The sequence below is a fragment of the Phyllobates terribilis genome, unplaced genomic scaffold, assembly GCF_046119375.1.
Source record: "Phyllobates terribilis strain yellow unplaced genomic scaffold, ASM4611937v1 Scaffold_5__5_contigs__length_657084704, whole genome shotgun sequence".
NCBI classification, from domain to species: Eukaryota; Metazoa; Chordata; class Amphibia; order Anura; family Dendrobatidae; genus Phyllobates; species Phyllobates terribilis.
Window position 1 is genome coordinate 200,960,383 of NW_027362765.1, and position 69,580 is coordinate 201,029,962.

Consider the following 69,580-nt stretch of genomic DNA (forward strand, 5'->3'; position numbering starts at 1 on the left):
TTATAAGCTGACATCAACCCCAGCCCTATTACCCCACTGCCACCGCTACAGGGCAGTGGGAAGAGCGAGGCTAAGTGCCAGAATTGGCGCATCCTATGGATGCGCCATTTCTGGGGCGGCTGACGGCTGGTGTTTCTAGCCTGGGAGGGGGCCAATATTCATGGCTCCCTTCCTGGGCTATTAATATCAGCCCCCAGCTGTCTGCCTAGCCTTTGCTAGGTATTAAAATAGGGGGGACCCCACGTCATTTTTTGGGGGGGGTCCCCCATTTTAATAGCTAGTAAGGGCTAGGTATTCAGCTGGGGGCTGATATTAGTAGCCTGGGAAGCTCCGTGGGTATTACCCCCTTCCCAGGCTTCAAACATCTGCCCCAGCTGTCTGCTTAACCTCCGCTAGAGACTAAAATTACGGGGAACCCCACGCCAATTTTTTTTTAAATAAATCCTTTATTTTAACACTAAATGACAAGTACAGTAATCAACACTGTCACTGTACTTCTTATATATGTGACTGACATGTTTCTATCTATCTAATCTATGTGTGATCCTCTATTCTTTCTATTCTAAATTGTCGGGTACCACTGCTGAATTGCCGGCCGGCTTTCTTAAAGAGACGGTGCATGAAAACACTATTATTTTTTTAAATAAATCCTTTACACTAAATGACAAGTACAGTAAGCAACACTGTCACTGTACTTCATATATATGTGACTGACATGTTTCTATCTATCTAATCTATGTGTGAAGCTCTATTCTGTCTGTTATAAATTGTCGGGTACAGATGCTGAATTGCCGGCCGGCTTTTTTAAAGAGACGGTGCATGAAAACACTATTATTTTTTTAAATAAATCCTTTACACTAAATGACAAGTACAGTAAGCAACACTGTCACTGTACTTCATATATATGTGACTGACATGTTTCTATCTATCTAATCTATGTGTGAAGCTCTATTCTTTCTGTTGTAAATTGTCGGGTACCGGTGTATGCGCTGATGAATTGCCGGCTTTTCGCATAATACATTCTACATTATTCTTAGTTGTTTTACTTCATGTAGAATTAACCTACAAGGAAAGAAAGGGTTTATTTTCATTCCGATATTAGTGTCCCATTGACTTGCATTGGTTTCCGGTATCGGAATCGGCGATATCCGATACTTTTTGAGTATCGGTCCGATCCAATCCCATACGATATTTCCTGATATCGGAAGGTATCACTCAACACTATGCACTGCGCATGATCAAAGTAATTTCCTGATGCCTGGTGACCCGGATGTCGTCATGACGACATCGGGTCACCATGGCAACGACCGGGACCCAGCAGACACAGTTCCGGACCCTGGAAACAAGGAAAGAGGCGTGCGCTTACCTCCTCTTGCTCCCGCAATGCTGCGATTGACTTCGATCGCAGCATTTCGGGGGTTAATGTGCCGGGAGCAGTGTGGGACTGCTCCTGGCACATAGTAACGGGTGTCAGCTATGAGAATCAGCTGTCACCCGGCAGCGATCGCCCCGTACAGCTTCTGTGCGGGCGCGATCACATTGTGCGTAATAGTACGTACCTGGTCCAATGGGCCCAGGGCACAGGGACGTACTATCACTGACAATGTCAGTAAGGGTTTAAAAAAAAGTTTCTCCTTACCTTGCGGCACTCCAGTGGCGCCCGGCTCTCTCACCACCGGAAGCACGATCGTGGGCACATGACAGTGACATCATACGCTAGCGACATACGTGCTGATGCCATTTGCAGGCCTGTGATTGGCCAGCGGCTCTTAACTATTTCTGTGCGGGAAGCTTCCCGCACAGCAAAAGATTCAAAGTGAACGTGCGTCCGAGGACGCAGGTTCACAGTAAATGAACAGTCAGAATCCTGCCACTGGGGCTCGGTGAGCAGAAGAATGGGGGCCCCCTCTGGTCACCGGGCCCCATATGCCAGTAAAGGCAGTAATGCCCTAATGGCGGCCCTGTGCAGTGATAGTGGATAGACTATAGCGGTACATGGCTGCTGTTGTTTTCAGCCGCAGCATGAACGCTGTGTATGAACACAGCCAAAGAGCCACTGGCTTATCTATTTTGTATTCCAGATGAGGAATTGTGGCCCATTATATAAGTACTTTTCTTTCAGAAACACTTTTCATGGCACACAAAACTATAGCTTTGAAATGAATGGCTAGACTACTTGGAAAAAGAGGATTTTTTGGTACTGTAGAATCCCTTTCATGTAATCTTCATTGGGGACGCTGAACACCATTGGGTGTATGCTGCTGCCACCAGGAGACTGACACTAAGAATTACACTTAATGAAAAAGTCGCCTCCTCCCCTGCAGACACCGGACTAAACTAGTTAGTGAGAAAGGAGTAGGCAAAGCTATACAACATCTAAGAACAGTACAGTGGAACAGAGCGAGAAGTCATAGGCCACAATGGAAATAAAACATCCCAAAAAGCCATAAGGGTGGGTGCTGTGTCCCCCAATGAAGGCTACAAGAAAGGTATTTTACGATAAGTATCAAAAATCCTCTTTTCTCAGTCGCTTCTTTGGGGGACATGGAACGATGGGATGTCCCAAGGGTGGGAAACAGAAAAAAATGCCTGAACAACAAGGTAATGGGTTAGTACGGTAGCTAACTCAGACCATAACCCGTGTGACTGCCTCTTGCAGCAGCTTTCAACCCGGACTCAAGTCAGCCGACACCAAAGTAAAAACTCTGTTAAAGTTGAAAATGTGGATGGAAAGCCATATAACGACTAAGAATGGTACAGTAGAACAGAGCAAGACGCTCTATCCCAGGTGACTACAGCTTGCATTGTCCTTCAACCCAGACTGCCGTCAGCCAATATGAGTATTAATTCTGTAAAGTTTTAAGAACATGTGTATACAGGATTGAGTCGCAGCCTTACAGAGCTGCAGGACAGAAGCCTAATGGAGAATTGTGCAGGATGCCCCCACGCCCAGGCGGAGTAAGCTTAACCCAGCAGGAGGTTCTCTTTTCGTAACTGGATACACTTCCAGAATGACAGAACGTATAAAGTGAGAGATGGAGCCTTGGAGATGCAGAGACCTCAGCGAGAGGGTTCTGGAAGGACAAACAGTCTGAACATCTGAATGAGGCCGTCACCGACAGGTTGTGATACACCACTCTGGCAACATCCAACTTCAATAAAGATTAAACAAACGGATGAGAGAGGGACGGAAAGAAGGAAAAAGTGGAACACTCTCATTAAGGTTGAAGATTACCTTAGGGAGAAGGACGGTACTGGACAAAGAGCACCTTATCCTTGAAGATATGAGGAACGGAGAGCGACAGGAGAGAGCCCTTAGCTGGACACTGGTAAATGCTACTGAGAAAGTAACCTACCAGGAGATGTCCTCAATTGGATCAAAGGAGAGCCCTGTTAAGGCTTCAAGAACAGGATGAGATCCCATGGATCTGAGGGGGACCAGTTAAAAGTAACCAAGTGAGCGACACCCTGAAGGAAGGACCTGATTAAGGGCCTGGAAGCCAGATGCTTCTGAAATGGAGTGGACATGGTAGAATCCTGTCCCTAGAGGGAAGAAAGATCCCGACCGGACTTAAGACGGCCTGGAATGAGAAGGCATAAAGGCAAAAAGGTTGGATACACGCCAACTAAAAAAATGCCTTCCAAGTACAATCGTACCAAGTACAATCTTCACAATGTGCATCTTGTTGATGAATGGCATATATATTATTTGAATCCTGGGTGATGTAACCTCCACAGATCTATCTAGCCATTACCCTCCATATATGTTGACAGAACATTGGAAAAGGATGTAATCACTGGAGGGTAATCATCTAATCGTATTCTAACTAGGTTACTGTCCATTATTAAATTAAAGTCACCCAAAAATAAAACCTGGGCATCAGGGTAATTTAGTGCAAAACGTACAGCATGTTGAATAATTGTTAAATTACCAAGAGGTGGATTGTATACACCGTATTTTTCTGACTATAAGACAACACCGGACCATAAGACGCACCTAGGTTTTAGAGGAGGAAAATAGAAAAAAAATGTAAACAAAACATGTGGTCTTGATGCACTGTTAAGGGGGAGGGGGTCTGCTGCTGACACTGTTATAGGGGTAATGTCCCCCAATTCTGTTAATATCCCCCATCCTGGTATATATGCCCCCCCTCTTCCTTATTATACATGGCCCCCATCCCCATCCTAGTATGCATGGCATCCCAATCCCCCATCCTGGTATGCATGGCACCCCTCATCCCTATCCTGGTATGCATGGCACTCCTCATCCCTATCCTGGTATGCATGGCACCCCTGATCCCCATCCTGATGTGCATGGCACCCCTGATCTCCATCCTGGTATGCAAGGCACCCCTCATTCTGGTATGCATTTCACCCCTGATCTCCATCCTGGTATGCATGGCACCCCTCATCCCTATCCTGGTATGCAAGGCACCCCTCATCCCTATCCTGGTATGCATGGCCCCCTCATTCGTATCCTGGTATGCAAGGCACCAGTAAAAACATCAGTAAAAACAAAGCGCCCGCAACTGACGCAGATTGTGATATTTTAGTAAAAAAAATACTATAGTATAAGCGATTTACTACAGTATATTTTTACTGTGGATTTTTTTTTTTTTTTTTTTTTACACTTTACTATTTGACACTGCTCCTGACTAAATTCAGTAAAAAAAAAATACTGTAGTAGACAGATTTCTACAGTATATTTTTACTGTGCCTAATCTAGCCCTATCAACTAATCTAAATTATTATTTATTCGATTCTTTTTTCACACAAACAATAACTAGATGTCAATCAGTGATGTTAGTCACTGATCACTGCTCAACGACTTTAGGACACAGGCACGGATGTGTTACTGATCAGCAGCTGCAGGATGCACAAATGGAAGAAAAAATGAACAGGGCAAAAGGAAAAAAAAAAAAGTCCTGGAAAAAAGCAAGCAAGGGTGCCGATCAGTGATATGCGTCACTGATCAGCGCTCAGCGGCTGTAGAGAGTACACACAAGAAAAGAAAAAAACAGACAAAAATCAAGTGATCAACTACTGATCAGCACTTGGCAGCAGAAAGGGGGTGGGGAACGGGGTATTGGGGTGGAGTGAAAAAAAAACAGGGGACAGGAACAGGTCAGTAAAGGATCAGGAACTACTTCTTTCTGGAACAGCAGCAGCAGTGATGGCACAAGCAAAAATAGTTTGTGGTACCAGAAGTCCCAGAAGATCTAGCAGCAGAACAGCACAGTGACTGCCCTGCAAAGTCTCCAAGCTGGAATGAGGAAGTGCAGGGCAGTCATTGTGAGGTCAGACTGCATCTCAGCTCACTGATTGGTGCAATCGGACGATGAATGATCGCACCAATCAGTGCTGGCGCTACTGTCTCCTAGCACTTACAGTACCGATTATAGGCTGGACCTCATTGTTTCAGGCAATTTTATTGCCTGAAACACTGAAATTGCTGCGATTGGCTGTTCAGAATTGAACAGCCAATCACAGCAATTGTAGTTGTGGGGTGGGGCATCACCATCCCCCATGGCGAAGAGTCCCGGTGTCCTGCTCTCAGAAACAGCAGGCACCTTCATGCGATCATCGTGCATTTAGTTACGGTAGTCGCATGAACAACATGACGTACACTACCGTTCAAAAGTTTGGGGTCATTTAGAAATGGAATTATTTTTGAAAGAAAAGCACTTTGTTTTTTTTCAATGAAGCTAACATTAAATGAATCAGAAATACACTCTATATATTGTTAATGTGATAAATGACTATTCTAGCTGCAAAAGTCGTATTTTTATTCCAATATCTACATAGGTGTATTGAGGCCCATTTCCAACAACCACCACTCCAGTGTTTTAATGGTACATTGTGTTTGCTAACTGTGTAAGAAGGCTAATGGATCTTTAGAAAACCCTAGAAAACCCTTGCACAAGTATGTTAGCCCAGCTGAAAACGGTTTGGCTGATTTGAGAAGCTATAAAATTGACCTTCCTTTGAGCTAGTTGAGAATCTGGAGCATTACATTTGTTTGTTCTATGAAACTCTCAAAATGGCCAGAAAAGAGATTAGTTACTTACCGGTAACGGGATTTCTCGGAGACCATGACAGCACCACAAGAGAGGGAATCCGCCCACCAAGGACAGGAAACCTACAGGCTTAAAAGGGGGCGGCCCTCCCTCTCGCCTCAGTTTGGATTACAGAGCATTGAGAGGACCACCCGGTTAGTAGACATAGCAACATAATCATGAAACAAACAGTATATACATTTTCTTACAACACCAATGTGTGAGAATAAAGAATGAAAACAGATAAGAAGTGCTCCCAAAAAGGGGTGAAGGGAGGGAATATAAGGGTGCTGTCATGGTCTCCGAGAAATCCCGTTACCGGTAAGTAACTAATCTCTTTATCGGTCGACCATGACAGCACCACGAGAGAATTGCAGAGATGAAGATTCTAGGGAGGGACCACCGCTTGTAGCACCCTTCTCCCAAATGTGAGGTCAGACGAAGCACCCAGATCTAGTCTATAGTGCTTATAGAAGGTAGATGGAGAAGACCAGGTAGCTGCCTTACATATGTCCTCCATCGAGACGCCAGACCTCTCTGCCCATGAGGTTGCCACCGCCCGGGTAGAGTGAGCTTTCAGGCCACACGGTGCTTCCTCTCCGCTGGATACATAGGCTAGCGTAATGGCCTCCCTAATCCATCTAGCTATGGTGGATCTAGAGACCTTAAGCCCCTTCCTAACCCCCTGATAGGAGATAAACAAGGAACTATCTCTCCTAAAGGGCTGAGTGACAGCAAGGTACCTAACCACACACCTTCTCACATCTAAAGCATGGAAATCTGCTTCTCTCTGATTACTAGGGTTCGGGCAAAAAGAGGGTAACATTACTTCCTGAAGTCTATGAAACCGGGAAGCTACCTTAGGCAAGTATGCTGGATCTGCTCTAAGAATTATTCTGTCGTCCAGGACCTGGGTGAAGGGAGGGCCAGAGGACAGAGCCTGAATATCACCAATCCTCCTAGCAGATGTTAGGGCTACAAGAAGCGCTGTTTTGAGGGTAATAGATCTCAGGGATACAGAATCTATCGGCTCAAAGGGTGACCCAGCTAACGCTTTCAGAACCAGGTTTAGGTCCCATGGAACGACATTAGTTTTGGTAACCGGCCTGGATCTACCTACTGCTTTTATAATGCGGGAAATCCAATAGTTTTCTGTGAGGACACAGTTATAGAGAGCACCTAGTGCCAACACTTGGACCTTCAAGGTGCTCGTTGCTAACCCCAGCTCGAAACCCCTTTGTAGGAACTCTAAAATCTTCCCAATTGGCGCTCCCTTATCCACTGAAGATTTAGAAAAGGATAAAAACTTGTTCCAAATTTTTGCATAAATTTTGGTAGTGACAGGCTTTCTACTACGTAATAAAGTAGATACTAGACTCTGGGAAAACCCTTTTAGTTCTAGCAGGGACCTCTCAAATTCCACGCCGTCAAGTGGAGGCCCGGAGCTCGCGGATGGAGCACTGGACCCTGGCTGAGGAGATCCAGAACTTCGGGCAGGACCCAAGGGTCCGAGATGGACAAGTTCCTCAGGCATGAGAACCAGGGTCTTTTGGGCCATAAGGGGGCGATCAAGAGGACCCTTGCCTTGTCCTCTCTGATCTTTCTTAGCACCATAGGCAGAAGGTTTAACGGTGGGAAGGCATAGGCCAGACTGAAGTTCCAAGGGATTTGGAGAGCGTCTACTGTCAGGGGCCTTTCTCTCGGATCTAGGGAGCAAAAAACCTTTGTCTTCCGGTTTTGCTTTGTGGCGAATAGATCCACCACCGGAAGACCCCATTTCCGGACTAATAGGGAAAAAATGTCCTGTTTTAGTTCCCATTCGCCTTGCCTTAAAAAATGACGGCTTAAGAAGTCTGCCTTTGAATTTTCTTTCCCTTTGATGTGGAGGGCTGTCAAAGAGAGGAGATGGCGTTCCGAGATCTGAAAGAGATGATCCGCCACTCTCATTAGCGATCCAGCACGAGTACCCCCCTGATGGTTAATATAAGCTACTGCTATATTATTATCGGACAGGATCCTAATGTTCTTATTGTGAAGGAATGGTAAGAAATGATTAACAGCCCTATCAACTGCCAGTAGTTCCCTAGTATTAGAGGAAAGAGCTCTCTCAGCGTCCGACCAGAACCCCTTGGCAATCATATCCCCCAAGTGAGCTCCCCATCCATGTAGACTTGCGTCAGTTGTAATTATTTCAGATATTCTGACCACCCAGGGAACTCCTTGAGATAAGTTTTCTAAATTCACCCACCACTGTAGAGAGTCAATAGACCGAGGAGATAAGAACATCCGTCTCTCCAAGCGCCCACGTAACGAGACCTCATTCTGTAGGACGTCCCACTGTAAAACTCTGGAGTGGTATTGTGCCCACATTACCCCCGGCAGACAAGATATTAGGGTACCAAGTAAGGACACTGCAGCCCTAAGGGACATGACCGGGTTCGCAAGAGCTCCTTCCACCAGCCTTTTGACCTTCTGTTTTTTGGCTTCTGGAAGGAAACACATCTGGAGGTCTGAGTCTAGCATGATACCTAGGAACTGCTGTACTCTCGAAGGGACTACCCTGGATTTCTCCAGATTTAGAATCCAGCCCAGGCCTTCCAGAATAGAGGAGACCAATTTAAGATGGGAGACACATTGAGAGGCTGAGTCCCCAATGATCAAAAAATCATCTAAGTAAGGGATAATTAAAACATTATGTTCCCGTACATGAGCCATCACCTCTGCTATCACCTTCGTAAATACTCTAGGGGCTATAGCGAGACCGAATGGCAAGGCCGCAAATTGGAAATGTTTGATTTCATCCCCTATGACCAAGGCCACGCTAAGGTATTTTTGGAAGCTGTGTATAGGTATATGGTAATATGCGTCCTTTAGATCCAAAACTACCATGTGACAGCCTGAAAACAATAGTTTTATAGTAGACTTAATGGACTCCATTTTAAAGGTGGGAATTACCAAAAATTTATTCAGGGCCTTAAGGTTAATAATACACCTAAAGGATCCGTCAGGTTTAGTGACCAAAAATAACGGTGAGTAGAACCCCAGTCCCTTTTCTGCTATCGGGACCTCCACTAAGACGGCCTTATGGACCAGATTCAGGACCTCCACTTGTAGGGCCATCTGCTCCCGTGTTGAGGACCGGTTTGGGGTCAGGACGAACCTCCCACGAGGGACTCGCTGAAAGTCGAGTCTCAGGCCGGAACCTACCAGACCAAGGATCCAATTATTAGAAGAAATATTTGTCCAGGTAGATAAGAAGCCCAATAACCTCCCCCCCTTCCTGGGCTGCGAGTCATTGGCTCGGTTTTCAGGGGCCTTGGCTAGCAGAAGAGGATCCGAACAGGAGCCCTTTACCTTTCGGTCTACGGTCTTCCCATTTATCCTGACCCTTCTGGCGCTTATTACGTAGAAACCTTCTTTTCTGAAAAGGACGTTTGTACGTGGGGGCAGATAGGTTAGGAAAGCCTCTTTTTGTGTCACTTGCTCTATCCAGTAGCTCATCCAGAACCAACCCAAAAAGATGTCCCCCTTCACAAGGGATAGCGCAGAGTCTTGTCCTCGCATGAATGTCCCCCGGCCAACATTTTAGCCACAAGGCTCTCAGGGCCGAGTTAGACATGGCGGCCGACCTTGCTGCTAATCTGACAATCTGCCGATGCGTCCGCTAGAAAGGCTGCCGCCCCCTGAAGAAGAGACATGTCCGCCAAGATTTCCTTCCTGGGGGTATTGTTTTTAAGATGGGCTTCAAGCTGGTCCAGCCAGATCATTAGGGACCTGGTGGTACAGGTAGCTGCCACCGCGGGTTTTAGGGCTCCCGCCGAAGTCTCTCAGGTCCCTCTAAGGAAAGAATCAGCCTTTCTATCCAGGGGGTCTTTAAGAGCTCCCATATCATCAAACGGAAGGGAGGAACTCTTAGAGGCTTTGGAAATGGCCACATCTATCTTGGGGGCTTTTTCCCAGGAGGAAGAGGCCGATTCCTCAAAGGGGTACTTCCTTTTGAAGAATGGAGGTAGAGCGCCCTTCCTTTCCGCTTTTTTCCATTCACTAAGGATTAAGCCCTGAATCTTTTCGTTCAACGGAAAACTCCTTCTCTTCCTTTGACCCAGCCCCCCGAACATAACGTCCTGGACTGACTTCTCCTGCCTGGCCTCTGTGATGCCCATAGTAGACCGAACCATTTTAATCAATCCGTCCACTTCACCAAGGGGGAAGCAATTTTGTCCCACACCACTATCAGAGGAGGAAGCTGAGGAAAAGGCTGCACTATCTGAATCCGACTCATAGGGAGAGGATAGGGGGTCATCCAAGACTAAGGGGATCTCACAGTCCGAGTTCACTTTCTCTTTAACTCTCTTGGAGAGGATCTTGTGAATGTGTTTTAACTAAGGTTTTTAAACCAGAAGTTAGAGCAGGACCCTCTTCTGCCAGTGTCTGGTTTATGCATAACTGACATAGCTTTTTAGGGTATCCATCAGGAAGAAGAGGCTTGCATAGCGCACACTGTATATGCCTTGCCTTGGCGGTACATTTCGTCCCCTGTTAAAATTTAGAAGGGGAGAAGGGATACCATATTACTAAGTGAACTTACTCGAAGATCACTTACCCAGGCGGCTCAGGAAGAAAAAACAGCTGGTACCGGATTGGAGGAAGGACCCTTCTCAGCCGGGGGACCTTCCCTAGAGGCTGCAGATTCGTCCGTTCTACCGGAGGTATGGTGACCAGACCTACACCCCGAGCTCAGTTTTCCTGAAGACCGGCTACCAGAACCACATGCGCGATGCGTTTTTTGGGGCTCCCCAGACAGCCGCTGAGATGGTGAAGATGGTGGCTGCTCCACCTGCTGCTGCTGCAACTGGACACCTTCAGACTCCATAATGAAAGAATGAAGCTTTGGGAAGCACTGAGCCATGTTACCTGATAGTTTAAATAGGTATTGACTCCTCCCCTCTAGCAGCACATCAGCACACTTTTTCCATATTTATTTTTTATTTTTTTGAATTTCGCGCTCTTTTGACACTGGCACATGATCGCCGAGTCGCGGTGACGTCATCGGGCCGCAACTTACCGAAACCCGGAAGTACGCGCCGCACAAGCTTCGCGCGAGGACGCATGCTGTCAGCGCTCCCTCAGGTAAGCCGCGCTTTAGCGATACACCGCGCTGCATTCACCCAGGGCAGGGCGAGGGGACACAATCACCTTGGTCCTCGCCCCCCCTCCCCATACTTACGGAGGGTGATGGTGGGCTGTCACCCCCACTCGGGATGCAGATCCCACCGCACTTTTGGGGCTCAGCCAGGGCCTACACTCCCACGGAAGGCGCACCTGACTTGAGGCAGAAAAGGGGATGCCACCCCAGACAGGGGCGCAGCCCCACTGCAAAAGGAACCCCCAGTGCTCAGGATGCTGTGCCTCTCCCATATAGGGGCGCACGAGCATAGGCCAACGCTGGAGCTGCCGTCCCCAGACAGGGGCGCAGGATCGACAGCTGTTCTTTCGCCTGCGACCGGCTTCCTCCATCAAGGACAGGAAACCAAACTGAGGCGAGAGGGAGGGCCGTCCCCTTTTAAGCCTGTAGGTTTCCTGTCCTTGGTGGGCAGATTCCCTCTCTCGTGGTGCTGTCATGGTCGACCGATAAAAGAACTTTCATGTGAAACTCGACAGTCTATTCTTGTTCTTAGAAATGAAGGCTATTCCATGCGAGACATTGCCAAGAAACTGAAGATTTCCTACAACGGTGTGTTTACTCCCTTCAGAGGAGAGCACAAACAGGCTATAACCAGAGTAGAAAGAGAAGTGGGAGGATCCCTGCACATCTGAGCAACAAGACAAGTACATTAGAGTCTCTAGTTTGAGAAATCGACGCCTCACTGCTCCTCAACTGGCAGCTTCACTAAATAGTACACGCAAAACGCCAGTGTCAATGTCTACAGTGAAGAGGCGACTCCGGGATGCTGGCCTTAAGGGCAAAGTCGCAAAGAAAAAGCCATATGTGAAACTGGCTAATAAAAGGCAAAGATTAATATGGGCAAAAGAACACAGACATTGGAAGATTGGAAAAAAGTTTTATGGACAGACGAATCAAAGTTTGAGGTGTTTGGATCACACAGAAGAACATTTGTGAGACACAGAACAACTGAAAAGATGCTGGAAGAGTGCCTGACATCATCTGTCAAGCATGGTGGAGGTAATGTGATGGTCTGGGGTTGCTTTGGTGCTGGTAAGTGGGAGATTTGTACAAGGTAAACAGGATTTTGAATAAGGAAGGCTATCACTCAATTTTGCAACGCCATGCCATACCCTGTGGACAGCGCTTGATTGGAGCCAATTTCATCCTACAACAGGACAATGACCCAAAGCGCACCTCCAAATTATGCATGAACTATTTAGGGAAGAAGCAGGCAGCTGGTATTCTATCTGTAATGGAGGGGCCAGCGCAGTCACCAGATCTCAACCCCATTGAGCTGTTGTGGGAGCAGCTTGACCATATGGTACGCAAAAAGTGCCCATCAAGCCAATCTAACTTGTGGGAGGGGCTTCAGGAAGCATGGGGGGAAATTTCTCAAGATTACCTCAACAAATTAACAGCTAGAATGCCATGCCAAAGGTCTGCAATGCTGTAATTGCTGCAAAGGAAGCATTCTATGACGAAAGCAAAGTTTGAAGGAGAAAATTATTCTAATAAAAATCATTATTTCTAACCTTGTCAATGTCTGGACTATATTTTCTGTTCATTTTGCAACTCATTTGATAAATAAAAGTATGAGTTTTCATGGAAAACACAAAATTGTCTGGGTGACCCCAAACTTTTGAACGGTAGTGTATATATACTTCATTGGTCGGGAACTCCTTTCCTTCCATGAAGTATGGATACGTCTAATGTTGTGAAGGGGTTGATACACTTGTCTTTTTAATTGTATGTAATTATTTCAATAAAATGTCTACTTATACAGTATTTTTTTTCTGTATCATTCTTTGTAGGTTTTTCTGGCTTCTCAGGTGTTTTCAGCTTATCTTACGCTTCCGTGTGGTGCCTTCACTATTATTGACTTTTCAACTTTTTATTTTCAATTTACATGGGCACACCAACCACTTGATTGCTGCCCCTCTTGTTGACTAAAGGGGCCTAATTGCTCAGTGCCCTTAAAATAAGGCTATAGTAGCCACTGGTGAACAAAAATGTAGCATATGTCAGTTGAATATTATGGGCAGCATGCTGACTCAGTGGTTTGCACTGTAGTGCTGGATTCAAATCCCACTGAGAACATCTGCAAGGAGTTTGTATGTTCTCCCTGGGTTTGTGTGGGTTTTCTCCAGATATTCCGGTTTCCTCCCATACTCCACAGATATACTGATAGAGAATCTAGATTGTGAGCCCCAATAGGGACAGTGCTAATCATTTCTAAAGCGCTGTGAAATTAATGGCGATATATACAGTAAATGAGTAAACTAAATAATAGCTGACTACTGCATTATTCCCAATCATAGCAATTTAACCCTCTAGATGCTGCTCTCAATAGGCTCCCTCTTTAATCCCATTGGTACCCCACAATTGCAAGGTCCCTAAGGATGCCATGGCAACTTGAAGCCAAAGTCTGAAAGCTACATTGCCATGTTAGACCCTGCTTGTGGCAGTGCCCAACAGGCCAAAGGTCTGATACACTGCAATACATCTGTACTAGAGTGCATCAGTATAGTGATCAAAGAAACATATTCAAATCTCTTACTGGGACAAAGTAAAAAAAAAAAAAAAAAAAGTAACAAAAACAGTTCAGTAAAGTCTGTATTAAAAAAAATAAATAGAAATTGCACTAAAAGTCTAAAAATTAAATTTTTATGTAAACATGAACAAAAAAACCCCACCAATAATGTAGCCTTTTCATGATACTGACAAACAATTGGAATAAAAGGCAATCAAAAAGTCATGTTAAAAAAGTAACTAGTTATATCACCGAAAGCATCGGCTATTTGTGAAAAAATACAAAAAAACAACAAAAAAAGCCCTCAAAAGGCTCTGCCAATCACAGAACTCAATCTGGTGATTCAAGAGAAATATTTTGGCAAAATTTGCAAAAAAGACAGAGCACTGATAAAACGGAGACCAAACTGAGTCCAAAGTGACTCAGTCTGCCTAAGGCTAAGGTCACTCCGGCATATATTCTCTCATCCAACAGAATAGGGCCAATTATGCTAATCTGTGATCATATTGTGACCATGTTCTCTTGGATGAGGAGAAGATGGGAAAAAAAATTCTCCATCTTCTCCATTTTGTCAGTCCGTGGAATAATCAGACTGCACTCAGATGTCATTCTAGTGCAGTCCGATGTTTTCCACAGACTTGCATGGCCGAGTGCGATTCGAATATCAGATCAAACTCTGGCATGCTGCAATCTTTCCTCGTACAGACTCGGTCTGAGGAAAAAGACTGGACATTGTAGTCACAGAGTGACTGCAGACTTGTAGCCCAAGGCCGGACAACCCCTTCAAAGTTACTTCAAGCCCTAATAGGTCCATAAAAAATAAAATAAATAGGATTTGTAACTTTCCTTGAAAAAAAGATAATGCTGATGTAAAGTAGACATATAGTAAATGTAGACATATGGTAAATGTTATTTATTAACTTTTTCAGTGGCATGATCATCTGGTTTAAGAGTAGAAGCATTGAAAGTTTGAAAAGAGCCCAAATTTTGCAGATTTTCTCATAAAAAAAAAACCCCACACGTCTAAATTTACCACAAATGTAAAAGGTGTCACAAAAAAAAGTGTCAGAATCACTGGGCTATGTAGAATGATTCCAGAGGTATCAGTACAAAGTATCATGTCTGAATTGAAAAAAATGGGGCTTAATCACAAAAGGCTGAAATTGGCTCGGTCATTATTAAGGGAATAATTAATAAAGACTCATGTGTAAACTGAAGTGCAGATATTTATTGACTGGTGGCAGATTAACATCGAATTCCCATTCCAATTGCCATAAATGTTCCAAATGTGCCACCGCTTTGCATCATGGTCTTTCCAATGCCGCCCACAAGTTCACGTCCTCTCATCCCGAATCTGCAAAAGACAAGAGCTTAATTACATCTTACACCATGATTTTGTGTGACCACCTTGGCCACAGTATTTTTTACAGAGAAGTTCCTTTAGGACTCCTCAGTACATTTTTGAGGGTTGTATCTTTTGGTCCATATTTAATGTACAGAGAAAAGAACAGTAATATCACTTTTATTCAATGTTGCAGTAAAAAGTAACAAAACAGGAGCCTTTGGTCACGTCAATATATTTTGGTAAATAAAGGGAATCTGTCACCAGGTTTTTGCTACCTAATCTAAGTGCAATGCAGAAAAAAATACTCCAATTGCAGAGTACCAGCTTGATTGCTGGAGTTTTCATAAATTCACTGGTTTTATCAGCAGGAGATTATCACTAGAGGATTAGGAAACCTGCTGCCATGTAGTCCTCTATATTCATGAGCTCTATATAACCCCGCTCCAAGAATGGATTGTGCAGCTTTCTGCCTATGCACAGTGTACACAGAAAGCTGCCAGTCAGTGGTGGGGCTATATAGAGCTCAGCATTCAGAGAACTGCTAGATCTGCAGTATATAGAACTGTGATGTTAATAATAAAAAAAAAAAAAAAAAAAAAAAAAACACACAACACAACACAACACAACACAACACAACACAACACAACACAACACAACACACACACACAGCCCAGTAAGTGATACATCGCTGGAATAACGCAAAATCGTGGTGACTAGTGTTGAGCGAGTATGTTCTGTCCGAGTATGCTCGGGCCGAGCTCCGAGTATTTACAGCTGCTCGGTGATATAGTTGAATCGCTCCCGTGTGCATGATTTGCGACTGTTTGACAGTTTTATTACATGAGAGGAATGTGTAAGAAATAGACATTCCTCACATGTAATAAAACGGTCAAACAGTTGCAAATCATGCACACGGGAGCGATTCAAACGCATCACCGAGCAGCTGTAAATACTCCAAGCTCGGCCCGAGTATACTCGCTCAACACTAGTGGTGACCGATACCCTATAAACCTTAGGCATGGCTGAATGCAACCTTCCAGACTTGCCTATACCCTTTTATAATGAACACATAATTTGCACTGCAGATGGGAAACAGTTAAAAATATATGTAAAAGACAAGTATAGATATCAAACAATGAGGCAATGGATATAATGCAAATGATATAAAAGAAAAAAAAGAAAAGAAAAATATTATATGCTACATTACCAATGTTAATACTAAATCAAAGAAACATACATTCATGGTCACATATTATATTTTAGCAGAAAAAGAAACGGATATTACTCTGCCGTTAGTGGAATATTCTCTGGGTAACAGAGTGAGGATATGACACAATAAACTAGGATTTGTTTCCACTTAATGGCACATCGCTACTACTCTGCACATGGTGTGTACTGATACTAAAAATACACATTGGCAATTTTATTAAAGGGAACCTGTCACTAGGTTTTTGCCATTTAATCTGAGAGCAGCATGATGTAACAGCAGAGACCCTGATTCCAAAGATGTGTCACTTATTGGTTTGTGTGTCGTTATCAGCAGGAGGACTAGTTGTCTCAGGCCATGTAGTCCTGCTTCGCGCAATCCCAGCCCCAACAGTGATTAGCAGCTTTCTGCCTATGCACAGTGTATACAGTAAACTGCTAATCAGTGGTGTGGATGGGGTTATACAGAGAACTGGTTGATCGGCATCAGAGAAAACCGATTTTATCAAAATGACAGCAAGCAGCTCAGTAAATGATACATCGTTTGAATCGCTGCACCTACATCATGCTGCTCTCAGATTACATGGCGAAATCCTGGTGACAGATTCTCCATGTTTCCCAAACCCACCCCCCAGATCTTAATTCCACTCTCAATTCAGTTTCATACAAGACCCTTTTGGCGATTTCTTGCTTTATGAATAACCCTAAAATTATTTTTAGAATTTGACCAGTGATATGCTAATCTGTGCATTATTAGCCTTGGGGGCATTGTTTTTTCCCAGATTAGTAATCCCACTAATAATGTTATCATGTGCCTGTGGGCACAAGTACCGAGATGTGCAAGAGGAGCTTCCCCTCGGCTCTCTGCACATCTCTGCCTCCCTGGCAATGCGCATACCTAGGGAGGCGGCTGTGATGTACCACAGCCAGACTTGTAATTTGTTCATTGAAATCCCTGCGTCTAGAAGTTAAGCGGATGGTCCTACTCAGGGATCATCAATCATTCAGTAGGCCTTCCCTTTATGAGTGGTAGCTAACGGTATCAAAGAACGTTATTAATACTACTGAGGTTTGATGTTTGTTTTGCTGCTGTCCTGACATGGCTATTTTCCGCTTACGTTTTTTTTCCTCTCCTTCTTCCAAGAGCCATAACCTTTTTTTTTTTTCCCACCGCTACAGCTGGATGAGGGCTTTTTTTTCGTGGGACGAGTTATACTTTTGAATTACACCATTCCTTTTATCATGTGATGTAATGGAAAGCAAGAAAAAAAAATCCATGTGATTTCCCATCAATAGGATTCTCCAGGTCAGTTCGATTATGGTGATACCATATCTTCAGGTTAATAGCGTTATTTCTGGTGACAGGTTCCCTTTAGAGTAATAAACACACCAGGTACTCACCCTCCCTGCCATTGCTCCAGTCCTTGTGTTTTGGCTGCAGCGGTGAAGTCAAGTCAACAGCACTAGACACCGCACTAGCCAGTCACTGAACGGAGTGCTCGTGTACTGAGTTGCTCAATGAGGTATGCAGTCATCCTCAGCACAGCCGCTGAGTGCAGTGACTGGCTACAGCAGGGACTTGTGATTTTGATGTCACCGCTGCAGCCAAAACACTGGGACTGGAGCAGCAGCGGGGAACCTTCCCATAAAACCAACGTGTGCAATTACGCCACCTGCGTAGTATAGACAGGTCATGGAGGGAAGAGTGACCCGTTAATCAAACACTGGAGGTCGGCGATAAAGTACAGCAGAGCTGGAGAGTGAAGAGCCCACTCTGATGCACTTAAGAATAAAACTTCAAAAATATATTTCTCACCAATGCCCCAAAAACATTCTACTAGAAAGGTATGAATGTAATAAACATTTATGGGGCTTTCCACTTATAACTTTAGTTAGGGGGTCAAATATCCTGCTGACAGGTTCCCTTTAACCAACTTAAGAAAAAAAAAGCAGTACCATTACTATTCAGAGATTTCTACAGTTTATACCCCAATGACTGCAGGTTATATTTATTTTAACTTGCACTTTGATCATGAGGACAGATAAATGGTATTTGTTTGCTTACCTTAAACATGAGAAAGTGCCAAACAACGCCCCTGCTGCCATGCCTACAGAAAAGCCCATCATGAACCCCATCTTCACCTTGTCAAAACAAGAGGGCTGTGATTGCCCATAGGGCCCTCCAACTGCAACTGGCATCTGTAGGAGAAATGTACAATTATAGTTCTGTTATATCTGTGCCGTCTACCAACCACCTCTGCCAACTATAGACAAAAGGCAAAATGGAGGCTGGCTGCGTTTTTCCAACAATTACTTAGAACAAGGGTGATCAATCTACCACATAATGGACATCAGATGGGGCACCTCACGCCATCCCAGAATTCACATTACATTCTCCCTAAAAAATGCAGTCGCTTTGCATTATAGTGTATGAAATATTAGAAGCGGAGAAAACGTGCTTCCATATAAAGTTAGGTCCAGAAATATTCGGACAGTGACAAGTTTTGACATTTTAGCTGTTCACCAAAACATATTCAAGATACAATCAAATAATCAATATGGGCTTAAAGTGCAGACTCCGCTTTAATTTGAGGGTATTTGCATCCTAATTGGAGTAAGGCTGTGTGCACATGTTGCAGATTTGGTTCGTTTTTGTCACGTTTTTTCCTGCGCAGATTTGGGACAAAACCTGAAACAAAACCTGATGCCAAAGTGAATGAGAAACCTGAAGTCTCATGCACATGTTGAGTATTTCTGACTTGCAGATTTTGTGCAGAAAATAATCTGCAGCTTGTCAGTTCTCTGTGCATTTTTCACCATTGACTTCACTCAAATCAGCCAAAAATGTGCATATTTTCCGTTGCGTTTTTGCTGCCAATAAATTCCTAGAGATGCAGAAACGTTGCAGAAATTTCTGCAATCAAATACTCAACCTGTGCACGTACCCTTAGGGCAGAGACAGGCTGCCGTATTTCTTGTGCGAGGATCGTATCATAAACCTTGTACTGGACGGCATGTCTCATGACCTTGACAAATGCACAGAAACACATCACGCTGTCATGCTCAGTTCAGCGAGGTGCCGACCAGTTGGTTCAGTGTGATGCGATCATTGCGTGAGTTATATGGCAGTCTGTCTCTGCACTTAGGCTTTAGGAATTATAGTTCTCTAATATGTAACTGCCTTTGTAAAGTAACCAAAATTAATTAGATAAGCATCTCAAAATGGGCTGCATGGGCTATTCCCTCATTAATCCATCATCAATGAAGCATGAAAAAGGTCTGGAGCTGATTCCAGGTGTAGCATTTGCATTTGGAAACTGTTGCTGTGAACCTACAACACGCTGTCAAAGGAGTGTTGAATGGAAGAGAAACAGATCATTATTAGGCTGAAAAAAGAAGAAATCCATCATAGAGATAGCAGAAATGTTAGGAGTGGCCAAATCAACTGTTTGATACATATATAAAAAGCACACTGGTGAGTCTGGGAGCTCAAAATGTTCTGGTGGCTGTTCTGCACAGCGAGCTGTGAATGAATGGTCATGCCAGGGCAGAGCTCACAGAAGCTGCTGCTCAGTGTGTACTGACCGGTGACAGACCACTCCGGCTGTGCCTCTATGGCTGAAAGTCGGGGGCTTCTGGGTGGAATAAAGTTAATTTTCTCCCTGTAGCCGCACAGTCAGTAAGGTGGCCAGACAGCATTGTAGTGCTATTAACCCCGTATCTGCAGGTTATTAGCATCTGGGGACATGACGTGTTCACTTTTACCTGCTGATGTACAAAAACGGATGCCATACAAATGACAAATCATTTTTTTTTTTTTAAATGAAAAATCAAACAACATTATGTGCTTGTGTGAACTTAGCCGAACAATAGGGAGTGCGCCGCCATTCCTTACTCAGCGTTACGCTCCACACAACGACCATATGACAAAGACCAGGGACAGGTCAGAACGTCCTTTTTGGATTAGTCGCTCTATGGCCTGATAAGATCATCAAAACCTATTTCACAATAAAAACCTGCAATTGCACTGACCTGAGCGTGCGGTGAATACTTAGTCTATTCAAAAGGAAGAGTGGGCACCATGGGGTCACACAATGCCACATCAGAAGTATATGCGCTATGAGGGGCATTGTCCCACATAGCGGGCACCAGGGAGAACAAAGCTGTACACACATAGTAATGACGGGTGCAGGCCCGGTATCTGGCCACGTCCTCCTGCCCCTGTGACCCCGGGCTCCGCCGCCAACCCGGACAGCACTCACCTCTGCACCGTCCCCCGTGCTCCAGACCGCACTCACTGATGACGTCGGAGTCTCCGCCCTCCCCGGAAGCCGCCGGTGGCCGCTCTCCTCCTCTAGTACCCGGTGACGCCGCCCCCGGAGCCCGTTACACAACAACAAGCCAGGCTGCTGGCCCTTGAAGCATGCTGTGCAGAGCGGCACTGCGGAGTCTGCTGGCGGCGCGGACCTGCAGGAAAGTGTCCGTGCTCCGGGCCAGCCATGTGGAGCGAGCAGGTACGGCCACAAGGCCCGGGCGGCGGGCATGGCAGGACACTGTGGAGATGACATGCGACATTACATGGCAGAGACTCAACTGCCATCATACCAAGGGGTGGCACAAGATATGGCGCACACTGTACTGGCATAACTACTGTTGGTACCGGGCATGGCACAGCCACAGGTGGCATAACGCACTCTAAACGGGCAGACTGGGCAGGAATGTACAGCGCCAGGCGTTTACTGATCTGGCATAAAAAGGGTGGCACAAGGCCTGGTATATGGTGATCTGGCATAAGGGTGGCACAAGGCCCGGTATATGGTGATCTGGCATAAGGATGGCACAAGGCCCGGTATATGGTGATCTGGCATAAGGATGGCACAAGGCCCGGTATATGGTGATCTGGCATAATAAGGGTGGCGCAAGGCCTAGTATATGGTGATCTGGTTAATAAGGGTGGCGCAAGGCCCAGTATATGGTGATCTGGTTAATAAAGGATGGCACAAGGCCCGGTATATGGTGATCTGGTTAATAAAGGATGGCACAAGGCCCGGTATATGGTGATCTGGTTAATAAAGGATGGCACAAGGCCCGGTATATGGTGATCTGGTTAATAAAGGATGGCACAAGGCCCGGTGTATGTGGCTTAATCTGGGCTCGCATTAGTGTGGCATGTTCTAAACTGGCATAAGTGAAGGATCAAGGCCTGGTATTATTATTATTTATTTATATAGCGCCATTGATTCCATGCTGCTGTACATAAGAAGGGGTTACATACAAAATACAGATATCACTTACAGTAAATGAACTAACACTGATAGACTGGTACAGAGGGAAGAGGACCCTGCCCTTGCGGGCTTACATTCTACAGGATGGTGGGGAAGCAGAGCTCTGGTGGTGATGAGGCGCAGGTCTGGTGTTGGTTTGGTAAGGCAGCAGCTCCAGTGGTATAGATTAGACTAGCGTAATAAGGGGTGGTACAAAACCTGGTATATACTAAACGGCATAATGTAGGATGGCATACATTAAACTAGCAAATGAGTGATGGTACAAGGCATGTTATAAAATGATCTAGCATAGCAATACAGGATGGTACTGTGCATGCATGGCATATAGTAAACTGGCATAATAATGAGGGATAACACAAAGCATGGTATTGACAGAACTGGCATAAGGTGTTGGAAGGCTTGGTATATACTATACTGCCATAATGTGGGATGTCATCAGGATTGGCATAAACTAAGCTGGAATAATGTGGGATGGCATCAGGCTTGGCATATACAAAGTTGATAAAATAATGGACGACTTCAGGCTTGGCATATAGTAAGCAGGAATAATGGTTGGCACCAGGCATATAATATAATAAAGTAGGATGGCACGTACTAAAATGGGAGGGGGGCGGAAGTAGTGGTGCAAGACATGGTGTAAACTTTTTTTACATGTTGATTACTGTTCTGGAGTAAAACCTGATATTGATATTGATGTGTGGATATCAATGATGTTACATTTTTTTTATTCTTCAGATTTGTTTTTTACTTGATAAATGGGAAAAGGGCTGTTTTTAACATGTGTAAAATGCATGTTTTTTAAAGAAGCAATCAACCTTTTCCTCTTCTTAATATATTGAAGTCATCATATTACAGTATATATCACTATGTACTTACAATTGCTCATTTTGCCCTTCTACCCAGATAATTCTTCTGTTTTCCTTTAGGTCTTTGACATGACGTGATTAATAACTTACTAGCTGACTCCTTCTAAGCTCTATGTAGAAACAGGAGGTCAATTTTCTCTGCATGACTCATAAGTCACTGCAAAAGTCCCTAGCAGAGCAGAGGAGGGAGCTGTTGGGTCAGGAGTTGAAGAGGGGAATGATAAATGAAGGGACAACAGACTTCCTGTTTCTACATAGAGCAGAAAAGAGAAGAATTAGCTAGGTAGAAGGGCAAAATGAGCAATTGTAAGTACACGGTGCCTTATAATATGATGACTGCAATATATTAAGAGGATAAAAATTTTGATGGGAGGAATGCTTCTTTAATGTATTTTTTTTATAATGTTTAGTGGCTGAAACGTGCAATCACTTGTTTGCTGGTACACGACATTCAGTACTCCTAAGGACTTCCGTTCTGTCTAAGGCTGTGTGCCCACGATGCGTTTTTTAAGCGTTTCCGCAGCGGCAAAAACGCTTAAAAAACGCTTGGTAGAAGGTCTGCCATGTTCCCCAATGATAATCCGCATGTGCTGTGCACATGCTGTGGAAATTTCCGCTGTGGGTTATCATTGCGGGAAAATACGCAGCACTACCAATTATTTTGCGGAAGCGTGGCGTTTTCACCGCCATTGACTTGCATTGGAGCGCATGGAATCCGCATCACTGGATCTGTAGATGCGGATTCCAAGCGTTTCAATGTGCGGATGGTACCCGGGTGTGGAGGACAGGAGACTCTCCTCCGGACCCAGGTACCATGGAACCTGTAAAAAAAAAAAGAATAAAATAAAAAATAAATGTTATATTTACCTTCTGATGGCCCCCGGTCTCCTGGTCTTCGCTTGCTGGCAACTCACGGTAGTCATGTGACGGCAGGTCCTTCAGAGTAGTGCACCGCGAGCTGCCGGCAAGGGAGAATGGAGCAAAGCAAGACTGCGGGGGCCACCAGAAGGTAAGTATAGATTTATTTTTTTATTTTTTACCATTCTTTCGGTCACACTATATAAATCCATGCCAGTTCCATGGATTTATATAGTGTGACCAAGTTGTCAAGCACTTTCCAAGTGATGCTAAAATCGCTTGGAAAGCGCTTGTCAACCCGCATGCAGAAATGCATGTGAAGAACACTTCACATCCGCATGTCCCTGGCAGGAAAAACGCATGTACAATCTACACGCGTTTTTTCTGCCCGGGAGATGCAGAAACGCTCAGGAAAAAATCCTGAGCATTTCTGCATCGTGGGCACATAGCCTTACTACCAAGGCATTGATTCATCAAGAAGAGTTTGCTGGATACGTGCACCGTACACAACCATGCCGCTCCCGCTAAGTGCTGCCTACTTTAGAGAAAGTTGGTAGAGCTGGCTGCAGCTACGAGTTGTGCAAAAATATTGTGACATCTGAAACAGTTTTATGACAGAATTCTGATAAATTTGAGCGTAAAGATTCAGAGTTATCAACAATCTCTGCCAGTGTAACGCTGCTGTCACCAGACTCAAATTGAGCTGTTACAGTGGTTGTTGGGAAGGGGTTAATCAAGTTATATAACCACTAAGTGTTGTTTATTTACACTGATTTCCTGAAAACAAACTTTGTGTCACTTATGCTGACACTCCCCTATATACAGTATTAGCCCTCACATAGCCACCCTAAATATAGTATGAGCCCCTCATATACAGTATGGGCCCTCACATAGGCCCCTGTAGGGCTGTGGAGTCGGAGTCGGTGTCAATTTTGGTGGAGTCAGTCTGAATTGGAGTTGGTATAAAATGGACCGACTCCTAAAATATATAATAAATTGTGTACAGTACTACAATGCAGTATGTGCTGTAAATGTTTTCATAAGAATTTGGGAAGGTTATGAAATGTTCTATAAATGTCTGTTCTGTTCCTGATCTAAGAATCTCGGCTTTTAGTTGAGATGAATCTGTGCTGCACCTTATGTACACGCTCAGCAGTGAGGCAGGGCTGTAGAGTCAGTCGGTGGTTTGGCTTACCAACTCCACAGCCCTGGCCCCCTATGTACAGTATGGGCCCTCACATAGCCCCCTTATATACAGGCACACATCCTATACACATATACAAAAGTAAAAAAAACACACACACTCGCCTTGCTCCCGTTACCCTGGCACTCTGCTCCGGTGTCAGGAGCACTGGCTCTCCGTACAGCAGAAGTAAAGTAGTGACGTCATCGCGTCTGCCATCTCAGTCGCACACACTGATTGGTGGAGGAAGGAGCCAGCAGCTCCGCCCTCAACCAATGCATTCACTGCTATCTTCATCCTGAGGATGCAGATAGTGGTGATATTGGGACTCAGGCAGTGGGTGGCGGATGGCACTATTTTCAGCCCTTCGGCTGCCTCGGTCAGCAGACCAGACAGACAGATTTGGCCAGCTTTGCTACAGAGCTTTCTCAGACTTTAGATGGAGCTGTTTATTGCCTTGTCCGCCTTTGCTTGTAATGTGCTAAACTAGTATGATTAATTAAAGGGTTGTCCTGTCAAAAGTGATAAGGCTGCAGCCACTCTGTGTAACTGCAGACTTAGGAATCCCCCCAGCACAGGCACTTTGTGCTGTGGGGATTTGCCAGTATGAGACCCGGGACTGGAGGCTGTGTATGAGTTATACATACCCACGACCATTCAGCGCTGCCTCTCTCCATTCACTTGTATGGAGCGAGGCCCGCCCTGTCTAGTGATGTGGACGGACAGTGGGCGTGTCCAACTAGAAGGCATGGCCTCTCTCAATACAATGCTATTGGGCTTCAACGCTCTCACTTCAACACCTTGTCCAAGGTTCATGTGAGAGAAGGTTGGGCACAGCAACCACCTAATAGCGGCTGCTGATTGGCTGCAAGGCTCATGTGGCATAACAATGTCACACAAGTCCCGGCGCCAACAATACTGGAATGGCACCAGACACGAAGCGAGGATATGTTATTTTTGTTTTCCAAGGTACACTACTTATTTTAAAGCGCACCTGTCAGCAGGATTGTGCTCAGCAAACTACATACACTCTCAGGCGGGTGACATTACACTGATTAATATGATACCTCGGTTGATGAAATTCCTCCTGTGGTTATTATGTAATCTTTACTTTCAGTTTGGAGATAATGATATGCCCGTGCTCCAGGGCTGCCTGTGGTGGGCGCTCTATCTGGTGCTCTGCTTACATATTCATCTGTATGCTCTTATGACAGCTCACTATGCCTTCACTGACCTGCCTCCTATTTTACATAATGCATCTAGTAGTGCGGGGATAGGCAGGTCAGTGAAGGCACAGTAAACTGTCATAAGAGCATACAGATGAATATGTAAGCGGAGCACCAGATAGAGCCCACCCTACAGGCCGCCCCGGATCACGGGCATATCATTATCTCCAAACTGAAAGTAAAGATTACACAAGAACCACAGGATGGATTTCATCAACCAAGGTATCATATTAATCAGTGTAATGTCACCCACCTGACAGTGTATGTGGTTTACTGAGCACAATCCTGCTGACAGGTGCGCTTTAAAAAGAGTTTTTTTTTCAGGTAGTGGACAAGCCTTTAAATGGTTATTTCCATCTTCATAGATGGTTACTGTCAGAGTGCTGGTGAAAATAAGCAGTTTTGGAATCTAACTATTAAGATATTAAGTTTTTTTGTTTTCTTTATAGCTTGTTGCCTAGGAGACCGACCACTGCTGCCTAGATTGTAAGCACTACACTGATGCTGGTTGGGATTTGGGGATAACCGCATGCTGCAGCGATCCTGGCCAGCTTCAAAACAATGTTTATTTGCTCAATAGAAAACAGATTATAAGGCCTGCACACATCATATAATAATAATAATAATTTTTAGTTCTATAGCACCAACATATTCTGCAGCACTTTACATTTCAGGGTGGACTTGTACAGATAAAGACATAACAGAGTAAACCCATAATTCAACAGATACCAAGAGGCGTGAGGGCCTTGCTAGCAAGCTTACAATCTATGCAGAGGTGGTCGGTTTCCAAGGCAGCAAGTTATAAACAAAAGTGTTAATTTTTCAAGAACAGCAGAAAATTTTAATTCGCAGTCAATTGCATAACGTCTTGTTTTTACAAGCACTATCCAACAATAGCCATTTACGAAGGTGGGAATAACACTATAAAACAAGGCATATTATGTACTAAGCTGGCATAATGCTGAGAGATGTAGAAGGCAGAGCATTTATTAAACTTGGTTGCAGTTTTAGATGATACAGGTTATGAAATCGTAAGTTATTGGCAGGACATATATCTTGACATGACAATAGAAAATGAGGTTTATTGTGAAAGATGGCACAACATGTGACACTGATCTAATAAGAGTGTGCATGTTGTGAACTGCTGTGTACACTACACCGAGATAATATTTAGTAGTGAACTTCCTGACATTTAGCATCCAGCAAGTCTGACAGTCCATTATATAACTGCAGTAAAATGTAGGATTTCACCAAATCAAAAGTGGACTCAGTCAGTTAAGAAATTTCCTTGGTTCATGGCAGAACTCCACATTAATGATTAGCATGTGATAATCACACTGTGTGCATGATTACTAGGTAATTTGATTGTTGATGATTCATTTTATTATTGAACAACTACAGAGCCAGGGCTGTGGAGTCGGAGTCATGGCGTTGGAGCCCATTTTGGTGGAGTCGGTATAAAATGGACCAACTCCGACTCCTAAAATATATAATAAATTGGGTACAGTAGTTCAATGCAGTTTGTGGGGAATATTTTTTCATAAGAATTTGGGAAAGTTATGAAATGTCCTATAAATGTCTGTTCTATTCCTGATCTAAGGGTCTAGACTTTTAGCGGAGATGAATCTGTTCTACAGTAAATTTATCACTTAAACATGAGCCGTGTATGAGGGAGTCGGAGTCGTGGAAATTGAGGAGTCGGAGGTTTGGCTTACCGACTCCTCAGCCCTGTATAGGGCTGTCGGTCAATCCAAAAGGTTAATAAACCTGAATATTTAGGAAAGTAAAAGTGAGGTTTTGTGTTCCTTAGGAGAACATCTAGAAAGTTTACCGGAGAGGTTTCACATCCGGCAGTTGCACAAAACTTTGTTGTACAGTTGTGAATTTTTTTTTTTGTTAAAGAGGATGTCCACTACTTTGATATTGATGACAAATTCTTAGGACAGGCCATCAGAATAAGATTAATGAAAGGTGGATACCCGACATCCCCATCCATCAGCTGCTATTACCTCTGTCGGCAGCCAGATGTATACAGTGTATGGGAACAGAACAGCACAACGCCATATGGTGTTTAGTTGCCGCTGCAGGGTACTGCGGATCAGCTTTTAGTGAAAAAGAATAGGAGCTATTCTGCAGTACCAGCAGTGGCCACTAAATGCTGTATTCTGCTCCGTACACTATTTGCTCCTGGAAGGGATTACAGCTTCACTGCATGGGTCTCAGACCACCACCAATTTTATATTGATGACCTTTCCTATGTAATGGTTGATCAGTATAAAAGTAGTGGAATATCCATTTATACAATTGGGTAGGGAACACTAAATGCCGACTGCTCTCATTTTATAAAATGACACCGACAGCGTTGTCGGTAGTCACGTAACTCATGTAGCATAATTTGTAAATGATGGCATTTATTCTATTATGTGAATAACTTGTATTTCCTTACAGATTGGCAAAAAGAAAAGCTCTCCGAGAAGCCAGAGCACAGACCACTGTATATGGATGTACAAGCCACAAGTCCATTGGTAAGTTGCATCACGCCCTGCCTACAATCAATAGATGAATATTGTCCTAGGTTTGTTAAATATATAGTGAGCTATAATCTTAGCACTAGAGCATTTAAAGGGGATGAAGACATTTTGTCATGCTCACCACTGGCTCTTTCTACTCATGGCTGTAATATTTAAAATTATATATTTTTTTCTTTGATGATCTTGTTACTGAATTAGAAACCATTGTCCTACAGGTTGTGTTCAATATGTTTCCGTACTTATTTATTATAATAAAATATAGAATATTATTAATTAATAAGCAGATCAAACAAAACCTAGTCTGTTGATTGCTATAGTTTCTAACATTTCTGTTATCAGCCAGGACAGGTCTAATATACCGTGTGTTGCCTTGTATAGGGGCCCAGTTGGTTAGGGGGCGACGGCCACCTGCAAAGTAGCTTCCATCTGTCATTTAGATTGCTTGTAAGGGACTGAGATAATGAGTTTCATGGCTCACAATTATTAGGGAATTTCTGGAGATACAGAGGTGGGTGCTCTATAATGGGGTATTGGATAGTAAGAGGCCCATATTCTGTTCTTGCACATGGCCCTCTGCAGTTTGTGCTTGTCCCAGAGGTCTCCCTGTTACATTTCATCCATAAATTGTGATCAAAGCTGTCTGCTAGCTGCAAGGTCAGCACAACAAGCCATCATGACAGGCAATTTGCCCAAATATTCAGATCTTGTAAACTGTGGAGCAAGTTTAGGAAAGAGCTGTCGGAGGTGGTAGTCACATTAGTAAAATCAGATTTTCCAATTTCCAGACCTTATGTTAATATAATCTGTTGTTTATTGCATCATCTAATATTAGTGGCTGTTATTATATTCTGTATACCCTACCATGGTTTTAGCAGAAGGATGCGTTAGTCTTATGACCATTTTATATGCCACTTTCTCCTAAAGGATCCCAGAGTACTAGACCGTATGTTGCCTTATTTGGTGAATTATTATGGAAACCCTCACTCAAGAACTCATGCGTATGGTTGGGAGAGCGAGAAGGCGGTGGAAAAAGCAAGAGAGGTATTTGCTACAGCTGGTATAAGTAATCGGTTTAGGTTTTGTGAGTCATGCCTGCGGGAAAACAGATGATTTCCTTCTATTTCGATATTGATGAAGAAGTATCTTTAAGATAGGTGCTCATTGTCAGATTGGTGGGGTCTAGCACCCACATAACCAGTTGTTTGCAGCGGCAGCCGGACATGGCTCTTTATACTGTGTAGTGGCCTTTTTCAGGTACTTGCATCTCAGCTACTATTGAATTGAATGTAAGCTGCACTTTTCGAGGATGGCCGCAACACAGAGTTCGAGACATTGCATGGAATTATGCTTGCACACGGGAGGAAAAAAAGGACATAAAACCAACGTCCAAACTAAATACACCAGAAATTAATCTGGATGTATCCCTCCAAGTTTAAGAAAACTGCAACAAACAAGCTTATCACTTATCCTGAGGATAAGTGTTTAACTTATTGGTCGGTGGGAGTCCAACCGCTGGGACCCTCGCCAAACGGCAGATTGCTGAATTTTACTTCCAACGGGGCACTTTTATCCCTATTACAAAATGGAGCGGCAGATCAAATGCCCGACCACCACTCCATTCTATATGGGGCTGCCGTAAAAACTGGCAGCCCCTTAGGGAATGATTGGAGTAGAGGTCACACATGGTCTACTGCTGCTCCATTACAACGGGAATAAAGTTGCCTTGCACCGCAGGGGTTCAGCTCTCTGTAGGAGATCTGCAATTACACTATATACGGCTATACGGTATCATTGCGGTATATAGTGTACTCCATCAAATGGCCATAGCCTCAAGACCCCTGAGAAGACTAAAAAATAAAGTAAAAGGTAAAAAAAAAAATTTTTTTTTTTTAAATATATAAAAGTTTAAATCATCCCTTTTTTCTATACTCAAAAATAAAGAAATTAAAAATTTGGTATTGTCATGTCTGGAAAAAGTCCGATCTATCAAAATATAATTTTTTTTTAAACTGTATGTTAAACACGGAAAATAAAAAAAATAATCAATATGCTCTAACTGCCATTTTCCTAAAAAGATAATACAATAAAAAGCTATCAAAATGTTAATCTCATTGTGCAAAAACCAAGCCTTCATACAGCTCCATAGATGGAAAAATGAAAAAAAAAAGTTATGGGGATCAGAAAATCGCAGCACAATTATATATTAAGAAAAATCTTATAAGGTTGGTGCCACCAGTCGTACTAACCTTCAGAACTATATTGCCAGATCAATTTTACTGCACAATAAATGCTGTAAAAACTAAATACAAAAAACAATGGCGGAATTGCAATTTTTTTCACTATTTCACCCCACTTGGAATTGAAATGAATAATATGCTTCAAAAACGGCAACTTGTCAAACAAAAAATAAACAAGCTCTCATATGGCTACGTTGGCGGAAAATAAAAAAAAAAAGTTAAGGCTCTTGGAAATCGAGGAGGAAAAAAATTAAAGTGTAGAAACTAATAATATCTGAATGATTAAACGGTTAAAAAGTAATAATGTGCGTTAAAATTGCCAAAGAAACGTGGTGCAAGTAAAGTAAGCCAGCCATTAGGTAGAAGTTAAGACAAAACTTTCTTGCAAAATATACCAAATTTAACATATGGTGTGAACCACAGTGATAAATTTGGCACATTTGCAGACTGCCTGGCCATATTTATGCTGTCTAAATATTAGATAAAATTAGTAAATCTGCCACATTTTATTTTGTGGTTATTTAGTTCTTTCCTATATCACATTTTATAAGTATGTGAAATGAAATATATTGTTTCTTGTGCAGCAAGTGGCTTCCTTGATCGGAGCAGACCCCAGAGAGATCATTTTCACAAGTGGTGCAACTGAATCTAACAATCTGGCTCTCAAGGTAATTCTTCTTTTTGAGATGTAAGATGAGCAATACGCGATTAGTTTTATGTGTGTAGTCACAAGGGAAGGGGGGAGGCTTTTTTGATTGGAAATAGATATTGCACTTACATTTATCTTTTAAAACTAGATTAGATTTGGTATAAAAATAAAATGTCTGGTTGTATTTTTTATGATTTAAAGGGAATCTGTCAGTAGGATTAAATTATTGGCCCCATCATGATGCACCGAGTGCCTGTACTTGGTTTGAACAGTCATTCTGTGCTGACAGAGTCCCTTTAAAGGGAATCTGTCAGTATGATCAACCCTCCTAAGCCGTCTATATGGGCATGCAGGTGTTAGGAAGCTGAATAAAATGATACCTTGATATCTGTGATCCAATGTTTTATTCCAGAGAAATCCACATTTTTCTTAATATGTAAATGAACTGTTAAGATCTATTAGCCCGACATAGATCTTCCTGGGAATCTGCCTCCAGAGATTATTTTAAATGAAAGGAGGTGTTATCATTGTGAGACATGTAATGACTGACAATCCACTCTCCTGATCTCACTGCAAAGCTGTGTGTCATTATAACACAGTACACAGTGCCTGACTACAACTAACACTTTAGCTTTCCTGTCACACAGCTAGTGTGGTTCAAGAGACAGTACAGCAGAGCTAACAGCAACTACAGATGTGTTTGTAATGAGTCAAAGTTATGTTTTCCTCCCGCACTGTCTGCCTGTGAGATAGAAGCTGAAGAGGTGTTAGTTGAATCGGGCACTGTTCTGCAGCAGAGCTGACGGCACTATGAGCTGACAACTGCAGCTGTATATGTATTTGTAATGAGACACAGATTGGTTCTGCTGAGTATGATAACTGTCAGTCATTACATGTCTCACACTGACAATACCCTGTTTCTTTTAAAATAAGCTCTGGAGGCAGATTCTCACGGAGATCTATGTCTGGCCCATTGATCTTAACATCTCATTTATATTTTTAAAAAAACTCGGATTTCTCTGGAATAAGACATTGCATCGCAGATATCAAGGTATCATTTTGATCAGCTTCCTATCACCTGCATGCCCATATAGCATAGGAGTGTTGATCTTACTGACAGCTTCCTTTTAAAGGGACTCTGTCAGGACAGAATGACTGTTCAAACCAAGTACACTGCTCAAAAAAATAAAAATAAAGGGAACACTCAAATAACACATCCTAGATCTGATTGAATGAAATATTCTCATTGAATACTTTGTTCTGTACAAAGTTGAATGTGCTGACAAAATCAGATAAAAATCATCAATGGAAATCAAATTTATTAACCAATGGAGGGCTGGATTTGGAGTCACCCCCAAAATTAAAGTGGAAAAACACACTACAGGCTGATGCAACTTTGATGTAATGTCCTTAAAACAAGTCAAAATGAGGCTCAGTATTGTGTGTGGCCTCCACGTGCCTGTATGACCTCCCTACAATGTCTGGGCATGCTCCTGATGAGGTTGCGGATGGTCTCCTGTGGGATCTCCTCCCAGACCTGAACTAAAGCATCCGCCAACTCCTGGACAGTCTGTGATGCAACGTGACGTTGGTGGATGGAGCGAGACATATGTTCCAGATGTGCTCGGTCGGATTCAGGTCTGGGGAACGGGCGGGCCAGTCCATAGCTTCAATGCCTTCATATTGCAGGAACTGCTGACACACTCCAGCCACATGAGGTCTGGCATTGTCCTGCATTAGGAGGAGCCCAGGGCCAACCGCACCAGCATATGGTCTCACAAGGGGTCTGAGGATCTCATCTCTGTACCTAATGGCAGTCAGGCTACCTTTGGTGAGCATATGGAGGGCTGTGCGGCTCTCCAAAGAAATGCCACGCCACACTATTACTGACCCACTGCCAAACCAGTCATGCTGAAGGATGTTGCAGGCAGCAGATCACTCTCCACGGCGTCTCCAGACTCTGTAACATCTGTCACATGTGCTGAGTGTGAACCTGCTTTCATCTGTGAAGAGCAAAGTGCGCTAGTGGCGATTTTGCCAATCCTGGTGTTCTGTGGCAAATGCCAAGCGTCCTGCATGGTGTTGGGCTGTGAGCACAACCCCCATCTTTGGACGTCGGGCCCTCATACCACCCTCATGGAGTCGGTTTCTAACCGTTTGTGCAGACACATGCACATTTGTGACCTGCTGGAGGTCATTTTGCAAGGCTCTGGCAGTGCTCCTCCTGTTCCTCCTTGCACAAAGGAGGAGATAACGGTCCTGCTGCTGGGTTGTTGCCCTCCTATGGCTCCCTCCACATCTCCTGGTATCTGCTCCATGCTCTGGACACTGTGCTGACAGACACAGCTACCCTTCTTGCCACAGCTTGCACTGATGTGCCATCCTGGATGAACTGCACTACCTGAGCAACTTCTGTGGGTTGTACTGTAGACACAGCCTCATGCAACTGTACCTCTAGGGGTGAGAGCAATGGCAAAATGAAAAAGGGACCAGAACAACAGCCAAAAGGGATGAGAACAGAGAAATGGTCTGTGGTCACCACCTGCAGAACCGCTCCTTTATAGTGGTTGTCTTGCTAATTGCCTATCATTTCTACCAGTTGTCTGTTCCATTTGCACAACAGCAGGAGAAATTGATTCACATTCAGTGTTCCTTCATAACTGGACAGGTTGATTCCACAGAAGTGTTATTGACTTGGAGTTACATTGTGTTGTTTAAGTGTTCCCTTTATTTTTTTGAGCAGTGTACTTTGTGCTCCATGGTGAGGCCTATCATTTCAATACACCTTCACACCTGCTTGGTTTCCCTCAGTCTCCCCCCCCCCCCCCCCCCCCCCCTCTTCTTTAATTGACAGCTCTGGCTTCATAGGACCAGAAAAGGGTGGAGATAGATGGAATGTTTGGCCCCGTCGTGAAGCACCGAGTGGCTGTACTTGATTTCAACAGTCATTCTGTGCTGACAGTCCCATTAAGGTGCACTTATTTTTTTTAAACTGTGCATTTTTTGGCCGTGATTTGAAGGGTGTTGCCAGATTCTACAAGTCTCGCAAAAGACATATCATCACCACTCAGACTGAACATAAGTGTGTCCTGGATTCGTGCCGCTCGTTAGAAGCAGAAGGATTCCAAGTAACTTACCTTCCTGTCGAGAAGAATGGGCTCTTGGATTTAAAGGTGATCTTTGATTTACTTTTTTCCTGCATTTTATGCATTATAATTACAAATTGGATTCTCACTTAGGAGTAAACATAATCATTTTCTTAAGGTTCTAGAAGAAGCCATTCGGCCAGATACAAGCCTGGTGTCTGTCATGGCTGTGAACAATGAAATTGGAGTGAAGCAACCTATAGCTGACATAGGTAAATGTCAACATTCTGTAATTATGATCAAATAAATGGCAACAATGAACGCTTTATTCATTGTGACACCAAGAGCTAGTTAATATTAGCTCAGGTTTGTTCTTCAGGCCGCATGCTGTTTATTACATATGAATGTTTGTCTATAATGTGAACCTATGTAGATGAGATGTCATACAACCACATTTTCGTGATTGTTGAAATGACATTCAGGACTAAGTGTTTGTTTTTTTTTGTCTTCTCTATTCAAGAGCTATAACTTTTTTTATTTTTCCATCAATATAACTGCATGAGGGTTTGATTTAATAATAATAATAATTAATTTTTATTTCTATAGTGCCAACATATTCCGCAGCACTTTACATTTTAGAGAGGAATTGTAACAGACAATAAAAGACATTGCAGAAGAGCAATAGTTACCTAAATTAACAGATACCAGGAAGAGAGAGGGCCCTGCTCGCAAGCTTACAATCTATGAGGAAATAGGGGAGACATGAAAGGTGGATGCTAACCATTGCTTGTATTGTATGGTCAACCATCAATGTAATAGGGTATTCATTTTTGAGGGTCGTTTTGTACTTTTTTTTAGTGACTATTTCAGGTACATATAACTTATTGAATAACTTTCATTAACTTTTAGGCGGGTGAGTGATAAAAGGAAAAAGCAATTTCCCTATTATTTTTTCATATATTTTTTTTACACCATGGGTTGTGTGGTAAAAATAACATTAACTTTTTTCCATGAGTTGAAAAAGTTGTAGTGATACCAAATTTCACGCTGAAGACATCAGTTTACATGCACTTAGGATAAAGTCATACTCCAAATTATTCCCTCCGCAGATTCCATGTCACCAAACTATTATTTAATTTGTTTATGACACCACTGAACACCAAGTCACAAATGATGGCCAGTCACTCAAAAATGTCAAAATGACAAATATATACTCTATTAGTTTATCAATCTATAAAAGTGGGTCATACGAAAAAGAGGTGTCATACTCCACAGGAGAGAAATAGTATGAAGGAGACTCAACACAAAGCAGAACAGCCAAAAAGTGGTTCATTTTATTAATAGATTGTAGGCTCCACCAATACGATAGTATAGCTAAAAAAGTGAAGTAAAATATCAAATGGGAGAGCCTATACAAATATAACCCTGAAAGCTGGGACAGACAGCATTTACAGAGCAAGATGCTACTGTCCAGCCATCGAATGACTTGTATAGAGAAGTGCTGTTACATGTGTACTATACACGTAGTGTGCAAAGCTGGATGTAGCAGAGATGTGTCTGTCTGATGTAGCAAATTCACATCACACATCTGTCTCCGCTGTCAGTCAACCAGCAGAGCTGCACCAGGCAGAAAGAACAGCAGAGGAGACATGTACTGCAAGTGCACTGATACACCCACCAGTGCACTTGCAGCTGAATTTGTATAAATATAGAACAAAGATTTCTCAACAATGGTGCAACAAATCTGGGAATTGTGGCACACTGACCTATACAGCAGTACTTGACAAATTCCCTTTTAAAGCTTAGGTGCACATGGGTCTTCATAATGGACAATGACACCAAATTTACTTCCGAATTGTGGCAGAATGGCTTCAAGGGAACGCACTTGGGCTATGTGCCCATGATGCAGAAATGTTCCAGATTTTTCCTGAGCGTTTCTGCATCTCCCTGGCAGAAAAAACGCATGCGGATTGTACATGCGGATTTTACATGTGTTTTTCCTGCCAGGGACAAGCGTAAGTGAAGTGTTTTCTGCATGCGGGTTGTCAAGTGCTTTCAAAGCGATTTTAGCATCACTTGGAAAGTGCTTGACCACTTGGTCACACTATATAAATCCATGCAACCGGCATGGATTTATATAGTGTGACCGAAAGAATGGTAAAAAATAAATATTATACTTACCTTCTGATGGTCCCCGGTGCCCTTGTCTCGGCTCGCCGGCAGCTCGCGGTAGACTAAAGGACCTGCCGACGTCAGCGGTCACGTGACCCGTCGCATGACTAAATGATGTCACCGCAGATCCTTCTAGTCTACCACGAGCTGCCGGCAAGCCGAGACAAGGACACCGGGGGCCATCAGAAGGTAAGTATAATATTTATTTTTTATTTTATTCTTTTTTTTTACAAGTACTATGGTACCTGGGTCCGGAGGAGAGTCTCCTCTTCTCCAGACCCGGGTACCATCCGCACATTGAAACGCATGTAATCCGTATGTACAGATGCAGTGATGCGGATTCCATGCGTTCCAATGCAAGTCAATGGCGCCGAAAACGCCGCATTTACGCAAAATAATTGGTAGTGCTGCGGATTTTTCCGCAATGATAATCCGCAGCGGAAATTTCCGCAGCATGTGCACACCACATGCGGATTATCATTGGGGAACAAGGCAGACCTTCTACCATGCGTTTAAGCGTTTCTGCAGCATAATTGCTGCTGCGGAAATGCTTAAAAAACGCATAGTGGGCACACAGCCTTACTTGGTTTCTTGCTTTAGCCTTCATAAAATCCTTGCTTTATCTGCTGCAGATGTGCTAATCCTCTTGATGAGCTGTGAGTAACTCTGCCTACACCACTGATTTGACAGCTTTCTACCTACAATGTGCATAGACAGAAAGCTGACAATCAATGGGTGATTGTGGGAGCTCATAAATATGAAGGATTACATAGCAGGACCTCATCATTACGAAGGGGTAAAGGAGCTGCAGTGTTTTATTAGTGCTACAACAATATGCACAGAAAGTGACCCAGTGATTGAATCCTGATCTCTATTCTTACTTTATGCTGATTTCAGATGGGGCAGCTAAAACTTGGTGACAGATTCTTTAAGGATAATAAAATCGGGGTGGTCATCACAAAGCTTTGACCTCAATTCCCTAGAATATTTATGGACAGAAATGGTAAAATTGTATGCTGGCAAGGAAGTCTACAAATCTGACTCAGTCACACCAGTTCTGTCAGGAGGAATAGGCCAAAATTCCAGCAGCTTCTTGTGAGAAGCTTGTGGAAGGCTTCCCAAAACGTCTGGCCCAAGCTAGACGATTTAAAGGTAATGCTAAAACTTATGAGAGGGCAATGTGATGATATAAATAAAAGATGTAATAAATCATTATCTCTAGTATTATTCTTTACAAATAAGTAGGGACATGTACATACAATAAAAACAATACAATGAATCACATTTCAACAGTTACAGGAGGCGTGAGGGCCCTGCTCGCAAGCTTACAATCTATATGGAAATGGAGGGACATAATAGGTAGAACATGGTCATCAGCCAGGATCTGTCTAAGTGCCGTTACCATGTGCTATTTGGTGCATGGAGGATGTGGAGACAGATGAATAGGCAGGAGCAGATTAAGATTAACATTTAGGAGGGAACAGGGGAGAATTAGGTTAGTGAGTTGAGGTGATAGGCTTGTCTAAAAACATGGGGGCTAGATATTAGTCAGATAATTAGGGCTAGTGCATTCCAGAAAACTGGCGCAGCACGAGAGAAGTCTTGGAGACAGAGGTGTAAAAATAAACATTATTATTATTATTATTATGAGGATCGGATTAAGGAGGATGTTAGTCTTAGATCAGTTGCACAATGGAGTGCACAGGAGGGGCGATAGAAATGAGGAAAGAGATATAGGGCAGTGCAGAACTGTGGAGAGATTTGTGGGTGAGAGAGATGAGTTTGTATTGTATTCTGTATCCATATGGCTTTGTGAGGGCTTGTATATTTATTTTATCTACACAGCTGTGGGGTATATATCAAATTTGTTTTTTTTTTTCGTATTTTTTTTTATTGTTTTTACGTGTTTTTTTTTTTCACTTTATATACAATTTGTTTTAAGCAATGTATTTGTAGTTCCTATGAAACAACAATCTGTGATTCTTTGAATGCTTACACAATGCTTTGGAGTACATTGAAATTCCAAAGTATTATTGTCTAATATTACAAAAATGACAGGCAATATTAAGACTGTCTCGTGGTTATACTCAGGCATCCAGATGCCATGGTAGAGCATTGGCTCCAGTGGTCGAATTGCAAGTTGCTGATAGCCACAGAGAGAGTCTCCTCCCTCTGTTAACTCCTTATGTCGCAGTCATTAGTTAACCAAGCTGATCCAGGCCACACACAGTGCTCAGTCCCTTTCTGTTTTGTCCCTGCTTGCCGCAGTGTGTAGGCAAGATGAGCGAGGGAAAACCCCGGCATCACAATGCCCAAGATGTCTTTTCGTATCGTTAGGGAAGGCAGTACGTTCAGGACTTGAAAAGGTAGTGGAGTGACTTGAATGGATGAATATCTTTGTTCTTTTTCCTGGTGCCTACAAATGTGGCTCACGTATTTCATCCGAGTTTGTGTTGTCATACAGCATCAGATCACATTCTGACGTATATTTTTCAATACATCACTTTTGAACAAAGAGAGAACACTATATACAGTATATTACAGTTTTGATCACATGAGTTGATGACTGTGCTCTGGAAAGACTGGTTTATTGACATTTACTCTAAACTCCTCCCTCTCTACAGGTGTTTAATCACCCTAGCACTAAACATGGCTGATTAACCCCTCTCATCACTTTGTGTGCTGGAACATTTTTCCTATACTTTTTATTACTGGAGCTAACAATCTCCGTGCTACATATCTCCCCTCCAGTACTTTGCTAGTGACTTTGTCACAATATACACTGCTCAAAAAAATAAAGGGAACACTCAAATAACACATCCTAGATCTGAATGAATGAAATATTCTCATTGAATACTTTGTTCTGTACAAAGTTGAATGTGCTGACAACAAAATCAGATAAAAATCATCAATGGAAATCAAATTTATTAACCAATGGAGGCCTGGATTTGGCGTCACCCCCAAAATTAAAGTGGAAAAACACACTACAGGCTGATCCAACTTTGATGTAATGTCCTTAAAACAAGTCAAAATGAGGCTCAGTATTGTGTGTGGCCTCCACGTGCCCGTATGACCTCCCTACAACGCCTGGGCATGCTCCTGATGAGGTTGCGGATGGTGTCCTGTGGGATTTCCTCCCAGACCCGGACTAAAGCATCCGCCAACGCCTGGACAGTCTGTGGTGCAACGTGACGTTGGTGGATGGAGCAAGACATGATGTCCCAGATGTGCTCAATCGGATTCAGGTCTGGGGAACGGGCGGGCCAGTCCATAGCTTCAAAGCCTTCATCTTGCAGGAACTGCTGACACTCTTCAGCCACATGAGGTCTGGCATTGTCCTGCATTAGGAGGAACCCAGGGCCAACCGCACCAGCATATGGTCTCACAAGGGGTCTGAGGATCTCATCTCGGTACCTAATGGCAGTCAGGCTACCTCTGGCGAGCACATGGAGGGCTGTGCGGCCCTCCAAAGAAATGCCACCCCACACAATTACTGACCCACTGCCAAACCGGTCATGCTGAAGGATGTTGCAGGCAGCAGATCGCTCTCCACGGCGTCTCCAGACTCTGTCACGTCTGTCACATGTGCTCAGTGTGAACCTGCTTTCATCTGTGAAGAGCACAGGGCGCCAGTGGCGACTTTGCCAATCCTGGTGTTCTGTGGCAAATGCCAAGCGTCCTGCACGGTGTTGGGCTGTGAGCACAACCCCCATCTGTGGACGTCTGGCCCTCATACCACCCTCATGGAGTCGGTTTCTAACCGTTTGTGCAGACACATGCACATTTGTGACCTGCTGGAGGTCATTTTGCAGGGCTCTGGCAGTGCTCCTCCTGTTCCTCCTTGCACAAAGGCGGAGGTAGCGATCCTGCTGCTGGTTTGTTGCCCTCCTATGGCCCCCTCCACGTCTCCTGGTGTACTGGCCTGTCTCCTGGTAGCGCCTCCAGCTTCTGGACACTACACTGACAGACAGCAAACCTTCTTGCCACAGCTCGCATTGATGTGCCATCCTGGATGAGCTGCACTACCTGAGCAACGTCTGTGGGTTGTGGAGTCCGTCTCATGCTACCACGAGTGTGAAAGCACAACCAACATTCAAAAGTAACCAAAACATCATCCAGAAGGCATTGGTACTGAGATGTGGTCTGTGGTCCCCACCTGCAGAACCACTCCTTTACTGAGTGCGTCTTGATAATTGCCAATAATTTCCATCTATTGTCTATTCCATTTGCACAACAGCATATGAAATTGATTGTCAATCAGTGTTGCTTCCTAAGTGGACAGTTTGATTTCACAGAAGTTTGATTTACTTGGAGTTATATTCTGTTGTTTAAGTGTTCCCTTTTATTTTTTTGAGCAATGTATATATGTATATATTCAAGTCCAAAAGTTTTGGCACCCTTGAAATTGTTCTAGAAAATGAAGTATTTCTCCCAGAAAATTACTGTAATTACCATACAGTGGTGGCCAAAAGTATTGGCACCCCTGCAATTCTGTCAGATAATACTCAGTTTCTTCCTGAAAATGATTGCAATCACAAATTCTTTGGTCTTATTATCTTCATTTAATTTGCTTGCAAGGAAAAAACACAAAAGAGAATGAAGCAAAAATCAAATCCTTGATCATTTCACACAAAACTCCAAAAATGGTCCAGACAAAAGTATTGGCACCCTCAGCCTAATACTTGGTTGCACAACCTTTAGCCAAATCAACTGCGAACAACCGCTTCCGGTAACCATCAATGAGTTTCTTACAATGCTCTGCTGTAATTGTAGACCATTCTTCTTTGGCAAACTGCTCCAGGTCCCTGATATTTGAAGGGTGCCTTCTCCAAACTGCCATTTTGAGATCTCTCCACAGGTGTTCTATGGGATTCAGGTCTGGACTCATTGCTGGCCACCTTAGAAGTCTCCAGTGCTTTCTCTAAAACCATTTTATAGTGCTTTTGGAAGTGTGTTTTTGGTCATTGTCCTGCTGGAAGACCCATGACCTCTGAGGGAGACCCAGCTTTCTCACACTGGGCCCTACATTATGCTGCAAAATTTGTTGGTAGTCTTCAGACTTCATAATGCCATGCTCACGGTCAAGCCGTCCAGTGCCAGAGGCAGCAAAGCGACCCCAAAACATCATGGAACCTCCGCCATGTTTGACTGTAGGGACCGTGTTCTTTTCTTTGAATGCCTCTTTTTTTTTCCTGTACACTCTATGTTGATGCTTTTTCCCAAAAAGCTCTACTTTTGTCTCATCTGACCAGAGAACATTCTTCCAAAACGTTTTAGGCTTTCTCAGGTAAGTTTTGGCAAAATCCAGCCTGGCTTTTTTATGTCTCGGGGTAAGAAGTGGGGTCTTCCTGGGTATCCTACCATACAGTCCCTTTTCATTCATACGCCGACGGATAGTACGGGTTGACACTGTTGTACCCTCGGACTGCAGGGCAGCTTGAACTTGTTTGGATGTTAGTCGAGGTTCTTTATACACCATCCGCACAATCTTGCGTTGAAATCTCTCGTCAATTTTTCTTTTCCGTCCACATCTAGGGAGGTTAGCCACAGTGCCATGGGCTTTAAACTTCTTGATGACACTGCGCACGGAAGACACAGGAACATTCAGGTCTTTGGAGATGGACTTGTAGCCTTGAGATTGCTCATGCTTCCTGACAATTTGGTTTCTCAAGTCCTCAGACAGTTCTTTGGTCTTCTTTCTTTTCTCAATGCTCAATGTGGTACACACAAGGACACAGGACAGAGGTTGAGTCAACTTTAATCCATGTTAACTGGCTGCAAGTGTGATTTAGTTATTGCCAACACCTGTTAGGTGCCACAGGTAAGTTACAGGTGCTGTTAATTACACGAATTAGAGAAGCATCACATGATTTTTCAAACAGTGCCAATACTTTTGTCCACCCCCTTTTTTAGGTTTGGTATGGAATTATATCCAATTTGGCTTTAGGACAATTCTTTTTGTGATTTTTCATTGAAGACAAATTAAATGAAGATAATAATACCAAAGAATTTGTGATTGCAATCATTTTCAGGAAGAAACTGATTATTATCTGACAGAATTGCAGGGGTGCGAATACTTTTGGCCACCACTGTATTTTGTTATACACATGTGTTTCCTTTTGTGTGTATTGGAACAACACAAAAAAAACTGAGAAAAAAAGGCAAATTGTACATAGTTTAACACCGAACCCCAAAAATGAACCAGACATAATTGTTGGCATCCTTAACTTAATATTTGGTTGCACACCCTGTGGAATAAATAACTGCACTCACTTCCTATAGCCATCAACAAAGCTTCTTACACCTCTCAATTGAAATTTCGGACCACTCTTTTTTTGCAAACTACTCCAGGTCTCTCATATTTAAAGGGTGCCATCTCCCAACAGCAATTTTAAGAACACTCCACAGGTGTTCAATGGGATTTAGATCCAGACTCATTGCTGGTCACTTCAGAACTCTCCAGCGCTTTGTTTACATCCATTTTTGGGTCATTGTCCTGCTGGAAGACCCATGACCTAGGAAGCAAACCCATCTTTCTGACCAGGCTCTATGTTGCAACCCAAAATCGTTTGGTAATCAAATTTCATGATGCCTTGCACACAGTTAAGGCACCCAGTGCCAGAGGCTGCAAATCAACCCCAAAAAATCTTTGAACCTCCACCATATTTGACTGTAAGTACTGTGTTCTTTTCTTTGTAGACCTTATTCCGTCTTAAGTAAACAGTAGAATGATGTGTTTTACCTAAAAGCTCTTGGTCTCATCTGTCCACAAGACTCTTTCCAGAAGGATTTTGGCTTACTCGCGTACATTTTGGCAAACGGCAGTCTAGCTTTTTTATGTCTTTGTTAGCAGTTGGGTCCTCCTGGGTCTCCTGCCATAGCATTTAATTTCATTAAAATATTGATGGATAGTTTACTCTGATAATGATGTACCCTGAGCCTGCAGGACAGCTTGGATTTCTTTGGAACTTGATTGGGGCTGCTTATCCACCATCTGGACTATCTTGCAATTCAACTTTATCAATTTTCCTCTGCCATCCATGTCCAGGGGGATTAGCTAGAGTGTCATGGCTCGTAAACGTCTTGATTTATGTTGCTCAACGTGGACAAAGGAACATCAAGATCTTTGGAGATGGACTTGTAACCTTGAGATTGTTGATATTTTTCCTCAGATAGTTCTCTTCTCCTCTTCCTGTTCTCCATGCTTAGTCTTACACACACTGATGCACAATGCAACGATTGAGTCAACTTCTCCCATTTTTATCTGGTTTCAGGTGTGATTTTCATATTACCGACACCTGTTACTTGCCACAAGTGAGTTTGAACGAGCATCACATGCTTGAAACAAAGTTGTTTACCCACAATTTTGGAACGGTGCCAACAATTTTGTCCCTCCCATTTTTGGGGATTTTGTGTGAAATAATGTCCAATTTGCCATTTTTTCTCTATTATTTTGTGTTGTTCCAATACACACAGAAGAAATGCATGTATAGCAAAACATGTGTATTTGCAATAATTTTCTGGGAAGAATACTTCATTTTCTGGAACAATTTCAAGGATGCCTACATTTTCGGCCATGACTGTATGTATGTATACACTATCCACAAAAAGTTAAGGATATTTGGCTTTCGGACGAAAGGCACATTTAAGGGAGGTGAGAGGCACCCAAGTGTCACATCAGACCATTCGAAACAGTTTACATAAGTGTGGTCTGCCTGCTAGACGACCTGCAAGGTGTACCTGACCACACCACTAGGCACAGGCGTTATCGTCTGGCATGGACCAGGGAGCATCTAAGTAGGACAAGGGACCAGTGGGCTTCAGTGCTGTTCAGTGATGAAAGTTGATTCACGCTGAGCAGAAATGATGGCCGCCACTGATGTTGGAGACTTCAAAGAGAACGCTAAGCATGAGCCGCTGTTGTCACCAGAAGAGCCATTGGTGGTCACGGTGGTGGTGATAGTGTGGGCAGGTGTGTAGTCAATGCCGAACTACCCTACAGTTTTGTGAATGGTACAGTGACAAGCCACCACTTGAATAACCACATTAATCCAGTCATTGTGCCTCTGCATGAACAACACAGGCCTAATTTCATCTTCATGGACAACCATGCTCCAGCTCATTGAGGTCGCATCATTAGGGAACGGCTGCTGGAGACTGAGGTACCTCAAATGGAGTGGCCTGCACTTTCTCCAAACCGGAATCTCATAGAAAACCTATAGGATCAGCTGAGTCACTGTGTAGAGCCTCGTAACTCTGTAACCCAGAACCTCAATGACCTGAGGGCCTCCCTTCAAGAAGATTGGGATGCCATGCCTCAGCAGGCAATAACTCAATTTGTGAACAGCCTGAGATGTCGTTGTCAAGCTGTAATTGATGCTCAAGGCCACTTGACAAGTTATTGAGATATTGACATTTTTCTTGGTATACCCACCACTGTTGTTGGCTTTTTGTTTCAATAAATAGTTTGAGATGAGGAAATCACCACTGCATTCTTCCACTTAAATGCCCTACTTTCAACATAAATTCTCACTGTAGTGTGAGCCTTTTACTTTTTTTCCATAAATTTCGCCCGAAAGCCAAATATCCCTAACTTTTTGTGGGTAGTAAATTTTCTCTTTTTTTTCCCTTTCAATTAGCATTGTACTGTACTTAGAACATATGTACAGGTGCATCTCAATAAATTAGAATATCAAAAAATTTATTTATTTCAGTTCTTCAATACAAAAAGTGAAACTCATATATTATATAGAGTCATTACAAACAGTGACCTATTTCAAGTGTTTATTTCTGTTAATGTTGATGATTATGGCTTACAGCCAATGAAAATACAAAAGTCATTATCTCAGTAAATTAGAATACTTTATAACAGCTTGAAAAATGTTTTTAAATTCCAAAATGTTGGCCTACTGAAATGTATGTTCAGTAAATGCACTCAGTACTTGGTCGGGGCTCCTTTTGCATCAATTACTGCATCAATGCGGCGTGGCATGGAGGTGATCAGCCTGTGGCACTGCTGAGGTGTTATGGAAGCCCAGGTTGCTTTGATAGCAGCCTTCAGCTCTTCTACATTGTTGGGTCTGGTGTCTCTCATCTTCCTCTTGACAATACCCCATAGATTCTCTATGGGGTTAAGTTCAGGCGAGTTTGCTGGCCAATCAAGCACAGTGATACTGTTGTTTGTAAACCAGGTATTGGTACTTTTGGCAGTGTGGACAGGTGCCTAGTCCTGCTGGAGATTGACATTTCCAGCTCCAAAAAGCTTGTTGGCAGAGGGAAGCATGAAGTGCTCTAAAATTTCCTGGTAGACGGCTGCGCTGACTTTGGTCTTGATAAAACACAGTGGACCTACAGCAGCAGATGACATGGCTCCCCAAACCATCACTGATTGTGGAAACTTCACACTAGACCTCAAGCAGCTTGGATTGTGGCCTCTCCACTCTTCCTCCAGACTCTGGGATCTTGATTTCCAAATGAAAATTGGAACTCTGGAACCTTGTGGAGTGTGTCAATGACTGCCTTCTGGACATCTGTCAAGTCAGCAGTCTTCCCTATGATTGTGGAGCCTACTGAAACAGACTAAGGGACCTTTTTAAACGCTTAGGAGGTGTTTTTTGTTAATTATTTTAATTTACTGAGATAATGACTTTTGTGTTTTCATTGACTGTAAGCCACAATAGTCAACATTAACAGAAATGAACACTTGAAATAGATCACTCTGTTTGTAATGACTCTATATAATATGAGTTTCACTTTTTGTATTGAAGAACTGAAATAAATTAACTTTTTGATGATTTTCGAATTTAGTGAGATGCACCTGTACATAAATAGCGATCATCAACTCATCATGTATATAGCTGGGCGCTATTTACATTTTAGTGGGGTTAGTATTGTGGTATTTCCTAATCAAATTAATTGACTTAAAACCTAAAATCTCAACCTGGGCTACTTTTTTTTGTCTTTAGGTTATCTTTGCAGCTCCAGAAAAGTCTTCTTTCACACAGATGCTGCACAAGCTGTAGGCAAGGTACAACTGAATGTGAATCAAATGAAGATTGACCTAATGAGCATAAGTGCACATAAGATTTATGGTCCTAAAGGTATGCAGTTCTTGTGCTGTGTAATTATTAGCATAGATATCCTTTCTGACAAGGGACTCTAACTTTGCCACTTCGGTTACAACACCACTCCATGTAATAGTGTGTGTGGTGTGTGTGGGGGGGTGTTATTGAGGCTTTGATAATTAAAAATTGTCTTTTATTAAAGTATAAGTCCACACAAATTTATAATAAATTTTGACAGGTGTTAGTTGATCATCACCACTGAAACTCCAATTACATTTTATGGCAATTAAAGGGGAGCGATAATCACTTGCCAGACACATTGGGTTTAACTCATCGACAAGTAAAACTAGTCAGATAATAATTGAACCCATCTGTTTCTGGTGTTCCCCAATTAGCAACTCTCATAAACGTTGCAATCCACAGATACTATTAGAATTTATGTATTTATTTTATAGACATCCGATGTCCAGCTTAATTTTGGGTAAAATGCTGCCATTGTAATTTAAGTGACTTTTTATTTTTCGTGGAGTTGACTTTTTTGGCATCTGAAATTGAATCTATCAGCATGGTTTTGCTCTGTAATCCGATAGCAGCTTGTTGAAAGCATAGAGACCCTGATTCCAACGATGTATCACTTACTGGTCTGCATGTTGTCATATTAATAAAATCACTGTTTTCTCTGTTGCAGATCTAGCAGTTCTCTAAACACTGAGCCCTGTATAACTCCGCCCCCACCATTGAGTGGCAGCTTTCTGTATACACTGTGCATAGGCAGTGGGGGCGGAGTTACACAGCAGGAGGACTACATGGCATGTGAAAACTAGTCCTCCAGTGATAATCTCTTGATGATAAAACACTGATTTTATTGAAACTGCAACAAGCAGCCCAGTACGTCACACATTGCTGGAATCAGGGTTTCTGTATTTATATCATGCTGGTCTCTGATTACATAGGAAAAATCTGCTGACAGATTCCCCTTAACTCATGACATGTTAAGATACCTTTTTACCTAGATAATTAAGAATTGATATATATTTCTTATATTAACGCTTCAGGTATAGGGGCCATTTATGTTCGTCGGCGACCTAGAGTAAGATTGGAGCCCCTAATCAGTGGTGGAGGGCAGGAGAGAGGTCTGAGATCTGGGACAGTACCAGCTCCACTCACTGTTGGGTTTGGTGCAGCATGTGAAGTAGCTGAACAGGAGCTGGAGGTAACTGATCAGTAGTAATTTATGTGCAGTGTTTATATTTCTAGTTACAGCATATGATTGGTCATTAAAGTGGATCTGTCATTAGATTGTGACTTTTATGTTAGGGCAACATACTATGGCGATAGGTCTGCTCTCCTACTAGCTAAAGGACACACAACATCTTGTGCTGATTGGTAATAGGTGTGATCAGAGAATACAGCAGACACGTAGTTTGGTTGTGGTGTGGCCTCCCCAGCGGTGACTACCGGCTGCCTGCTGAGCGTATATACATAGCAGCGTGGCAATCACTGTGATGACGGGGTTCCACTCCTGAATACACCAGACTATAAACTCTGTGTTTGATGTGTTCTTTCATTGCTCTTATTAGCTACAAGGCTCAATATTCTTGTGCTGTTTGGCTAATAGGAGTGGGCTTGTCCCTATATTATGCTGCGCTTTATATTGGGCAGTCCAGTCTGATGACAGAACCTATTTAAAACTACAAGAAACAAGAGTGAAAAATAAAATGTGTAATTTACAAGAATGACAGAATAAAAGGTATTGTCCGCTACATCCAGATCATGCTTGGTACCGATATTTTTTAATTCTTTGTTTCTGTTAGCTTTTTATTATGGTAGTGTTGTCATTTGAGTATATCTGTATTCCCACAGTATGACCACAAGAGAATCAGCTATTTGTCTCAGAGGCTGGTTAAGAACATTATGAACAATGTGCCAGAAGTTGTCTTGAATGGTGATCCCGTGCAACGGTATCCAGGTATAAAGTTGGGACATGATTTGAGATATTATTTAATTAAAGGGAACCTGTCACATTCTTGTACATGCAGTCTGATCTGTGAACAGCATGGTGTAAAGAAGGTGAAGCTGAGCAGAAATATACCTTTATATAGGTTTGTTAGATAATTTTGTGTTTTATTTCTTGAAATCTTTGGTTGAATGCATACGAGTGCAGTGAGCAGTCCTACTAGTGATTTACAGCTACTTCTTCATGCACCATCGTACAGGAAAGCTTGCCACTCACTGAATAGTACCGTCCACTGGACTCGTATACAAATATCAGGGATTTCAATGAATAAAATACAAGTTTTACTGAAACTTTTCCCACAAAATGTGTAGTAACCTCTTAAACGGCTCTCTGACTTTGATGCCGGCAGATGATGGCTGGATTATTCAGTCACCATCCGCCTCTAACCTGTTAAATCTCGGGGAGCACACTGTTCTAATTGCCCATCCACACTGTCCCCATTGGGGCTCACACTCTAATTTCCCCATCGGTGTGTCTTTTTAGTGTGGGAGGAAACCATAGTACCCCAGGGAGCACATACAAACTACTTTGCAGACCCCATTGCTGGAAATCAACAGTGCTAACCACTGCGTAGAGCCATGCATCAGTGCACATGATCAGGTTTTTAAAGCACCACTCCACTTTTTTTTTTTTTAATTTTACTGCTGGAGTGGTGCTTTAAAGTAAACCATGAATGAAATAATTGTTGAATGTGGGTATGGTACCAATTGTGACCTAAAGCTGACTTAAATAGTACCTGTAGATTTTAATTTTTATCACGTATATCAATAGCACACATGAAGATAATAAACGCTGTAATGTATCTTCTCAAAGATATCTGCTTCTTTCTTCTTCTTGACTTATTATTTTCACAATTCTCAATTTACGGGTAAAATATGTCTCCAATGAATACAGACTTCCCCATTACTAAGATAGGAGATGACAGTTGGTGCTTATAAAGTTCTATGGAGAACTGTAACTGTCATTTCAGGAGAACTTGCAGCAGAGTTTGTGCCTCTCTAGCTCCTCTCTTCATTGAATGTTAAAAGCACCAATTGTCACCACCTATCTCAGTAATGTGAAAAACTGTCTTCACTTAATAAATATTTTACCTATAAATTGAGTGTGAAAGATTAATCCAGGAAGAGAAAGAAGCAGATTTCTATGATAATTCATGAGATATATTACAAAGGTGCTTATTTTCATGTGTACTATTGATTTATGAAATAAAGAATAAGTCATTTTAATTTTTAAGTCCTAAGTTTGCTTACATGCACGCACAGCCCCCAATAAAATAAAGCTTTACAACATATTTTTTTTGCATCTTGTGTTAAGATGCATGGTATATGATACATATATCTAACATACATTTCCTCTTTAGGTTGTATAAACCTTTCTTTTGCCTACGTCGAGGGTGAGAGTTTGCTGATGGCTTTAAAAGATGTTGCACTTTCATCTGGAAGGTACGGCAGAACATAGACAACATTCTCCCCCCAGGACAAATGGGCCTGGCTCAAATCCTTGGCAACAGGCGAAAGCTGCAGACGTATACACGTTTCATGCAATGCAGTATTACAAAGTGCCATTTTTAAATTGGGGATCTGTGTAGCATATGATTACGCCAAGTGTGCCAAAGGTGAAGTCACTCTTTGCAGTGGTCTTCGCTCTCATTATGTGCACACGGTATGTTTTTTATGCGTTTTTGATGCTGTAAATCCACGCAGAAATTGACCCAAAAACGCATTGCAAACCTTATCCCAACATTTTCTAAGAGATTTTGCAAGATCGGTGGATATCCATCACCACCTAGCAGCGTCTGTATATAAATGGTGTACGGAGCAGAACACCACAACGCCCGTCAAACTGTTTATTGGCCACTCTTGTGCGCTGAAGATTGGCTTAATTTATTTGATTAGGATAAGTATTGGTCATCAGTTTCTGTGGAAAACCCCTTTAACTACAGTCAATGGGGGAATGTGCATCAGCATACTGCGGTTAACGAATACATGAATTCCACTATTATGTATGTTAAAAACATGAGCTACTTGGTTGACCTTTTTCTTCATTTTTTTTTCAAAAAACTGTAAAATCCATCCAACCATGACAAGGTGACATCAATTTGGATGGCCCATAACTCTAGTGACTCACCTCTCCATGTGTCAGACAGGGAGAGATGGGAACCAGGCTTAGCTGCTAATGAAACTTCTGTAAGAAAGATAGGAGGTTAACGGTGCACAGCCCAGGAAGGGGCCCAATGTATACTACAAAAAAAAATACTCCCGCAAACCTTTAGTATTGAATTAACATGAACAAATACGGTGTGGCCAATATATAAACATATTTTTAAAAAATGAGTTTGTTTTTTTTTCCTACTGGGAACATTTATCATTGCATTTGTGAAACTTCCATACATAAAATTGTGCTCCAAATTTATCAATCGTTTATGATATTTTATATATCATTCTTTAGTGCCTATGATAAAGGGGGCACGGATAACCTTTCAGTTTGAAGTACGACATATTTATGAATGAATCTATATATTAAAGTCGCACATGCTAGACAGGGTCATAACTGTCTGCAAAAGATGTTTGCACAATAATTCAGCAGATCATCCGATATGTGACACATTGGCTTCTTGCTCTTATCTAACCTTAGAAAGTGTACTGCCATGCTCAAAATATTGCGCTACTGGAATCTGCTCCAAATTTATTATTAGGTGCAGCATTTGATAAATATGGAGTGGCATATAAGTATGTATGTATGTGTATTAATTATACACATGCATATTATATATACATATGTGTGTGTGTGTGTGTGTATATATATATATATATATATGTGTATATAATATGCATGTGTATAATTAATACACATACAGTACAGACCAAAAGTTTGGACACACCTCATTTAAAGATTTTTCTGTATTTTCATGACTATGAAAATTGTACATTCACACTGAAGGCATCAAAACTATGAATTAACACATGTGGAATTATAACTTAACAACTGAAAATATGTCTTATATTCTAGGTTCTTCAAAGTAGCCACCTTTTGCTTTGATGACTGCTTTGCACACTCTTGGCACTCTCTTGATGAGCTTCAAGAGGTAGTCACCGGAAATGGTCTTCCAACAATCTTGATGGAGTTCCCAGAGATGCTTAGCACTTGTTGGTCCTTTTGCCTTCACTCTGCGGTCCAGCTAACCCCACACCATCTCGATTGGGTTCAGATCTGGTGACTGTGGAGGCCAGGTCATCTGGCGTAGCACCCAATCACTCCCCTTCTTGGTCATGTAGCCCTTACACAGCCTGGAGGTGTGTTTGAGGTCATTGTCCTGTTGAAAAATAAATGATGGTCCAACTAAACGCAAACCGGATGGAATAGCATGCCGCTGCAAGATGCTGTGGTAGCCATGCTGGTTCAGTATGCCTTCAATTTTGAATAAATCCCCAACAGTGTCACCAGCAAAGCACCTCCACACCATCACACCTCCTCCTCCATGCTTCACGGTGGGAACCAGGCATGTAGAGTCCATCCGTTCACCTTTTCTGCGTCGCACAAAGACACTGTGGTTGGAACCAAAGATCTCAAATTTGGACTTATCAGACCAAAGCACAGATTTCCACTGGTCTAATGTCCATTCCTTGTGTTCTTTAGCCCAAACAAGTCTCTTCTGCTTGTTGCCTGTCCTTAGCAGTGGTTTCCTAGCAGTTATTTTACCATGAAGGCCTGCTGCACAAAGTCTCCTCTTAACAGTTGTTGTAGAGATGTGTCTGCTGCTAGAACTCTGTGTGACATTGACCTGGTCTCTAATCTGAGCTGCTGTTAACCTGCGATTTCTGAGGCTGATGACTCGGATAAACTTATCCTCAGAAGCAGAGGTGACTCTTGGTCTTCCTTTCCTGGGGCGGTACTCATGTGAGCCAGTTTCTTTGTAGCGCTTGATGGTTTTTGCAACTGCACTTGGGGACACTTTCAAAGTTTTCCCAATTTTTCGCCCTGACTGACCTTCATTTCTTAAAGTAATGATGGCCACTCGTTTTTCTTTACTTAGCTGCTTTTTTCCTGCCATAATACAAATTCTAACAGTCTATTCAGTAGGACTATCAGCTGTGTATCCACCAGACTTCTGCACAATACAACTGATGGTCCCCAACCCCATTTATAAGGCAAGAAATCCCACTTATTAAACCTGACAGGGCACACCTGTGAAGTGAAGACCGTTTCCAGTGACTACCTCTTGAAGCTCATCAAGAGAATGCCAAGAGTGTGCAAAGCAGTCATCAAAGCAAAAGGTGGCTACTTTGAAGAACCTAGAATATAAGACATATTTTCAGTTGTTTCACACTTTTTTGTTAAGTATATAATTCCACGTGTTAATTCATAGTTTTGATGCCTTCAGTGTGAATGTACAATTTTCAAAGTCATGAAAATAAAGAAAAATCTTTAAATGAGAAGGTGTGTCCAAACTTTTGGTCTGTATTGTACATACATACACACATACTTATATGCCACTCAATATATACCAATATATATACCATATATATAATATATATACACACATATATAATTTATGGGCTGGTATACGTACGTTACCTGTAACTGTGTGCATTGATTTGCAGTGCTTGCACATCTGCATCTCTGGAGCCCTCCTATGTACTGAGAGCGATTGGAGCAGATGAAGATTTAGCTCACTCGTCCATCAGGTTATTTTTTTTATATTTCTGTATTTTTTTAGGTCATGTATTTTGCCCTCTTCTCTTAGATTTCATTGCTGTGTATATTACAATCAGTAGATAATACATTTTAATTTCACTATTGTTTGACATCCCAGAAATCAATGTATCTTAGCACTGAGCAGTGCAGATTCACATGCTTTTCTGGGTCTCTGAAATGCTGGGTGCTATTGGCACTATATATATTATTAACTTATCTGGTTTGTTACACATTTGTGTTTCTTTTTTTTAAAGATTTGGTATTGGTCGTTTTACAACGGAAGAAGAGGTTGATTTTACTGTTAAAAAGTGCATTCAAGAGGTGAAAAGGCTCAGAGAAATGAGGTACAAGCAAAGGGATCATTTTGTGTTTTTTCATGATTTCTCCATGCATGTTTGTATTTACAGGGAACTGCTTGTCAGGATAAACTTGATATAACTGTCTGTTTCATTACAATATGTTCTGGGGGTTTTTTGTTTTGTTTTTTTAAGTAGCCGTCGTTTTAATTTTTATTTCTTAATTCAACACAGATTTTACCTCCAGAATTGAGAATTTTGATAATGACTAGTTTTATCAAAGAAAGAAGCAGATTTCTCTGATAAGATATATTACAAAGTTGCTTATTTTCACATGTACTATTGATTTATGAAATAAAAATTAAAACGACGGTTACTCTTTAAGCAATGTATTCAACCATTACAGTTGGGTAGGGTTAGAGGAAAAGCCAAGAGTCACCTGAATGATTAGGACTCTGTGCTTAGGACATCATTCAGGGTGAGAAGGGAAGGGTCTACTTTGAAGATCTTCCAACATACGCATTATTGTCCCATTGTAGTGAATTAACAATTCAGACTACAGACTCCTGGATATGGCTGGGGTCACACAAGCGATGATTCTCTCTCGTGAGAGAATCGGCTCAATTATGTAAATGACACTCAGCTTCACTCTGATCAGAGTTTGAGCCAAGTGTCAGTTTACTGTGATCCGATTCTCTCGCATGAGAGAATCATATCACAAGTATGGAGAACTTAATTTCTCCATCTTCTCCATTGTCTGAGTATGCAGATGTCGGACTGCACTCAGATAACATCTGAGTGCAGTACAGTGTTTCACACGCACTCATAGACTTGTATAGAGATAGCACTTTTCCGAGTTATACGCTCATGTGAGCGAGCCCTAAAAAAGTAACTGCAAGAAAAAATTCCTTGATTGAAAAATAAACAACCACAACTAACACAACCCTTGGAGGAGCACCATGGCCTTTTCATTCTTGGGATTGGTGGGGTTCACAGAGCACTTACCCTCACTAATGATATGTTTTGACATGTGGAAAAAAAAGTTGAAGCCAGAACTACAGCTTTGTTTTATTATGTTATTAATATTCCTGGCAATGGGCACTTTTTTCATAACTTGGAAAAACTCATTAATCGTCCTGTTTTTGAAACTATATGTTCCCAATGTCATAACTAAGTTGATTGGTATTGATCAGTGAAATTATTAATTCGGGGCTAAATATAGAGGCATAAAATCCACTATGAAGTTCTTGTTAAAGGGTCAGATTGTATACTCGTCACATTAAGCATTAATATACAGTGAGGAGCCATGTGGAATTACTCAGACAACAGCCGTTTCATGCCTGTTACATGCTTCTTCCTGGTCATGGACCAGGAAGAAGAGTGTATCAGGCGTGAAATGGTTTGTCCGTGTGCATGCACTGTATTTTAAAGCATTTTGTTATAAAGTTTGTTGAACTTTTATGTACTGGTGAGTGTCGCAATTTATCACTTATTACGGGATGGCAATTGTTTTCTGAATTTTCTATTATTTTTGCTGAGCACCACTGAAGTGTATGTGGAAGTGTTTTCTGTTGAGTACCGGTACTGTTTCTCAGGATTTGATTAAGGCTGTGTGCCCACGATGCGTTTTTCAAGCATTTATGCTGCGGAATTTCCGCAGCGTAAACGCTTCAAAAACGCTTGGTAATCCGCCCCCCATGGTCCCCAATGACAAGCTGCACTTTCAATGCCCATGCTGCGTTTTTATGTCCATTAATTTTGTGGAAGCGCGGCGTAATCGCCGCCATTGACTTGCATTGAGACGCATATAATCCGTGTCTGTACATTTGTACTCATGGATTATATGCGTTTCAATGTGCGGATGGTACCCAAGTCTGGAGGAGAGAAGACTCTCATCCAGACCTGGGTACCTTAGAAACTGTAAAAAAAAAAAAGAATTTAAAATAAAAAATAAAGTTTATACTCCCCTTCCAATGTCTTCCCGGTGTTTTGTCTGCTCACATGGCTCAATGACGTCACCGCAGGTCCTTCACACTACCGCGAGCAGTGCAAGACACTGGACGGAGCAGACAAAAAACCGGGAAGACATCGGAAGGTGAGTATAAACTTTTATTTTTTTTTATTTTTCACCATTCTTATTCTTTTTTTTAACTAACTTGGTCACACTACTATAAATCCATGCCGGTTGCATGGATTTATATAGTGTGAACAAGTTGTCAAGCACTTTTCCAAGTGATGCTAAAATCTCTTGGAAAAGCGGTTGATAACCCGCATGCAAAAACACTTGACAAACGCTTCTACCTGGCAGGAAAACCGCATTTAAAATCCGCATGCGTTTTTCCTGCCAAGGAGAAGCGTAAAAAATATGCAGCATTTCTGCATCGTGGGCACTTAGCCTAAGCCTTCCCATTAAGGTGCAACGTGCAATTTCGTTTTAGATTATTTCAGCCCACCCACCTCCCTCCCCTCTCCGTCATACTGCTGCATCACTTGGTGAAATAATACCTTTGCATTTTACAGCCCACTTTGGGAGATGGTGCAAGATGGGATCGATTTGAAGAGCATACAATGGACTCAACACTGATTGTCAAGGACTGGCTCCTAAGAAAAGTTTGAATGGCTTCTGTTACAATGGGATACTCCTCTGGCTGCCAACACTTATTTCAGTCTAACATCTGTGTGATCTCATCTCCATATTTTATGTAAAAAATTAAATATTTAACAGTTACAGGGAGATCCTCTGTGAGTTTCGTCTGTTGCAGAATTGATGCTGACACCATTGAAAACATATTACTCTTTGCATTTTGTCGCTTTAGAAGACCAACATTTTAGTTTCAGGAATATTTCTATAAAAGGAAGTCTTGTAGCAATTAGGAACCTTCAAAACTGCAGATAAATAGGAGATCTAAAATACAGTTGAAAGCATACATTTGTACATTGAGAAGTTTTAATCTGGTGGTTCCTAGCTTTGAAGTGTTTTCTGCAGTAAGCACCCAATCGCCCCTTTCCCTATTACTCAAGTGACAACTATAGAGAAATTGCACACTACAGCTATCCCCATAGAGCAAATTTGGGGGTATTGTGCAGTGCTCACTGCCAAGAGCACTTCAGCATTAGGGACCACCTTCAGAGCACCTGAGGAAGGTGGTGTATGCCTGATTAAAACTGCCTCCACATTGATACTGGTAATAAAACCATAACAAAGGTATGCTTAGACTGCACCCATCTAATTTCTTCAGTAGTTTTGCAGGATCAAAACTACTGACCAACCTGTTTTAAAGAAAATGATAATAATTGTGCTCTTTGGTGTGGCAGTGAGCATGATAGTGAAATGTACCATTTGTCTCTTCATGTTTCTATAGGACCCATAGCACTTATTCCTGCGGAAAAAAACACAGCATTTTACATTAACAGCAAAATGAATGAGATTTCTAAAATCTCATTCTCGCAGTGAGTTGTTTTTCCATGCACTTTAAAAACTGTTTGTTTTTTTCTGCATTTCTACTGCAGTTTTTTCCCATTTGACCTCAATGCACAAAAAAAAAAACCCTCATCAAAAACACTACATGTGAACCTTTTTTTGTAGTAAATATACTAGGCAGAAAATCGAAGTTAAGACGCGTACACTAGCCATTAGCTCTAGAGCTAAAAATGTAATCTCATTCATTAAAGGGAACCTGTCACATTGTACATGCAGCCCAATATGTGGAAGGCATGGTATAGAGAGGAAAGCTGAGCAGAATAATATACAGGTTTCTGGAACAGATTCATTATAACTTGTATTTTATTCATTGGAATCCCTGGTGTTCATATGCATGCAAGTCCAGTCGGCGGTCCTACTAGTGACTGACAGCTATCTCTGCATGCAGTCAAGACTGTCAATCACTGAACAGGACCGCCCACTGGACTCGTATCCATAAAAACACCAGGGATTTCAGTGAATAAAATGGAAGCCTTAGGGTAGATTCACTTGAGCGTATAAAAATCGTTCAGAGTTTCACCCATTTATTAACATTGGTCCCAAGTGCTGTCTTTTTTTTTTCACCGATAGCACTGACTGAAAATACGGTCGTGTGAACAAGCCCTTACTGAAACTTTTCCCACAAAAATATATAAACCTGATCAGCTCCTCATGCTCTATAACAGCCTGCAGATGAGATACCTTTTTCACCTCAACTGTTTTCTTTTAACATTGAGCGTGACCAGAATTTCTTGGAAGTTTTTTTTGTCAATAATATTCATTCTGGGATTTAGAATCCCCTCTATATTTCCCCGTGTTCACCCTGCCTAAGTTTGTCCAAATATTCTTGCATTCCTTTACAAGAGAAAAGTTTCCTATAAAGACAAAAACAAAATAGAACTAAACAAAGACGATTTAAAGGGAGTCTTGTTAGTAGTTTGGCTCCTCAAAGAAAAAAATCTGGCCAGCTTCAAAGCAGCACTTGCCAGCTCTATACAAAAGACCTAGTTAGCGCTGTGCTCCTTGCCTAGGAGACTGGCCTTCACTGATGGATTGCAGAAGTGGACGGTTACCTAGGCAACAAGCAGTAAGTAATATAATTCAAAATCAATCCATTCTAGAGAACGGAGAGGATATTTAATAACAGGTAAATTGCAAAGTTGCTTGTTTTTACAAGCATTTTGCAATTTCAATGTTTTTTCCACGTGCATGTTTTAATGTTCATACTCTGCAGCACACCATGATTCCTAGTATTTGACTGGTGTTTCCTAACTGTGAAGTGTCCTGGGCTCTCTTCCCTGTTTGATGTCTCTAGAATCCATCCAGGAGACCACCAAAGGCTTCCTTTAGTATGAAAGTGAATTTAAGTTTGTTTTTTCTACTTTAACATGTTCTTATTAACTTTTCTCTGTTTAGGCTATCTCCTCAACATTTGTCCTTTTTATATTATAAATTTTGTTAAATTGGGCTCTAGCATGACATTTGCAATGCTTTTGCCAAATACACATTTAAATGTAGGCCAAAAAAAGTGTAAAGGGTTCCTTTATACTTCTGTTTTCAGTGTCTGCTCCAATTGCAATGACCATGTTGATCAACATCCAGACCTGGTGGGCTTTCCTTGGATTCTGCACAAACTTGTGTACAGTACCATACCTATGGTTGGGGCTTTTCAGCTTAAACCCCATATGCAGATGGCATATAAAATCTGTGTGAAAATATGAACATGTTGCAGAATTTTTAATTTGCAGTGTACTGATTTGGTTATAGAAAGCTGGGGATTTTCAGCGCTGACTTGACCTTTTGCAATACACATGGTGAAATCACATGTGACTTGGCTATATGACTAATTTTTCAACACAGGTTTGCTGCAAATTAATGGTAAAATCCGTTGCAGAAATTCTCTTATGAGTTTGGACTTGCCCTTAACCACTCGCGATGTTAAATGAAACTTCTCCTTCTGTGATGGTCAATTGCAGCACTAATGTACACTAAAATCATTGGCAAAGCTTTGACCCTGTGGTCATCCGCACTGTGTGGCCTCACCCTTGGGCTTCGTTCACATGTTCGAGGCGTGGTGTGTTTTTGCTGCGATCGTAGCCTCGAGATGTGAATGCTGGGTATAGTGTATGTCCATTTTTTCTGCAGCAGATGGAACTTCAGGTTGCTGTCCTCACACTGCATACCACATTCACGTAACGCACAAGGACACACAGCTGTGTGTGCCAATTCTATTGTGCAATGTGGTAATGCGTGTTTTTCTAGGTTGTATGTCCTTTTTCTTGTTCCCAGCTTGTAACTTCTCACCATTATACAATACACAAGCATTGTATCCCTTTTTTTGCCTTATTTTTGCTCAGGTTTGTAAAAATGTGAGGCTAATGTACAGTACCATTGATATTTTGCATTTGGATGACTGTAAATCAATAAAAATTTCTTAGATTGTATTTGTGTTCTGATTTGTATTAGTGAACAAATAAAGTAGCACACTGTAACACTGAGTATATAGATATGAAATATGAATAGCATAACTGCTGTAGAAAATAGAAATAAATGAAAATTTTTTTTTTTTTTTTCTCGTGTGAGAAAAAAATAAGTCAATCAACTCTATATACAGCGGGTACGGAAAGTATTCAGATCCCTTTAAATTTTTCACTCTGTTTCATTGCAGCCATTTGGTAAATTCTAAAAAGTTCATTTTTTTTTCTCATTAAAGCACACTCTGCACCCCATCTTGACTGAAAAAAAACAGAAATGTAGCAATTTTTGCAAATTTATTTAAAAAAGAAAAACTGAAATATCACATGGTCATAAGTATTCAGACCCTTTGCTCAGACACTCATATTTAAGTCACATACTGACCATTTCCTTGTGATCCTTCTTGAGATGGTTCTACTCCTTCATTGGAGTCCAGCTATGTTTAATTAAACTGATAGGACTTGATTTGGAAAGACACACACCTGTCTATATAAGACCTCACAGCTCACAGTGCATGTCAGACCAAATGAGAATCATGAGCTCAAAGGAACTGCCCAAGGAGCTCAGAGACCAAATTGTGGCAAGGCACAGATCTGGCCAAGGTTACAAAAGAATTTCTGCAGTACTCAAGGTTCCTAAGAGCACAGTGGCCTCCATAATCCTTAAATAGAAGAAGTTTGGGACCACCAGAAGTCTTCCTAGACATGGCCGTCCAGCCAAACTGAGCAATCATAGAAGAGCCTTGGTGAGAGAGGTAAAGAAGAACCCCAAGATCACTGTGGCTGAGCTCCAGAGATGCAGTAGGGAGATGGGAGAAAGTTCCACAAAGTCAACTATCTCTGCAGCCCTCCACCAGTCAGGCCTTTATGGCAGAGTGGCCCGACGGAAGCCTCTCCTCGGTCCAAGACATATGAAAGCCCACATAGAGTTTGCTCAAAAACACATGAAGGACTCCCAGACTATGAGAAATAAGATTCTCTGATCTGATGAGACGAAGATGGAACTTTTTGGTGATTAATTCTAAGCGGTATGTGTGGAGAAAACCAGGCACTGCTCATCACCTGCCCAATACAATCCCAACAGTGAAACATGGTGGTGGCAGCATTCATTCTATGGGGTGTTTTTCTGCTGCAGGGTCAGTATGACTGGTTGCAATTGAAGGAAACATGAATGCGGACAAGTACAGAGATATCCTGGATGAAAACCTCTTCCACAGTGCTCTGGACCTCAGACTTGGCCGAAGGTTCACCTTCCAACAAGACAATGACCCTAAGCACACAGCTAAAATAGCAAAGGAGTGGCTTCAGAACAACTCTGTGACCATTCTTGACTGGCCCAGGGAGAGCCCTGACCTAAACCCAATTGAGCATCTCTGGAGAGTCCTGAAAATGGCTGTCCACCAACGTTCACCATCCAAACTGACGGAACTGGAGAGGATCTGCAAGGAAGAATGGCAGAGGATCCCCAAATCCAGGTGTGAAAAACTTGTTGCATCATTCCCAGGAAGACTCACGGCTGTACTAGCTCAAAAGGGTGCTTCTACTCAGTACTGAGCAAAGGGTCTGAATACTTATGACCATGTGATATTTCTGTTTTTCTTTTTAAATAAATTTGCAACATTTTCTACATTTCTGTTTTTTTCCGTTCAAGACAGGGTGCAGAGTGTACATTAATGAGAAAAAAATTAACTTTTTAGAATTTACCAAATGGCTGCAATGAAACAAAGAGTGAAAAATTTAAAGGAGTCTGAATGTTTTCTGCACCCACTGTAATAGTTGCCACTTCTTTTAACCTATTTCCATTTAAAAATGATTGGTTTGAAGAACCCAGACTCCTAGTTCATGTTTTACTGCAGAGCCTCTGTGATGAGATTTTATTCACAAATTTCATCAGCAGAGCTAGACCTACATGGAGAATAAGGCCACGACCCCACTATCAGCATTTGGTCAGTATTTGGTCAGTATTTTTTCTCAGGAGTGGGAGCCAAAACCAGGAGTGGGTGATAAATGCAGCATTGGTGACTTGTTTCTATTATACCTTTTCTCTGATTGTTTCTCACCTGGTTTTTGCTCACACTCCTGAGAAAAAAATACTGACCAAATACTGATAGTGGGACCATGGCTTAAAGGTGGCCACCTTACTCCGTAGACACTTGTTCGGCCAACAGCTTTTCTCCCATGCATATAATCATTGATTGAGGATGAGAAGAAAAGTTGCTTTTGCACAATTTGGAACTTCTGTCTGGGCTATCAGGGTCATGATTTCTATGCAGGGCTCTAAATTATAATGGGGGCAGTTTGGCAGGCTTGTGAGACTACAGTGGTTCTCTTTAAAAGGAGTTTATCACTACTGGAAAATTACAAGTGAATGGCACTAAGATGCTGCATTAAATAAAAAAAGTATACTTTATACAGGGCTATGAGCAGAGGCGCAGGTCCAGGACATGTACATTTTATGCAGCATCAAGCAGGGCTGTGGAGTCAGAGTCGTAGTCTGTGTCCATTTTGTTGGAGTCGGAATTGGTATAAAATGGACCGACTCCAACTCCTAAAATATACACTGCTCAAAAAAATAAAGGGAACACTTAAACAACAGAATATAACTCCAAGTAAATCAAACTTCTGTGAAATCAAACTGTCCACTTAGGAAGCAACACTGATTGACAATCAATTTCACTTGCTGTTGTGCAAATGGAATAGACAATAGATGGAAATTATTCGCAATTATCAAGACACCCTCAATAAAGGAATGGTTCTGCAGGTGGGGAACACAGACCACATCTCAGTACCAATGCTTTCTGGCTGATGTTTTGGTCACTTTTGAATGTTGGTTGTGCTTTCACACTGGTGGTAGCATGAGACAAACTCTACAACCCACAGAAGTTGCTCAGGTAGTGCAGCTCATCCAGGATGGCGCATCAATGCAAGATATGGCAAGAAGGTTTGCTGTGTCTGTCAGCGTAGTGTCCAAACGCGCTCCCAGGAGACAGGCCAGTACACCAGGAGATGTAGGAGGGCAACAACCCAGCAGCAGGACCGCTACCTCCACCTTTGTGCAAGGAGGAACAGGAGGAGCACTGCCAGAGCCCTGCAAAATGACCTCCAACAGGCCACAAATGTGCATGTGTCTGCACAAACGGTTAGAAAACAACTCTATGAGGGTGGTATGAGGGCCCGACGTCCACAGATAGGGGTTGTGCTCACAGCCCAACACCGTGCAGGATGCTTGGCATTTGCCACAGACCACCATGATTGGCAAAGTCGCCACTGGCGCCCTGTGCTCTTCACAGATGAAAGCAGGTTCACACTGAGCACATGTGACAGAGTCTGGAGACGCGATGGAGAGCGATCTGCTGCCTGCAACATGTCTCGCTCCATCCACCAACGTCACGTTGCACCACAGACTGTCCAGGAGTTGGCGGATGCTCTAGTCCAGGTCTGGGAGGAGATCCCACAGGAGACCATCCGCAACCTCAGCAGGAGCATGCCCAGGCATTGTAGGGAGGTCATACAGGCATGTGGAGGCCACACACAATACTGAGACTCATTTCGACTTGTTTTAAGGACATTACAAAGTTGGATCAGCCTGTAGTGTGTTTTTCCACATTAATTTTGGGGGTGACTCCAAATCCAGGCCTCCATTGGTTAATAAATTTGATTTCCATTGATGATTTTTGTGTGATTTTGTTGTCAGCACATTCAACTTTGTACAGAACAAAGTATTCAATGAGAATATTTCATTCATTCAGATCTAGGATGTGTTATTTGAGTGTTCCCTTTATTTTTTTGAGCGGTGTATAATAAATTGGGTACAGTAGTTCAATGCAGTTTGTGGGGAGTATTTTTTCATAAGAATTTGGGAAAGTTATGAAATGTCCTATAAATGTCTGTCCTATTCCTGATCTAAGGGTCTAGACTTTTAGCTGAGATGAATCTGTGCTACAGTAAATTTATCACTTAAACATGAGTCATGTATGAGGGAGTCGGAGTCGTGGAGTCAGTGTCATGGAAATTGAGGAGTCTGAGTCGGAGGTTTGGCTTACCGACTCCACAGCCCTGGCATCTAGGAGCCGTTTGAAAGAGTCGTGTAATTCAAATAACAAAGAAATTGGCTGCAATTAGCCTATAAGAATAGATATTTCTCTAGAGCAAGACATGATAGACTACTTCATTCAATTAATCTTTGTGATGGTGCAGGGCATATACGGTAAGTAAATCCACAATACCATACATAGAGAAAAGAAGACTGCAGCAGCCACCAGCGATGTAAATGCATCATCTTTCCTTTTAAACTTTTCTTTGTAGCATCTACTCTAATGGCAGTGACCGTGACTTATCTGCTGTGAAAACAACAAATGGCTCAGGCTTGTGCAAATTCATCTGCTATTAGGGGAGAGCAACAACATCCCCATACATGTGAGATGGTCAGCCGTTCCTGCAGTCAGTCCCACGTTCATTTAATTTCTATCACCACTTTAAAGTGCACCTGTCAGCAGGATTGTGCTCATTAAACTACATACACTGTCACGTGGGTGACATTACACTGATTAGAATGATACCTTGGTTGATGAAATCCATCCTGTGGTTGTTGTGTAATCTTTACTTTCAGATTGGAGATAATGATATGCTCATGCTTCGAGGTGGCCTCTGGGGAGGGGGCTCTATCTGGTGCTCTGCAGTAGTGCGGGGCTAGATAAAATAGGCAGGTCAGTGAAGGCACAGTGAGCCGTCATAAGAGCATACAGATGAATAAGTTAGCAGAGCACCAGATAGAGCGCCCACCACAGGCTGCCCCAGAGCACAAGCATATCATTATCTCCAAACTGAAAGTCAAGATTGCACAAGAACCACAGGACGGATTTAATCAACCAAGGTATCATATTAATCAGTGTAATGTCGCCCACCTGACAATGTATGGATACTGAGCATAATCCTGCTGACAGGTGCGCTTTAAAGGGATTTTCCGAAAACCTCAGATGCAGTTTGTTTTAAAAATAAAGCAAACCGCTTTACTCACCCTCTCTGGGTCCAGCACGGAACCTCTGCTGCTGTACCTGTTATTGGCCGTAGTGCTGATGTCTCCTCAAGAATACTGCACTGAAGCAGTGAGTTCAGTGCCTTGTGCTGTGTAATTGGGCAAAGCTGCTGAACTTACTAATTGGCTGCAACGTTGAAGGTGCAATCCTAGTGCTGCAGACAAAAACAGACACCAGAAGGAGTGATGAAGACTCAGCGCTGGATCCCGTGGAGGGTGGGTACAACACTTTCTTTTTTTTGTTTAATACAAGCTGCACTGCACCTAGAAGGGTTTCTGGTTTCGGAAAACTTGTCCCTAAGTACTAAAGCAGTAGATGCACTTTTATAGAATACAATTTTCAATGGGGCATATTTAAAGACAAAATATATATACTTGGAAAATTCCTTCACAACAGATAAGTTTGAACAGTGAAGTCAATTGAGGCCCCTCAAATGTTTGATGTGGAAACACTTTTGCCCCTATTCATCAAGCAGTTGTTGACCGAATTCTAAAACTGATGCATTGCAAAATTGTTGCACAAATCATAGATGAATAAAAGTTTTGTGAATTTTGACATTTTTTTTACTCCAGTCTTTGCCAGCTCTGACCACTTTTTGAAAGAAAAAATTATATACCTTAGACAGGAGATGGCAGGGCCGAGCACAGCCCACAAATTCATCATAATTTATGTCACAAGAGGCACGCATGTTTTTCCAGCGTGCAAAATACCAGTCTTGAATCTGGCCTTTTTAGTAAATTAATGATTAGTCTGTTCCCATTGTTTTTTTGGCCCATGTGAACAGGCCAGTAAACGAGCACAGAAAGACATGTACTTGCCAGGCCAATCTCAACCCGATATTGAATGCCTATCTAAATGAGCCATTAGTACTAAACAACTGTAGGATTTCCTGTGCCTTTCGTAATTTTAGGCATGTTGTCAACCCTGTACCCTGCACCAAAGCTCCAAATGGGGCTTCTAAATATGAACTGAAACAAATTCAGCATATTTTTGTAGCAGCTAAAATATAGGTAGCATTTTTGTTGAAAATTATTGCAGTCAAATCCTGGTATTAAGTTCCCACAATGAGTATTTTGTGGGTTTTTGATGTTGGAGATTTCTGCACTGTTGTAGAGAAAAATTAAAAATGCATTAAGACCTCTCCAGAGAGGGTACATATCACCCTTACATTGAACTTATGGAACTAATTATAACTAGGAAAGAGAAAAACTAATTAAAACAGGAGAGGTGAGAGAGATGACACTTTCATCTCCATTGAAGTAGGGGCCTCCCAGGTAATTACAACAGTGAGTTTTGCTTGGAAAAAGACATCAAGTCTGAGATTCGTTTTCACAGAGGCAGGGAAGTACGCTTCCAAATCAAATAACTTTTGTCAAAGGGACAAACATAACGCATTCACTCACATCACTGTAAGGCCATCATTCTAAACCCTCTAACTTAATAATGGTCCGATGGATGATGCCATCCAGGCCATGTTTCATCTCGATACAAAGGTAAAATCGTGATAAGAAACATGACGACAATATCTTACCGCCTGGGACCTCCAGGGGAAAAGATATCCTGTAAGTTGGGGATCTCATAAAATTCTGAAAGACCCAGCACATCCCACAACCAGCTCCCACATGAGCTCACCAAAGTGAGGTATGTGGGCGTAACTTTGATCTAATAAAAAGCAGAAATTGGGTTTGGTCAATTGTCTGTCCTGGAATGTACACCTTGCTGTAGTTCTTTCCGTTTTCCCTAGGAGTATCTCCCTCCGCTAAGCTCTGAGCAATTTCCATGACATCAGGTTTAGTTCTTTTCTTTTGTTATCCCTTTTATTATATGTAAATGTATATACAGTCTAGTTTTGTTCCCGTTAGGTTTCATCTTTGTAAATTTTTTATAAACACTGCCTACCTTTCTGGATTAAATATCTAAAATTTAATGGCTCTGTTCCTCTTGCTCTGTAAACCGCACCCTTGAAGCCATACGCTGCCTGTAATCGGTGTCCAATCCACCTGTATAAATGATTGGTGGTGGCAACTAGTAGTGATTCATTATTGTTATTGTGGAGTTGGCAGTGATCGTATTAGGGGAATATACAGTGCATTGTGTAAGTATTTGGCCCCCTTGAACTTTTCTACCTTTTGCCACATTTCTGGCTTCAAACATAAAGATATAAAATTCTAATTTTTTGGGGAAGAATCAACAACAAGTGGGACACAATCGTTTTTTGGGAAGAATCAACAACAAGTGGGACACAATCGTGAAGTGTAACGAAATTTATTGGATATTTTAAACTTTTTTAACAAATTCAAAACTGAAAAGTGGGGCGTGCAATATTATTCGGCCCCCTTGAGTTAATACTTTGTAGCGCCACCTTTTGCTGCGATTACAGCTGCAAGTCGCTTGGGGTATGTCTCTATCAGTCTTGCATAGCGAGAGGCTGAAATTCTTGCCCATTCTTCCTTGCAAAACAGCTCGCGCTCATTGAGGTTGGATGGAGGCGTTTGTGAACAGGAGTTTTCTGCTCTTTCCACAGATTCTCGATTGGATTCAGGTCTGGACTTTGACTTGGCCATTCTAACACCTGGATATGTTTATTTTTGAACCATTCCATTGTAGATTTGCTTTATGTTTGGGATCATTGTCTTTTTGGAAGATAAATCTCCATCCCAGTCTCAGGTCTTTTGCAGACTCCAACAGGTTTTCTTCCAGAATGGTCCTGTATTTGGCTCCGTCCATCTCCCCATCAATTTTAACCATCTTCCCTGTCCCTGCTGAAGAAAAGCAAGCCCAAACCATGATGCTGCCACCACCATGTTTGACAGTGGGGATGGTGTTTTGAGGGTGATGAGCTGTGTTGCTTTTACGCCAAACATATCGTTTTGCATTGTGGCCAAAAAGTTCGATTTTGGTTTCATCTGACTAGAGCATCTTATTCCACATGTTTGGTGTGTCTCACAGGTGGCTTGTGGCAAACTTCAAACGAGACTTTTTATGGTTATCTTTGAGAAATGGCTTCCTTCTTGCCACTCTTCCATAAAGGCCAGATTTGTGCAGTGTACGACTGATTGTTGTCCTATGGACAGACTCTCCCACCTCAGCTGTAGATCTCGGCAGTTCATCCAGAGTGATCATGGGCCTTTTGGCTGCATCTCTGATCAGTAGTGTTGAGCGATACCTTCCGATATCGGGAAATATTGGATCGGATTGGATCGGACCAATACCCAAAAAATATCGGATATCGCCGATTCCGATACCGGAAACCAATGCAAGTGTAACATACCTGGCGGCGTCCTTGCATGGTGGTCCATCTCCCACTGTGCAAGAGGGCGCACTTGATCTCCTGTCCAGAATGTCTCTCTGGCTTCCCTCCATGCTGTCTGTTTGTGTCTGTTTCTGCTGCTTAAGGGCGGCGCCCGATCACTTCCTGCCTTTTGTACCTGCTGTGGGTCACACCCCTTGTGCGTCCTCAGCCTATTGCTGTCTGTCACTTGGTATATAGCTCAGCAGCTCCCTTCTATCCCTGCCTGAGCATAGTGTTTCCTTCAGTGTGTGCTTGCACTCTGAAGGTGCCAGGTCCCGTCTCTTGTCTCCTGCTTTTTGTATCAGTTCCCGTGTCTGAACTGAGTCCTGTATGTCTCCTGCTTTGCGGTATCAGCTCCCGTGTCTGAACTGAGTCCTGTATGTCTCCTGCTTTGCGGTATCAGCTCCCGTGTCTGAACTGACTCCTTTCTGTGTTCTCTTGTCTGTCCTGTCTGAACACGCTCCTAGCCTGTTCCTCTCGCCTTCTAGTGGCCGATTTCCTAGACCCGCTCCTGTGTCTGGTCTGTCCTGTCTGAACACGCTCCTTGCCTGTTCGTTCCGCCTCTCTGGGGGCCGTATTCCCAGACCCGCTCCTGTATCCCTCTGCAGTGTCGGTCTCCTCCGTACACTCAGTTCCAGTCTGAACTCTCTCCTGTCCTTTACCTGTTTTGCCTCTATGTCTGTTCCCTTCCTTTTTCTGCAGAGTCTGAACTCGTACCTAACTCCTGCTTGTTGTCTCTGCAAGTACTGTGTGAGTATCTGGCTCTGTCTTTCCCTTCCTGTCTGTTCCGTGTGAACAGAGCCCTGTCCTCCCTGCTCAGCCTTGTCTGCACTCTAGCTGTGCTTGCCTGTAACCCTCTGCCTGTATTGTTCCTGAGTCCCGGTGTGTACTGGGTCCTATCCCGCCTGTGTTCCTACCTGCTAGTGCCTCCCTGTCTGCACTCTAGCTGTGCTTGCCTTTACCCCCCTGCCTGCATACCCGCCTGCCTGCATACCAGTCGTGCCTGCCTATACCCTCCAGTCTGTGTGCCAGCCTACCAGCCTGTTCCTGTATTTCCCTGTGTGGGTCAACAGCCGTGTCCGGGGTCTGTCCTGGAGTAGCACCTGGTCCCTCTGCTCGGTTCCTCCTTGGTGCACTGGCGTCGTATGCCGTCGTGCGACCCTGGTCGGATCGGGTGAATACTTAGTCACGCCCCTCCAGGCATTCACTCTCCGGCACGGTCCAGTGGAATCACTACCAATCACACGCACACGCCGCTTAGCCCGGGCGTGTGCATAACAGCATGCTCAGGCCATGGTTCCCGTTGAGCCCCACGGCCTTCGCTCTTTGAGAAGTTTTTCCAGCGAATACATGCATTAAAATAAATAAATAAATTTTTTTTCCCCCTTTAGCTGAGTTCCAGGCGAATTACGCACCCGTCCAGATGGATCTATCAGCTCTCGTTCCTGCGGATCCGCCACGTTACTATGGGGATCCAAGACAGTGTCGTGCATTTGTGGAGCAATGCATGCTACACTTTAAGGCCTACCCTCTCTATTTTCCTTCCGATTGGGCTAAAGTGGCCTTTATGATTGACTACCTAGCGGGTGATGCCTTGAAATGGGTCTCCCCCCTATGGGAAGCATGGGATCCTGTCATCCTTGACCTGCAGGCCTTCCTGGTGGCCTTTCGTATGGTCTTCGAGGACCCTAACTCTGAAGCCCCTGCTGAAGCTTCACTTCCCAATATCCCGGAGCAGCCCCGACGGGTAATGTGTGTGGGTAGCGCAATAGTCCTCCAGCCCATTGAGACTACTGCCCACCCAGAATCCTCACAGGGTGACTACGCTTTCCGGAATACTTCTCTCAAC

At 42.6% G+C, this 69,580-nt stretch overlaps 2 protein-coding genes across 3 annotated transcripts; one reads left to right on the forward strand and one right to left on the reverse strand.

Annotated features, from left to right (window-relative positions):
* Positions 1 to 14,961: 14,961 nt before the first annotated feature.
* Positions 14,962 to 20,722, reverse strand: ROMO1 (reactive oxygen species modulator 1). 2 transcript variants are annotated; one of them, XM_073683712.1, is made up of 3 exons: positions 20,567 to 20,722; positions 18,370 to 18,503; positions 14,962 to 15,107 (listed from the first exon to the last, which is right to left on the reverse strand). In XM_073683712.1, the coding sequence occupies exons 2-3, from the start codon at positions 18,501 to 18,503 to the stop codon at positions 14,999 to 15,001; spliced, it is 243 nt and encodes an 80-aa protein (XP_073539813.1). In that variant the 5' UTR covers positions 20,567 to 20,722; the 3' UTR covers positions 14,962 to 14,998. The 2 variants fall into 2 exon arrangements, with proteins under 2 accessions (XP_073539813.1, XP_073539814.1); XM_073683713.1 differs by lacking the exon at positions 20,567 to 20,722 and adding an exon at positions 20,337 to 20,490.
* On the forward strand, positions 20,592 to 59,373 carry NFS1 (NFS1 cysteine desulfurase). The gene is made up of 13 exons (XM_073683710.1): positions 20,592 to 20,818; positions 28,171 to 28,247; positions 29,178 to 29,294; positions 31,075 to 31,158; positions 34,160 to 34,312; positions 34,404 to 34,497; positions 46,363 to 46,497; positions 47,517 to 47,674; positions 48,325 to 48,430; positions 49,839 to 49,920; positions 53,080 to 53,163; positions 53,428 to 53,517; positions 55,990 to 59,373. The coding sequence occupies exons 1-13, from the start codon at positions 20,728 to 20,730 to the stop codon at positions 56,051 to 56,053; spliced, it is 1,335 nt and encodes a 444-aa protein (XP_073539811.1). The 5' UTR covers positions 20,592 to 20,727; the 3' UTR covers positions 56,054 to 59,373.
* The last annotated feature ends 10,207 nt before the right edge of the window (positions 59,374 to 69,580 follow it).

What these genes read in the sequence shown, in the direction of transcription:
- ROMO1 (XM_073683712.1), bottom strand. Translation starts at nt 18,503, where the DNA reads ATGCCAGTTGCAGTTGGAGGGCCCTATGGGCAATCACAGCCCTCTTGT. An exon ending in GGCACTTTCTCATGTTTAAG is followed by an intron (nt 15,108 to 18,369) that starts GTAAGCAAACAA and finishes TGTCTTTTGCAG; the next exon opens with ATTCGGGATGAGAGGACGTG.
- NFS1 (XM_073683710.1), top strand. Translation starts at nt 20,728, where the DNA reads ATGCTGTGCAGAGCGGCACTGCGGAGTCTGCTGGCGGCGCGGACCTGC. An exon ending in TACAAGCCACAAGTCCATTG is followed by an intron (nt 28,248 to 29,177) that starts GTAAGTTGCATC and finishes TTTCTCCTAAAG; the next exon opens with GATCCCAGAGTACTAGACCG. An exon ending in CGGTGGAAAAAGCAAGAGAG is followed by an intron (nt 29,295 to 31,074) that starts GTATTTGCTACA and finishes TTTCTTGTGCAG; the next exon opens with CAAGTGGCTTCCTTGATCGG.